The sequence below is a fragment of the Amblyomma mixtum genome, chromosome 4, assembly GCF_055824585.1.
Source record: "Amblyomma mixtum isolate Tamu chromosome 4, ASM5582458v1, whole genome shotgun sequence".
Classification (NCBI taxonomy): domain Eukaryota; kingdom Metazoa; phylum Arthropoda; class Arachnida; order Ixodida; family Ixodidae; genus Amblyomma; species Amblyomma mixtum.
In genome coordinates, this window is record NC_143015.1 from 117,553,129 (window position 1) to 117,625,217 (window position 72,089).

Sequence of the window (72,089 nt, forward strand, 5' to 3'; positions counted from 1 at the left end):
TTTCATATTGTGCGCACACCCTGGCATCGTAGAGGATGTGGAGGTCCTCGGTAAGGTCCGTTGTAGCGACCACAGAATGGTAAGGTCTCGTGTTAGCTTAGATTTAAAGAGGGAACGGAGGAAACTGGTGAAGCGAAAGGCTATTAACGAGTTAGCATTAAGAGGGAAGGTAGAGGAATTCAGAATGTCGCTGCAAAACAGATTTTCCGCTTTAACTGATGAAGACGACCGCAGTGTTGAAACAATGAATGATAATCTTACAGCTATCGTTACAGAGTGCGCCGCAGAAGTAGGTGGTAGGATGGTTCGACAGGATACCAGCAAGCTATCTCAGGAGACCAAAGATCTGATTAAGAAACGCCAAAGCATGAGGACGTCTAACTCCACAGACAGGATAGAACTAGCAGAGCTATCGAAGTTAATAAATAAGCGCAAGGTAGCCGACATAAGAAAGTTTAACATGGAGAAAATTGAGCATGCTCTAAGGAACGGCGGTAGCCTAAAATCAGTGAGGAGAAAACTGGGCATAGGTAAAAACCAGATGTATGCGCTAAAAGACAAACAGGGCAATGTCATCAGCAATATGGATAAGATAGTTGAATTAGCCGATGAGTTCTACACAAATCTATACAGTAGCGAATGTAATCATCAAGTTACTGAGGGAGGCAGTCAAGCACAGCAATGGGACATCCTGCTAGTAACGAAGGAGGAAGTAAAGAAAGCCTTAGGAGCAATGCAAAGAGGGAAAGCAGCTGGTGAGGATCAGGTAACAGCAGATTTGTTGAAGGACGGAGGAGAGATTGTGCTACAAAAACTAGCCACCCTCTATACGCAATGCCTTGTGACCTCGAGAGTACCAGAAGCTTGGAAGAACGCTAACATTACCTTAATTCATAAGAAAGGAGATGTGAAGGACTTGAAGAATTACAGACCAATCAGCTTATTGTCCGTTGCCTACAAGGCATTTACTAAGGTAATCGCTAATAGAGTCAGGACAACCTTGGACTTTAGTCAACCAAATGATCAGGCAGGCTTTCGTAAAGGATACTCGACAATAGACCACATTCACACTATCAATCAGGTGATAGAGAAATGCGCAGAATATAACCAACCCTTATATATAGCCTTCATTGATTACGAGAAAGCATTTGACTCGGTGGAAACCTCAGCTGTCATGCAGGCATTGCGGAATCAGGGTGTAGAAGAGTGTTATGTGAAAATATTGGAAGATATTTATAACGACTGCACAGCTACTATAGTTCTCCATAAAGTCAGCAATAAAATTCCAATACGGAAAGGGGTCAGGCAGGGAGACACGATCTCGCCAATGCTCTTCACTGCCTGCTTACAGGAGGTATTCCGGGGACTGGAATGGGAACAGTTGGGGATAAGAGTTAATGGAGAATACCTGAGTAATTTGCGATTCGCTGATGACATTGCCTTGCTAAGCCACTCAGGACAAGAACTGCAAAGCATGATCAATCAGTTAGACAGGCAGAGCAGAACGGTGGGGCTAAGAATTAACATGCCGAAAACCAAAGTAATGTTCAACAGCCTAGCAAGGGAACAGCAGTTCGCAATTGGTAGCGAGGTGCTGGAAGTAGTAAGAGAATATGTCTACTTAGGGCAGGTAGTGACCGCAGATCCGGATCATGAGAGGGAAATAACTAGAAGAATACGAATGGGGTGGAGCGCATATGGTAGGTTCTCTCAGATCATGAATGGTAGCTTACCAATATCCCTGAAGAGAAAAGTATACAACAGCTGTATCCTACCGGTACTCACCTATGGGGCAGAAACGTGGAGGCTAACAAAGAGGGTTCAGCTTAAGTTAAGAACAACGCAGCGAGCTATGGAAAGGAAAATGATAGGTGTAACGTTAAGAGATCGGAAGAGGGCGGAGTGGGTGAGGGAACAAACGCGGGTTAATGACATCTTAGTTGAAATCAAGAGGAAGAAATGGGCTTGGGCAGGGCATGTAATGCGAAGGCAAGATAACCGCTGGTCCTTAAGGGTAACGGAGTGGATTCCAAGAGAAAGCAAACGTAGCAGGGGACGGCAGAAAGTTAGGTGGGCGGATGAGATTAAGAAGTTTGCAGGGATACAGTGGCGGCAACTGACAAAGGACAGGGTTAATTGGAGAGACATGGGAGAGGCCTTTGCCCTGCAGTGGGTGTAGTCAGGCTGATGATGATGATGATGATGATGATGATCAAACCAGCCATCGCCTTTACCCAAGCCCATGTAAAGGCCTCAAGAAGGCGGATGAGCGGCTCCTTCTCCGCCTTCTCACCAATACATTACTGTGCCCGGCAGCACTAAAGCATTTTGACCCCTCCTGTAACGGCAGCTGCCCGCACTGTAGTGCGGTGTCTTCTGACACCTATCACATGGTGTGGGCCTGCCCCTCCAACCCGGCTATTCCCCCCATCCCCAACCCAACCCGGGAGGACTGGGAGGCGACCCTGCTCGGCTGCCACGACTTACAGGCCCAACAAGCCTTAGTCGGGCGCGCCCGGGCGGCGGCCACCGCCACTGGGGTCCCATACTAGGGACCTCCACCTAGTGTTTGTAAGGATCGGTCCCTTACGGGCTGATCCAAGCATACCTCCTGTCCTTTCTTAATAAATGTTTTCACCACCACCACCGCCTCTAATCAGTGGTCAGTTGCCCTCAGTACAGGGCTCCGCTGGCCACTGCCGCCCGTTGAGCTCGCTGTACCAGACCTTGTTGGTCTTCACAGCGGTCGCTGGAAAGCAGAGTCTCCCACTGCTCCGCACTCGGGTTTTGTATTTTGGGGACCACGTCTATGTTTTGGCAGGCCCATGTGATGTGGTATAGAGTAGGTTTTTCGTCGCACCAGTGACATTTGTTCGTGCATATCGTAGGGTGCATTTTGTTTAGTATATGTAGGTTTCGGAAAGAGCCTGTTTGTAATTGTCTCCAAGTGAGAGCTTCCTCTCTGCTGAGAGATTTGTGCGTTGGGGGATATCGCATTCTTCTGCCTCTATAGTTTTGTAGTATGGCCGAGTATTCCCTGCGTGCTGGCGCGAGTTCCGCGGTCTCGTCGGAAGCTCGGAAAGTCATGTATCGTCGAGCTATCCTGTCGGCCTCTCGGTTACCTGCCACCCCCGTGTGCCCCGGTACCCACACAATTTTGTGTCGGATCTTGTCGTTTTGTTGTTCCTGGTTTTTAATTCTGTCGCTCGCTGCGAGGAGTATACGGAGCGCGTGACTACCTATCCTGCCATTCATGTAATTGCGGCAGGCTGTTTGAGAGTCCGTGAGTATTGTTAGTGACCGCCCGGTTCCATAGCCCCCCGCCACCGCTAGAGCAATGGCGACTTCCTCGCACTCTGCAGCTGTGCAGCCTCGGACAGACGCGCTGGTCATTTCGCGTAAAGACGAATCGACCACCGCCGCTACAGCGATTTTGGTATCTCCTCCTCTCCAAGACGCGTCTGTATACACGGTCGTGGCTTGAGGAGTGTATGTTTTCTCGATGAATTCGGCCCTCGCTTCTCTTCTGCCTCGATGGAGGTTGGGATCCGTGTTTTTTGGTATTGGCGCTACCTTGAGGGTCTTGCGAAGCTCGTCGGGGATCGTTGCCGTCCTCGACATTTCTCGCATCTGCTCGCGGTATCCGAGCCTCTGCAGGAGCGCTCTTCCTGTCGTTGTTTGCAACAGCCTGAGTTTTTGCGACTCAAGCTGCGCCTCTCCTAGCTCCTCAAAGGTGTTATGTAGTCCCAGGGCCATGAGTTTTTCTGTAGACGTGTTGCGTGGTAGTCGGAGCGCTGTCTTATTGTGAAGGAAGCTTTATGGTCGGAGAAATAGATAAATATATGCTCGACTTGCTGCACCAGTCCTTGGTTCTCAAAGAAGAGGTCTATGCAAGTATTTTGCGAGGTTGTCACAGCCGTGGGAGGAGTTCTGATTGAGAGGAACGGGATGCTCTCCCACATGGGTGTTAAGGAACTCCTGTTTTCTTATCTACATTGAAGTCCCCACCCACTCCAACGTTAATGGAGTTGACCAACCCTGCCACCCTGGCAGGTTACCGAGGTTGACCACGAGAGTTCGCTCACCGTTGTCAGCGCTAACGCATACAGCCCATATCTCTCATCACCCCACGTAAGCGTTATTTAGGCGTCCACGGTTCCAGGAGATAGTCATGTTCAGTCCCTTTCCTTAAAATGATCGGAGAGTAAAACGTTGTCAACGCCCATGAACATAACGAACGCCGAAGGCTTATGGCTTGAGCACCGCCTTTCTGGCACAACGTTGTCAATGCCAACGCATACAGCGCACATCTGTCACTAAACGCTACATAGCTTAAAGCACGATTAAGGTGTCCACTGTTCCAAGAGGGCGGTTATGCGCCTTCACTCTAGTTCATAGTCCACCGAGATGTTTGAGATAGTGCGCTATTACCTTTCCTCGAAAACCAATTTACCATTCTGCCCTCTGCTTTCGAAGCTCCCGCTCCATTGGTTTCGCAGCTTAAAGCGCGACTAAGGTGTCCACTGCTGGTTACAACGCACAACGGCGACGGCGGCGGACAACGGCAACGCCGCGAAATGCATAAATGGGCGCCAACGAGGTGCGCTCTAAAAATTGGCGGGGTCTTAGCTTTGGTTAAGCCTGGTAGGTTGCGAAAGCAGGTGCTTTGTATTAACAAGGTTTAGAGAAGTATTAACATGGTTTAAAGAATGCAGACCGCCATGGATATAGTTTTACGAAATGTGACCTCAGAAAATAATCCACTTTAGTCACAGAATTCTCATAAGGTGATTGGAAAGCGTTGATTCTTCACAGTGTGGCACGGTCTGTATGCAGAGCAAATGCCGAAATCCCCCCCCCCCCCCTCCGTAGGAGGCACCGGTGCGTCGCTTCTGGAGAAAAATTTAGGCTGTTTGAACTCTTTAAAATGTTATCAGAATGTTGTGCTAGACAAAGTGAAACGAAATTAAATATTAGAAGCATCGTAAGCTAGCAAAAAGCGATAAGTGCCGGTACTATTTCTAAATATCCTGGCTAGTAATAGCTTCCCTGGCAAGCGAACACTTGTTAATCTACAGCCTACCCAAAAACAGGAAGTGATTTTAGAACATGATTAGAGCCGAACTAGCGTTTTACACTTAGCAGACGAGCAATGGTTCTAATTTATGAGGATGCTTCCAAAAGATCTCACCACTAGAATTTAGAAGTGGCTGCACGACTTGTTCGCGAAGTCGGCTGAGATCAATGTGGTCTCATTGCACCACAGTCCGGCCACAACGGAACCAAGTGTGCTTTCAAGCGCCACTATCTTTGTCCCAGCGCAAGTTTGTGTGACCTAACGTTCTTTGGTAAGCCCATGTCACGTCATACGCTACATTGACGGTGTCCAACAAGAGCATTTTTGTGAAGACAACTCATACATGTACAAATTTTGGCACCAATATGATGACACTGGTATTTTGACACTCCTCCCCAACCGATTAATGGGCTGGTTGCATCAGCCTCGCGTTGCTTCTCTATCTAAATCTTTGTAGATCTAGCACTTGGGATTCCTGCCAATGGCCCGTGGACCACTGGGTTGGTGGTTTTTGAAGCGGTGGTCTCTTTAGGTGTTCGCTGAGACAGGGAGAGATGGTGATCAGGCGAAAGCGGGGCCCTGTGCTATCGACCAATGAGAGGAATAATTATGTGGGAGAGAGGTAGCGAGTTGCGCAAAGCGAGCATGACTTTTGATCGGTGCGCATTGGTTTCCCGTTCTGATAAGGAAAAGCAGCTGTTGAAAATAAAGATATCTTGAGTCGTAGTCTCCAGTAGCGGTGAAAATATCTGAGTAGTAAGCAGAAAAAACTCAGACGCAGAAATTTTCTGATCTATATGACAGCGCAGTGCCAGAAAAAGACGTCTGCAGATAACCAAATCACAACAAATTATGGCGCGTGAGCGACGCAACCAATCTTCAGGAATTGAAATAAACTCAAAGAAATTTAAAATACTCTTTCTCTATTGGGATGTGCAGTCTTCTGAACGAACGTCCTTACAAAAATGGATAGCTAAAATTAATAAAATTGTTTATCAGGTAAGATTTTGTCCTTGTTGCGAAGAATAGCACATTCTGGTCAGCCGACGGCATTTGGTAGCCGCTTGAATGCTTCAGAAGGAAAACCGGTGCAAAGCGCTCCTTAGTTAGAACTACGAATGTAAGCATCTCATGCAAACCAGACCGGAAAGGTGGGGATGTTGTCAAACTAGTAAGTTCATAAAGCACGGTAATCTTTCGAACCGAGATTGCGCATGGAGTGTTGTCTATAAAATCCATTCTTGAGATAGGCCAAGAGTGTTTCGTTGAATCCACAGTTAGCAATGAGCAGCGAACAGTGAGCCGCGTTCATATTTTCCAATCTAGCTGATGCGCCTTTCGGGTTCATTAGGAGCGCAATTTTCATAAATGTCCCCTTGGCTGACGACACGAAAAGGCTACGATACTTACTTTCAGTTCACTAATTACGCGCCTGGTCGTGCCATAATGTTTTCATTATATGTGAAGCAGGTATCGAAAAAACAAAAAAATAGGGCACATAAGCTCCGTCTTACAGATATGACGTGGTAGTTTTAACGAGTTAATTCCCATATCGAAGCATCCACGCTTGCTACGCGAAATAAGAATCTGAGGTGGAACGTGTGCACCGTGGTGCCGACGAAGAAGACCTCCCGTGGATTTGCGTTGGGTTCAGTTTGTGGGAATCTCCATGATTACATAACTGCAACTGGTAGGTTGATTTGCTAACTCCTTTAAAAGTCTTGGAGTTTCTTTTTTTCACCAAAACGTTCTTTGTTATTTCACTTTAAGTATTTTTCTGTTGTTTTTCATGGATACATTTTTCAAAATTCACGCTTAGCTCCGATATTTTGCCGTAATACTATGGAAAATTTTTTATTTATGCCCCTCACACCTTGGTCAATCCCCCCATGTGGATATGTCGCACTATAAAGAGGATGAAGAACAAGAAGAATATTCTTAGAGTTTTTGTTTTCGCTAAAATGTTCTTTGTTATCTCACTTCAAATATTCTCCTGTCGTTTTTCATGAATACATTTTTCAAAATTCACGTTTGGCTCCGATATTTTGTCGCACTCCTATGAAAATTTCCTTATTTATACCACTATACCTTGGCCAATCCCCCTACGTGGGTATGTGCCATTATAAAGAGGTGAAGAAGAAGAAGAAGAAGAAAAGCCTGGGCTTGGACTTGGGGAGAAGAAGAAGAAGACTATCCCGCTGGCGAGAAGCATCACGGCTATACTCCGCCGAGCAGGCTTCAGGACCCCCAAGAGGCAGTCCATCCACGGAAATGGGTGAGTGTGGGGTTTTCTAGAGTACGGACAATTACGAGTATGGTCCGCTCCGCCACCCGTAGCGATAACAGACTGCCTTCCCTTGGCATTACATTTGGGGACCTTGGCCGTTTTTGTCTCTATTTATCCCGGGATACCAATAGCTCACGCTTTTCTCTGTGACCCACCGTGCTCTCACCTGTCGCTGAGCGTTGAAGCGGTCATTTCTACTTGCTTAATCCATAGGGTTATCCTTATCCCAACTGAAACCTTTCCTTTAGTTAGCCTTTCGGTCCCAATGGTGCATTGTTGCAAGATACTAGTGTTGTGTAATTTCTTCTTGAAGGGTTACTGGTAAGCTGCTATACACGACTTGGGAGTTCCTGTCAAATGCATTCCACCTCGTTCATATTCTTCTTAGTTTCAGCGCCTATATCTGGGTATCTGCTGTCGCCGCCTGGCCCTGATATACTATCTTGCGGCTTCCAAGACTCTCAGTGTTGGTCGTAACTGTTTGGTTCATTCTTGGTGTGAACATAATTGTCTATTGCAATATTTTTTGTTGACAGCATTATTTCTAGCGTTTTATGGGCTCGACCATGCTCTTCGATTCATTCTAAGACTTACCACGTAGGTTATTATGCTCATTAACTCGAAAATTACAAGATCATTACCTGTTGACTTTAATCCTATTTATTGTAATCATAATTACCTTCAATATTATTCTGACTATTAAATAGTGTCGATGTTAGTTCTGAAGGCCCTGTTGTGCGTTCCCAGCCGTTAGTACTGCCGGACACATTTCGCAAGAACACAATCGGAATGCAGCAATAATTTTTTCAATGACTTGAAAAATGCAATGAACCTAAAGATATTTTCGCTAAAATTTCAGATAAAAGTGGTAAGTAAAGCTTTTTTGTTTTGTCAGCATTGAAATATTAAATTGAAAAGGTGAAATATTACCACACGTCAGGCGAAAGCATTCGAAGAGATCGCAGAAGTGCCTCCTGATTGAGGATGCGGCCGCATTGTTTTACGTGTGGTGATCGACCTCCAGGGCTACCTGGTATCGATTGCCGATTTGATGTGTGCCAATACACCCTTGGAATGTTTGTCGGCTTGTGTGGCGCGAAATGCTTGGAAGTGGGTCCGCGACGCATTGTTCGGTAAACATAAATGCTTGTGCCATGTCGCTCGTTTCCGATCGCTTGCCTCGCGCCATTAGACTATCGTACACTATCGTATCTTATGCACCACTGGGTAACGGTTTGCAGAAAGCACTAAAAATATCGCTTCCGAAGGATATGATTGCTTTTATCGTTGGTGGCAGTTAATTTTTCGTGAAGCATAGAACAATGTTGATGTCAACACGGGAAAAATGTTCTCTCGCATTCTTCAGATGCATCACTACGTGATGTAGACTCACACGAGGAAGACGGTAAGTGTGGCCGGCTTCAGAGCATTTTCGTGTTATATTTACTCTTCGGCCTCTGTTAGAAACCACAGTGGCATTCCAGAGACTGCTTGGAATGAAACAGTAAAAGAAGCAATTCACGAATTGGAGGACAAAACTTTGGAAAACACCGATAAGGGCCGAGCGCTCGACAGTCCTGCACACCATTCAGACGATAAGGCAACCCTCGTGCACGGCACACCATGCGTAGGGGAGCCACCGGAAGCACTCGCACACGTCACTAAATCCACAGCGCAGTTTCCTGTAGTCGTGTGCGACGTCAGGGCACTTTACGAAGCAAGTGACAACAGCGCGGGATCGCCACCGGTGGGGCGGAACTTACCCCTTCGATGATTCACGTGCAAGTTCATTGGCCTCTCAGGCTATAACAAACCGAAGTCACACATCAAGTCACGTGAAGTCGATGTACACGTGGCTAAATTTAATTACTTTAATTAATATGGCACCATTTACCACAATCTCCATTTCATTCCATAGCTCAACACTTATCCCACACACACTTCTCTGATTGAATTTCTTTAATTTAATTACTCAAATCAGTATCCCGCTAATAACGTCGACTCTAGTCCACTACACATAATATTTAGCTCATCACTAAACCACACGTTCGCTGACACACGCACTGGTTGCTAATTCACTTTCATCCTACTAATTATTTTTTTGTGCTTCACAAATTATCGCGTCTAGAGCGCACTGCAATGATCAGTGCTACACTAAGCTTAAATTAAGCAAACTATTTCCCTAACACCGCTGTTCTACATCAGCAAAATTTGCCTGCCAACTTGGCCTTGTTGTAGCACTGCTCCCGGGCACAGTGGCGGACGCAGAGGTTCGCCTAACAACACATGTCAACGGGATAACGCCGGTTTTGCTGTGGAACGATAGGCTTAAAGCTATTACTTTACTTTAAAACGAAGTCAATACTACGTGTAACGGTCTTTGAGGAAAAGCTTTGGCTGTGATTTGTTCTCAGTTTCTATGTTAGTGCCTTAAATTTTGAGAAAATTCAGCGATAGGCGACAAACCTTAAAGCGTAGTGTTTTTTTTTCTATAGCCGAACGAGTGCTTAATTTAATTTTGAATTACAGCATCAACCATTGTCGAGTAAGTAGGAAAATAATGATAGTTTTGTAAACATTGTTAGATGCATAGTTTGTTTGGTGCTCTCTCGTTTCAACCCATGCCATTGTTTTCTTTTTCTCGGTGGCAATAAATGACGGAACAAATGACGTAGTATTTTGTAGAAACGTCAGCCGATGTAATAAAACTTCAGGAGTCATCACCTAGACAAAATTGTTAGATATTGTTTTGAATACATTTGCGAAATTTACAACTTACCTTTTGAAGGAAATATTAAGCCACAATCTTCGAAACGATTCTTGTCAGCTCTGTGGTCTTCGGCTGTAATTGTGAGAGCATCTTCCACTATTTTTTTTAATCACGATGTAAGTCGCTTCAACCATTCCATTCGCAGGGATGGCTGGTTATTCTGGTGGTGCTGGCTGGTCGGCTGCGTCTTTGTCGTGTTGGGCTTCCTTATCTGCCTGGTGCTTGTCATCGGTCTGCTGTGGCTGGGTGAGATAGCCGTCCTCTGCCTTCATTTCTCGTCTTCGTTTATCACGCCTACAGTGTATTATTCAAAAGGCAACTCAGGCATATCATCTCTTCTCATGCCGTTTTGTAGCTTTATGAGAAAAAAGAGGAAAAGTTGATAATTTGCACTTAGTTCTTTTTTAAAGGGCGAGTAATGTTTAATGCGTTTGAACTTCCCTGTTAACGTGGCTCTGTATACCTTTGTGACTACACAGCAAAGTATTAACAAGCGAATGCAAAATCGGTCGCCATCAACAACATGACCATGTTCTTCGAAACTCTGATGATATTGCGATGGAGCTCCGATTGCCACGTTATCAGCGTTGCCATGTTCCGGCTTTGAAGTGCCCGCGTTTTATGTGAATATTTGTCCTTAGACGACAAAGATATTCTGAAGCCGACTCTTGAAGCTACATACAAGCCCGCAGCTGCACCACCGCCGCCCTTTGTATCGGGTGTTGAGACCGCAGTCGCAGTTACCACTGCCACCTCGGTATTAACCACTACGACTGCGGCGACAACCACACCTCTCGAGACAGTCCCGACCACCACGACAACCACCAGCACTACCGAAATGACAACTACGAGCACCACCACAACGACGACCACAGAGAGCACGTCCACGACCACCACGAAGAGCACGTCCACAACCACTACCACTGCGCCTCCGAAGAGTGAGTTCTTGCAGAGCTTGAGTATCTAAATAATAGCGCACCTCCCCATCCCGATCTTTTCCGCCAAATCTTTGAGCCAATGCTTCTCATTCTTTTATGCCGTTTACAAATTGTTTGGTAGCTGTGTATGAGGCATAGACTGGATGTATTTTCTTGGTGAAACGTGCTGTACCTATTTCATATGAGTGCCGTCAAAACACTGGCGCTCCCTCAGTACAGAGTGCGAGCCTTAATGTGGCCTGTGACAAACAAAAGTGGGGAAGAACACACGTAAATGAGTGCTTTGAATTATTCAGCGCTTTGGAATGAATCCAGGCTAAGGAGGCGGTAATCACCGGCTTGAAACATGGGATGATAGCATTAGCAATGCTCTCAGTGCTATGCTGAGGCTTTCTGTTGCTGATAGCCGGCTGCCACGGAGCGAAAGTGATATTCAAGCGAGTGCCAGTTTTCTTTCGGCTGTGTTGCACTCCATTGCAGGTTGTCCACAATAAGTGAAAGATATGCCTATGGCGCCTCATGAGGCACAGCATTCAGTCGCTTTTGTGGCACAGTGTTAAACATGGGTCAGCCTTGAAATAAAGATTGAACTGCATCTACTGAACTCTGCATAGCATACAACTGTAATAGCCGCCTTTCATTTATTTACCGGGGGTTTGGAGTTTGCGAAGTGGGATTAAACAAAATGAATATTTCACACTTCTGTCGGAATTTCCCGGATTTTTTTGCGATAAATTCTTGCAGTATAAAGCTTTCCTCTGCAGAAATTTACCGGCGTTACATGCTATACAAATCACGATAAAAGGAAGATAGCGCGAACGCTTCTTACACCTTTTCTTTTGTCATTAGTGTCCTGCCAGTTTTGTAGCGGCACTGCCGCCATCTTGGCTTCACTTTGTCTTCAATCCGAGTAAACTATTCGTCTTTCTGCGCTGGCAGCAGGAACAGGAGCGGAATGTAAAACTTCTGCATTGGATTTTCGCCAGAATGCATTTTCTTGTCTAAGTCACTCAGAGTACCTTCGTCGTTGCGTTACGATCCTCCAGTTCTCTTCCTCTAATGTTCGGCCAACACCAGCTCTTGCTATGCATTCGTTCCAAGCGCGGACTTGCTAATATTCCGTGCTCTAAAATAATCATTATTTTTACTCCCATATTACGGCGCCTTTTTGCGTAAACTGCTTCTCATCAGGTTCACCACTCTTTGCTCTTGTGGCTCGTTTGTTTTCCTTCTCTCGCTTAGTTTCTACATCTTGGATTATGTAACCAGTGATGGGGTAATGCATGAAAGTATCAGACACACCTCCCACGATGGCAGATATTTTACTTAAGGTTTTCAAGTGGGGTCGGCTGGCGCTTAGGAAGTGGTACATGTGTAAGCGATATCTGCAATGTGCCGTGCTTAATAAGCTTCTTATAGGCACGTGTAAGTGCAATCTTGATCCCAGAAGGCTGCGTTACACATACCTCTCTTCTACGCCGTGCTCTATAATCATTCGCGACACTTTCGGGCACGCGTTTCAAAAGATTGCTATTGGAATCAGCTAATTAGAAAGTAGGCCAGTATTACCGAGAGATCGTGTTTTATCATTTCTGCTTGGTTCCTCTTCTGTATGTTCGATGTTGTGTACTTAACCGCAGTGCATTAGCGATATGAGCCATTTCATGTATGCTTATAAATATTTGCATGCCGCCTTTGCTATGTCCGCAGGCTCCCCTCCCACACCTCCCTACACCCTGCTCTGCACAGTCTCCAACGTGTTCGGTAGCACAAGTGTGGTCCCAACGGATGGCCTATGTGACCTGCTCTTCTTTGATTCCCTGTCCCGCGATGGCCAGAACAAGCTGGGTCAGAGATACAGCGCCGGGCTGAGGCATTTCATGGGCTTGTCGACCGTGTTTACAGCCACTAGCATCGGCGTATCCTTCGACAAAGAGTGAGTATAAGGTGCACACCTAGTCTCTCGCTATTGGCGTCACCTTTGTGAGGCATATACTCCCGTTTGGCTCTATCCAGATTTTTAAACTCGCACTCGCCTCAATACGTGGTTAACATATACGCGAATCCATTTCAGGGTGAGGCCAAAACCCAATTACAAACTAAGAAAAAGACGAAGGAACGGCTAAAATGAAGCCTCTGCAAAAGATATTCATTTCCAGTGCTTTCAGACACAACGGTAGCTGCAGCCTCTCTTACCGCGCAAAAATTTCTGCGCATCCTTTTTTAGGCTACCTGCGCTAAAGAGTCTCTGAAAAAACCGATACGAGATTATAACGGAGCCTTGTGCGCCGTCACTGAGTGGGCAGCGCAGTTCAAAGGCCTTAGTGTGAAATCAAAACTTCTCCCACTCTTTCAATGGTACGGCTGGTCAAGCATACTAAACGTGGGCAAAAATTCTCGGCAGCTTGCAAAGGGGGCGTAGTCTTGCGCCCAGAGGAAGAGGGAAATTGCTCGAGAGGGCGCCATTTTCAGGTCGCTGATAAGAGCGCCAGACTGGGAACAGCACTGGGAAAACCTCACGGAGATGCGGTTCTCCCGGTGTCCCCGCTGATACGGTTGAAGTTAGGCGCCGGTCACCTTGGGTGCGCGTTGACAGCCAGCCGCTTCAGTTGGTCGGGAAGAACAGTATTCCAACATTTTTTCATTTTCCAATTTACGAAGGAAGGGATCGCCTATACGACATATTGACCAATAAGCGCACCTGAATCTGGTTCGTGTTTCGCTTTCGGACTCACATGCATCGCTTCAAAGTCTTCGCAGCCGTTTTTAATACTCAAATGGGCGTTGTTTTTGGTAACAGTAGCGCCCCACGTTCCACACTGCTTTGCATCTCTATATTGTTCGTTCGCATATGTCCAGCACAGTTTCGGTCATAAAACGTAAATGCATAGGTTCGGGTATCAAGGATGTCCTCAAAAAATGTATTAGAATTCACGCATTATAGGTGTGCCGTGTACTTGGTATATGTCCGTCTCTCTCTGAATTGATTGATAATGAATTGATGTGCTAAGTTTTCAACCGTTTGTTAAAAAATGGGAGTAATTTGTCAGGCGTAACATCAGCTGGGGTGCAATGCAACAAGCACGGTTTTATGACATTGTAGCACCTGTGCTTCATAGCCTGATAAGATGAAAAAGTAAAATGGCTGAGGCTTAGCTGAGGTTCAGCCCAGTCAGATGCGAAGCATATTGTCGCCGAGTTGCATATCGAGCACTCCGCTTGGCTAGACGTTCTTCACGCTCTTCATCAGTCTCTGTAGCACGCCGCAACTTTTGCTTCTCATTCCAACGAGCAGCTCTGTCTCCAGGAGGCATCTCTATCCCGTGTACGCCTAGCAGAGGCAGCGCACCCCCTTGTATACCGCCGCTCCAGCATCACGTGTTCACTACAACGCACCTAGCGGCAGAAGCAGGAAACACATTGGTCGCGACGCTTCGCGCGACGGCGGCAGCTGGGGTCCCGTTTCTCCTATGTCGTTACGTCACGCATCACGTGGTCCTCCTTGGTCGCGACGCCTCGCGCGACGGCGCGAGCTGGGCCCCCGTTTCTCATCTGCTGTGACGTCACGCACCACGTGGTCATCCTTGGTCACGACGCCTCGCGCGACGGCGTGAGTTGGGCCCCCGTTTTTCATCTGCTGTGACGTCACGCATCACGTGGTAAGACATGGAGGTCACGAAAGGTCAATGGTAACGACACCGCCGCGCTCGAGGAGCTGGGTTGGGCTATTTTAGTATGCTTCGCATAAAAGGTCTACAGCCATAAGCGACAAAGACTGAGGCAAGTTGCATAGAGCTTGTGCCACGGCAACGGGCTCGATTCAGGAAAAAAAAACTGAAGGAAATGTTTACTACATTCCGATCAGGGTTAAAACATGGATTTTCCCTAAGTAGAAGACGACGATCAGCGGCAACGTTTCAAGCCGCTTCCATCTCTTGAAATTCGCCCTTGGCATTGTAAGCACCATCTGAGTACTCCCCTTACCACGTTGCTATACAAGTCGTTTAACCTTATTTTCAGTTCTCCCGAAATTGATGCGAAAGCCTACAGCCAATCCTTCGAGCACGCCCTGGTCGACCTCTGGAACCGTGGTGTTTCTCATTTCGGAATAGTCGATATTTACGGGAACACCGAAGAGAGCAGGATCATTGCGTGCCTCAAATTACTTCAGGTAAGGAATGGCGCGCGGATGTGTAAAATCGCGTAATGATAATTTACTGCGAGCCCGAGGAGTACATGCCGGCACGGTTGATTATAGGTTTCCCTGCAAGTCGTATGGAAGACAAGAAGATTTTAAACGTAGCAGGCATGTGAAGCAATGTGAAACGTCATAGCGGCGAGCACCGGAGGCAATAGAGTAAATTTTTTCCACTGCCGCTGCCTGTTCTGCCTGTTGTTCTGTTTTTTTTGTCACATTTCTCACCGATTAACAATCCACAATCCTATTACCGATCACAGTTACCGATGATAATTACAATTACCGATAACTTAATTGATAACCAATCACCAGTCCCAATTAACGATTACCGCTGACCAGTTAATGTCTAGGTTACAATGCAGTACATATTACGCCACTACATACGCATACACATACACACCATTTTTTATAGTACAATGAAGCACCATAACACCTCCTTTTCATTCCTTCAATTTGTGACGCCCAACTGGCATATTTATATATCTTTTCTTAGTTTTTATTCTGTACACACCAGTACTGACTTCAAACACAGGCTGCTAAGTCATAGAGACCGCAACGCTTTCACTAGGTGCCTTTTTGACACGCTCTAACCAACGACCCTTCGTGGCCTATGCGTTGCGTACCCGCCTGGCGCGCAGAGGTCTTCGCTTGGAGCACGACTGCCGGCTGGCTTCTTTCTTTCATTTAAAGCGTCTATGATTTTCGCGAATGAAGCTGGAAAACTGCCGACGCCGGGTTCTCCGCAGAACAAGCTTCTTACGCTATCGCGGAGGAAGCTGTTCTCCACGCTGGTTGCTTTTCGCATGTGTGGGCCGATTCTCGATGAAGGCAGACTGCAAGGCGCCCGTATGATGTCCGATTGCAGTGAACTCCAGTTGAAAAATACGACAGAGCTGGTCCAAAACTACAAAAGAAAGTTCTGTCGTCCTGTCGTTACGACAAAATTTTCTGTACTATTGCGAAGGAGTTTGTTGTTGCGACACTACTGACTCAGTCATTACGAGCTACTCAGTCGTTACGACAGGAGTCTGCTGAGTCGTCACGACAGGGGACTGATAATACTACAGAAAAATGTGTTCCGTTTTTCGATAAGAAAGTGAAAACAAAATCTCTTGCGGCAGAAAGCCATAGCCCTACACTATGGTATCACTCATATTCATTGTGCCGCCTTGAGGTGCTACACCTGCTATACCATCAAATATACCATCGTCAATCGATACTGTGCAATCCTCCGACATGGTATAAGGCATGCGACACAGCTGGCGAAGCGAGTGGAGGCGACCGCAACGACGAGGCAAGCGGTGTGACGTCATACCAAACGATGGCGGCGGCTGCGGGGCGAGGCGCGTGGTGTGACGTCATGCCAGATGGCGCGGCGAGCGCGCGTCGTCTGCCAGCTGCGGCGGTTGCTACGCAACGGCTCAAGGTCGGTCTCTGTGCCTCCTCGGTGCACCGCCAATGTAGCTTTCGCTACAAAATTTCACATGAGAGATAAGGCGATACTGATAGCTGCACATTGCTGCAACAACATTAAACAGTCGCATTTGTGCTCGCCTAAATTTCCGTATTAGGAGATGTGATAATCCAAAATTGATGATTTCAACGCAGATGCTGGCGCCACATAATGAGGGATAAATTTTGCATACCGTTTTTTTTTCTCTCTATTACACAAATCATAACAAACTTTATGAACACCTGCATAAAAACAGCATTTCTCCTACCGCAGAAAATATACTCTATAATGCGGACCAAAGAAACGGCTCAGCGGCCGTGTTACACTGTTATCGGCGTCAGATTCGAAAAGCCAGGTCATCATGAGGCCATCCTACAAACCAAGTAAGTGTTTTTTCTCCAATGTCATTGTTTTACCATGCGGCTGAATTTTACATGGTGTACGAGAGCATGTGCATTTGGAGCGGCCATCAATATTTGTGGTTGCTAGGAATGGTACAATTACAGGTTCACCGTACATTTCATTCACAGTCAGGAATGAAATATGCTGGTGCCTTCAATATTAGCGAAGGCGGGCAAAAAGTTGGGCGTAAGTGTTCGTATTGATTCATAATGGATACTAAAGCACGAAAAGACGATCACGCGAGACCGCCGCGGTCACTCAGCGGTTAAGGCGCTCATTAACAAAGCATAGCTCTCGGGTTCGAACCCGAACACGGCAGACGCGTTTCGATGGAGGCGGAGCGTAAAAGGCTCCCGTGGGCTGTGCGATGTAAGTGCACGTTGAAGATCGCCATGTCCTCCTTCATAGTCATAGTATTTCGTCAACGCAAGAATCAGGACACCGTCGACATCCGCGTTGAAATCTAACCCATCAAGGAAGTTCAACCCCTCAAGATACTGTGTCCGTACATGAATAACAACGGCAACAACCTCGTCACCCTCCAGAAACTGCGGCTCGGGAGTAAGCAAGTCGCCACGATGATAGCCAGAATAACGACGCGGAAATCAAGGATGCGAGAAGAAGATACTCTGCGACTGCTGCAGGCTTTTGTCGTAATCCGCGTCGTCTACGGAGCGCCCTACCCCCTCCTGAAGAAGTGTGACATCAAAAACCTCGTTGTCATAATCAGAACAGCCTACTAGAATTCACTCTGCCCCCCTCTTGCGACATTGACGGACCGGCTCTTACGACTGGGTGGGCACAACACGATAGACGAGCTGATAGAGACACACCTCACGGCGCAGGTTGTACGGCTCTCCACTACTCGGACTGGCCGTCAAGTCCTCAGGGATTTAAACATGAACTGCCTCCGATAGCTAGGCACCAAAACCGACATTCGAGCCTCATGAAGAAGACAATTCAAGGCAGCTCCACTACACAGGAATATGCACCCCGATTTTCACCAGTCAAGACGACAAGCACGAGCGGAAGCCATGAAAAGGTACTACGGCGGGAGGGAGGCAGTGCTCTAAGCCGATGCTGCGTGTCCCGAGCAGGAAATTACGGCTGTCACGGTAGTGCACCGAAATAAAACAATGGACGGACTAGTACTGGCTAGCCAGGACATACTGGCTGCGGAAGAAGTGGCGATTGCTCTAGCTGCAACACACACTAGCTCAGAATACATTCTTACAGATTCACATAGAGGGTATCGCAATTACCTCAGGGGCAGGGTCGCACCGCTAGCATCTAAAATCCTGCAAGATAGCTACACCAGTAGCTACCAACCCACACAAAAAGACCTAATATGGGTGCCAGGTTATCAGGGCATCCCAGGGAACGAGAGCGCACATGCCTCAGCCCGAGCATTTCTCCCCCGTGCACACAGTACGGATGCCGTGGAACCTTCTACGCCACGACTAACATACACCTACACACTTCAGCACTTATGATTATCTCGTCGGGTCTACCCTCCGCCGTGTAAGACACCAGATGAAGAGCAGGAACAAAATATCCGAAAGCTACAGACCAACACTTACAAAAAACAACGAAGACTACATCCAATAGACCCGGAGTCATTTGACTCAGTGCACCATTACCATATCAAATGGGCCTGCCAACAAAATCAGGCGATCACTGTTAATAAACAGCCAACGCAGGAGGGGTGGCAGGCAGCTCTGACCAGCTCCGATGAAGCGACTCAAACGCAACTCATCGAAAGAGCCCGGACAGCAGCCTACGCCAATGGGATTCCGCATTGAGAGCTTCAACCGCCGCTACAACCTCATAAACTATTTAATTAGAATATTTTCACCACCACCCCAGGTGGTCGAAATTATTCCGGAGACCTCCACTACGGCACCAGTTTCTCTCTTTCCTCTTTCACTCCCAGCTTCCCCCTACCCTTACGGCGCGGTTCAGCTGTCCACCGAGATATGCGAGACAGATACTGCGTCATTTCCTTTCATCAATAAGAAATTATTATTGTTATTATTTTTATTGTTAAGAACATTGGAAAATGCCCACACATGACAAGCGCCTATCGTGTGTGGCCTTCTTGTCATGTGCTCTTCTTTTTGCGCTTTAGTATCCATTACGAATAATTAGTGTTGAAGAATAGTGTTAATCTTTTCATAGTTGCTGGCGTTCGGTCTTATTTTTCATTAGGACCCCGTAATTCCGCAACACTCTCGACATTAGATATTGCATTCGTATTTGACTTGACAACCTAAGTCGGCTTTCACGAGTTAGGAATGTTTAAGAATTTATTTCCTGGGTAGGAAGGCAATAGAAGATAAAGTGTTGGTCCTCAAAAGTAAAATTTATTATTCTTCTAGCCGTCTTCTTTGATTATCCTTGCAAGTGAAGATTTCTGACCCAAGACACTCATTTTCCGCTCCTTTACTCTTGCATTGCCAACACCCGCCAATTAGACTTTCCATGATGCAAATCGAGAGGAGGCGATAATACTTTTTCCCGTGATGATGAAGAACAGAATGCTGTTTGAATAGAATGCTAGCAGTGCCCCACCCGGTCCATCAATAAAGCGAAATGCACGCGGTTCAGGACCGCTACCACATTAGAGCTACGCATGCGCCAATTTTCGGCTACAATGAGTGTCCCTGTAATGCTTTGTTGCTGAGTGTTAATAGTTCGTCTGCAAATATTGCACTGTGGTTTCTATCCGTTCGCAGGACGATTTTCAGGCCGTCGCTCTACATCGCGGCGTCACACAAGTCAAACGTCAACGACGCTAACTGCTTGATCCATCCAATTTCCATGCTGAATTCGCCGAGCAAATTCAGCGCTACCATTTCAGTCGTACGTTGCAGAAACCGGATGATATCCTATATATATATACTGAATAGGCTGACGCTTTTGCTCTAATAACGATCTGTGAATGGGTGTTTCACCAATATCTATTGTCACTTTTCAAAGCTGTTTATATGATTTATTGAATCCTGAGTAATTATCCCCGATACTTGCTGTCGAAAAACCGCATACAGGTTTTTCACCCCACTCTGACAGTCTCCCCCCCGCCCATTGAGCACATATCAGATTATCACACTAAATTGTGTGTCTCAAAGAGAACATGGCTGCCCATGTGAACCTGTTCAATGTTTAAAAATGAATGGGCAAAACCTAATCCTTAGAATGGCGTCAAAATGGAAAGTAGAAAATTCTGCTCTGAGAGGCAGGTCACAAGTGGAACCAACAATGTTACGCTCAGGGATTGATCTCACGCAGGATTCTTATCCAGGTGATAGTGACTAAATCTTGGGTTGGTATTGCCATCGCTGGCACATCGCTTTCGCTAGTTTTACTGACGGGAAAGAATAGAGGGCTAGGTTCTTGATTAAGAATATTCTGGTTGGTTGAATGGAAGAATTCTGTTACTTTGTGAAAATATAAACGGCACAGGCCTTTTGTGCGGCGCAATTTGTTACACTTCAGCTATTTTGGAGGTTGAAGGTAGAATTTGGCTCTGCCTAGAAACCTTCGTGAAGCAATATGACGTAGTTGGTAAAGCTCTCTGTGAAGACGTAGAAACTAAAATGAATAAATCAAGAAACAGTGAACATTACAACTCGGAAATTCAACTCCTAACACATGCTCAAAGCAGGGAGGCGAGTATGCTGTTGGGTACGATGGCATAAAATATAGGAATTGAATAGATTTATTATTATATACGCCTCCCACAATTCTAATCACCGCTAAACCCTTCGCCACTAATTATGGCTGCCGGTTTCGAAGTGTTAGTGTGTGCCTGTTCAGCGATTGTACAGAGAGTATTAACAAGGTTTAGAGAATACAGACCGCTATGGATATAGTTTTACAGACTGTGACCTCAAAAAGTAAGCCACTTCTCTCACAGACTTCGCATAAGACCATTGGAAAGAAAGCGTTGATTGTTCACAGTGTCACGCAGGGTGTGTGCAGAGCAAATGCCGAAAATACTCCCCCCCCCCCCCCCCCCCGTTGGAGGTACCGGCGCGCCGCTTCTCGACAAGAATTTAGGCTATTTGAATTATTTAATATGTGATCTGAATGTTTTTCTAGATAAAGTGAGAAGAAATTAAATATTAGAAGCCTCGGAAGCTTGCAAAAAGGGATAAGTGCCGGCCCTATTTCTGAATATCCTGGCTAGTAATAGCTTCCCTGGCAAGCGAACACTTGTTAATCGACAAGCTCTCCAAAAACAGGAAGTGATTTTAGAGCATTAGCCGAACTAGCGTTTTACACTTATACGAGGATACTTCCAAAAGAACTCACCACAAGTATTTAGAAGTGGCTGCACGCCTTGTTCGCGAAGCCGGCTGAGATCAATGTCGTCTCATTGCACCGCTGCCCCGCCTCAACGCAACCAAGTGTGCTTTCAAACGCCACTATAGCTTTGTCCTAGCGCAAGTTTGTGTGACCTAACGCAGTCCCAGCCTTTGGTGTGGCCGCCCGAGATCCCAGAGGAACGATTTTCCGTTCCAACGGGTTCCTCGCGCGGAGAATCCTGACGCGCCCATGTATGCCCAGCAACAGGTTGCCTTCCGACATACTAGCTTCACATGGGATAGCAGTGGAAGACACTGGTTCGTTTATTTCTTATGCGTGGTGGTGTTACTGTCTCTTCACAGGTTTTAGTTTTAAGACGGAATATCTACTACAGTGTAGTAAATCCTTCACGTGAAAATACACATCACGTATTCGAAGCGAAAGACAAACTACCGCTGAACTACGACGACGGCTGTCAAGTATTCTGCTTTCGGGGGTATTTATGTTTACAAATCACGCGTCCGGTAGAGCACCGGACACGTAATTCGGAGGTCGTGGGTTCGGATCCCACCGGCGGCATGTGGTTGTTTTTTCTTTTACTTTTCTGATCAATTAGCTTTAAGCGATAACATATTCAGTAATATTATAAATTGATCAACACTACAAAATAAATAAATTAATTAAAAAAATCCCCTGTGCCCCTTGGCTTCTGTGGCTGTTGGCTTCTCTCATATTTATAAGGAGCCCCTATTTCCCTTCCCTTGTTTGCTATATATATATATATATATATATATATATATATATATATATATATATATATATATAGTAGGAGGAAGGAACGCGCTATGAACCATCAGGATTATGCCTGGATGTGAGGCACCATATAAATGAATCATACACGTGTATTTACATATAAAGGCAGACACAGTAGTCTCTGCGGTTACGAAACTTGCTACCAGAACAGTGGTCAACAAATCGTTCATCAAGGTGTGCACATATACTACACAGACACACATATATACATACATGTATATAAATACAGCTGTAGAGGCATACATGTCTCATTGTACCGCAACTGCTCAGTACATGATGGAAGCGGTGAATTGTTTGATTCAAATCAATGTTCAGGCCTGAGGAACTTGCGAATGATTCTGGCCTCTCTTTTCTTTCTTTGTTCTCCGAAAGCACAGATGAAAGCCATGGCTTATTTGAATATGACAGTTTCAAACAATATCAGCATGTCGATGGCGATTTCTTTCACAAGTGATCTTCGGGTATTCTCACCAAAGTACCAAACCTTTGAGAATGGAAAGTGGTTGACTAAGCACTACGAGCTGTTCGAGCCATGCAGAGATCAAGGGTCGCTCGCCCGCCTCGACGTGAGTCCATACTGGTTAAACTTCTCTATGTCAAACGTTGCGCTGAAAACCCGCCGCGATGGTTTACGGGTTATGGCGCTCCGCTGCTGACCCGAAAGACGCGGGTTAGATCGCAGCCGTGGCGGTCGGATTTCGATGGAGACGAAATTCTAGAGGCCCGTCTACTGTGCTATATCAGTGCAGGTTAATGAATCCCAAGGGGTAGAAATTTCTGGAGCCCTTCACTACGGCGTCTATCATAGCCTGAGTAGGTTTGGGACGTTAAACCCCAGAAAGCAAACCAAATCAGATCTGCTGAAAACTTGCCTATGAGAGATGCAGTAAAACAAATGTTACGCACATAATGACATTAATGAAAACCCTAACGAAATTGGCCAGTTTTGGTACATGCCCGCGTGCATACTTTCACTGACTGAATGAAGAAAGAGCCTTCATATTAATTATGACAAAAAGTGTCGTGCAGTCTTCGCGTTTTTGATGTTTTTGCGGGATGAAATGTGAGCTTAATTTCACAAGCGTCGTTATTTGGTGATGCCTGAATTCATCTTTCGCACCGAGCTCAAGGGTTTCTTGAAAAGGCCTAATCATCATCAACAACATCAGACGGATTACGGCCACTGCAGGTCAAAGGCCTTCCCCATACCTCTTCAGTTAACCTGGTCTTAGTCGTCTGCGGCCACCCTGTCCCCGCAAATTCCTTAATCACAACCGCCCACCTAAATTTGTGCCATTCGCTGCTACATTTGTCTTCTCTTTGAATCCATTCCGTTACCCTTAAGGACCATCAGTTATCTTTCTACGCCTATTTCTTCCTCTTTATTTCCGTTAGGATGTCATTGATCCACGTTTGTTCCCAGATCCACTCTGCCCACTTCCTGCCAAAGTTACACTTACAAATTATCGTTCCTTAGCTGGCTGCATGGTCCTCAATTTATGTTGAGTATTTTTCATTATCCTCCTCGTTTCTGCCCCTCAGGTGAGTACCCCTCGGGCCCTGAGGTGAGTATAGCGGTTTGATACTTCCCTGTTGAGGGCATTGGCAAGCCGTCATTCATGTTATCACAGAACCTGGCAAATGCGCTCCACTCCATTCTTATTCTAGTTATTCGGCTCTCATGATTGGGATCTTCGGCCACTACGTGCTCAAAAAAGGCGTATTTCTTTACCAACTGTAAAGTGCTGTTCCCTTTTGTGAATGTTGAACATTATTCTGGGTTTCTGCAAAAACGTTCTACGCATTGATCATGCTTTGCAGTTCATCTCCCATGTGACGGAGCTAGGCAATGTAGTCAGCGAATCGCAACTGACTATGGTATTCTCCATTAATTCGCATTCCCAACGGAGCCCAGATCAAGCCAAAGGCGTGAATAGCGTAGTCCCCATGCCCTGCATCCTTCCTTATTAGAAGTCTATTGCTAATTTTATGGTGAACTATAGTGGAGCCGTTATAGGTACCAGGTACCTACTAGTATTTTTACATAAGGCTCATCTACACCCTGATTCCGTAATGCCTGCATGACTCCTGTGGTTTCCAGTGAGTCAGCTCTTTCTCGTAATCTGTGAATGTGACATGAATGGGTTGGCTATCTTCTGCGCATTTCTGTTTAACGACATTTTTAGTCTAACGTTGCTTATGGTCCTATAGGCCTCAGGTTCTCTTCACTCTATTAGCGATACCTTGTAGATATTTTCTAGGCAACAGAGAGCGATCGGTCTGTAATTTTTAAAGTCTTTGATGTCTCCTTTCTTATGGATTAAGATTATGGTAGGCTCTTCCAATCTTCTTTTGCGCTCGAGGATTAAGGCATTGTGTGTAGAGGGTGGCTATTATTTGCAGCAAAATATCCACTTAGTCCTTCAACAGATCTGGTGTTACCTGATATTCGCCGGGTGGTTTACCTCTTTATGTTGCTATAAGTCTTCTTTACTTCTATCTTTACTAGCACCATGTCGCAATGCTGTGTCATACTGGCTATTTCATTTGCGTCCCGAATAGATTCATGTACAATTTTTCGGCTCCTTTGACTATCTTATCCACGTTTCTAATGACATTGCCCTCTTTGTCTGAAATCATACGTATGACCTTTGCCTGTGCCTACTTTCTTGTAGTGTAGGCGCTGGCGTCTTGTATAGATGTATCTGCACCCTTATATCGTCGGGACAAGCATGTTAACAATCGAAGCTCTTTAGTTCGCGAGCGCTAAGGTTTACAGCCAGCCGAAAAGCCATATGTCTGTCAGTTAGGTCGTGCGTATCTCGGTATTCTCACCTTGGCAGGTGGTACTTAAATCGTTGAATGGTCTCTAGACGGTGCCTGGGGTGAGGAATGTGGGGTCTCATAAACCCCACCGTTGAGAAAACCTATTATAGCAGGAAAGTGCCGATTCGCTTAACCCGCTTTGCCAGAAATGGTCCGATGAATTCCCGCCATCGGTAAGCGTTAAGCAGAGAGAGACTAATTCCAAATATACGGCCATTAGCGCAATAACTTTATCGCGTCATACTTTTAAGGCGGAGCTCAAGTACGATTTCGCCCATCGTCGTTCCAAGCTTGCTCGACCTTGAAAACCGACTCTCAACCCGAAAACACTCTTCATTAGCATCTGGCGTAACAACGCTAAATCACCCGCCATTTTTATCAGCCGTTGACTGCCCCTAGAAAAATATGTATTAAGGAGAATTAAATTCAAAACTCATTACTTGTAAGATAGTTGAACAAATTCCATCTGGATAATCCTGTGGCCTCTAATGTTTCTTAGAAATCACTTCCTGTCTCTTCCTTATGATGCTGCGCAGAAGGTGAGGATGAGTTGAGTGTAATTAGACATTACTCGGAAATACACCGGCCAAATATGATGGTACGACCGTTAATACCACTGACAATACTTTGCATTTGTTGCGGATGTTTTCATTCCATGAGAACTATTTTCCGGACGCAGATCTGCGCAAGGAACAAAGGCGACACCCTTGAGTACAACCCCGATATGGAGGCGGTGTACAGCATCAGTTTAGGACAAAAACAAACGCTGGTATTCGAGAATGACAAGGTCTTGAAAGCTAAGGTAAGGCTTTCTCCTGCACTAAGTTTCCGACAGTTCACTTTGGCCGCAATGCGGAACTGATGTTCGCTTAGCAGGTGAAGGACCTTCAGTGTGGGAAATTTGCATTGATTGCTGTGGTGTTTCAGCGGCAGTGGAAGACACTTCGAATGGCAGGGACGTCAGAGTAAGGTTCTGCACTGAAGTTTAAGGGCTGCGAGCGACTGAAGCCTAGACCACAATATTTTACCCACCTTGAAGGGTGCGGATGCGTTCGTACTCTCGACACCAGGCGCCATCTGGTTGCGCGTGCTGCCAGGTGCTCTTCTGATCACGTGTACCGCGCGCGTAAAAGTGACGTATAATTTGATGTGCTTTTCATTTCTGTCATTGATGCGTTGTACAAGCAATAGTACAGTACGACAGGATAGCTAAGCGGGCGAGTTGGTGATACATTATGCAAAAAACAGCACCAACCAACAGGGTTGAAAGGAAGAATACACAGGAACAAGCCCTGACTCTCAACTAAAGTTTATTAACAGAAAACACGCCTATAAAAGGAAACAGAAAAAAAAACACCAAAACCATAACGCACGTGCTACTAAGTGATCTCCATTTATGCAACCTCACAGTGTCTTATGCGCTGCTGCGTCCCGTCTCCCTCTAGCATAAATAACTAAGGTTGTTGACGCGCATTTTAGCTCGTTGGCGCGATAACTGACGGTAAAGTACTATGCAGGTTACGAAGTGGGCACTGCAATTTTCAATCACATATCTTCGCTGGTGGGTCGTGTGTTGGTGTCTTCTACGTGCGGTGCCGCATATAGCAAATGTGTCTGTGTTATGTATTTGGATATTCGTTTTATGCGTCGTGTTGCAGGCATGCTGGCTTGATTCGATGCGTAGGGATGTGCGCGAGAGATATAGAGATGGTCCGCCATCTGCTCACTGCAGGCTGTTCGAGAGAAACGCGTGTTTTCGATCGCCAGTGGCTCGCCATCGTCATCCCTGTGCTCAGCTTTGCGTTGCTCGCAATAAACATACGTCGTGTATAGGAACGCTAGCGCAAGAGGGAGGAATTATTACCTATTTCAGTATGTCATATGACAGACGGCGTGGCAAATGTCTGACCACAACGTCGTCATAATGTACATGATCTCACTAAAGTGTTTGCATGGCCCAAACGATAACGCGACACTGCCTGCTAAGCAAAAATCTGTTGCAGCTCACATTATTTAGCAGTACTTTATTTGATTCGCATGATAATTTAAGTTAGGAGGCAGGAACGATGTATCATGTCTCTGGTGACATACACTCAGAGTAACTTGTGATGCGATCTAGGGGCGTAGCCAGGGGTAGGGGGGGGGGAGGCTTATCGGGCATCAGCCCCCCTCCCCAGCCAACCCTCCCCCATCCACCCGAAATTTCTTCGAACTGTCACCGACCGCAGAGTGGCACAAGTACATATCGCGACTTTTGCTATAATACTTTTTTTCTTGCCTGGATCGTCTGTCTTGCCGTGTGTAAAGTTTACTAACGGTGATCTCGCATGTGTTTGACGCATTGAGTGCCTTTTGCTTCGATACGTTGATTTAATGGAGGCATACGGGTATTTTGTGTATACATACAGTGACTTTGTTTCCAGTGCCACTTTTTTGTCAGTTGCCAAGTTGTTTGGTAAGGCATGTTGCCGGGCTAGTTTGTTGAGCACCTTGAAATTTAAAATAAAAGCACCTTGGCGCAAATAGCTAATGTTAGACCGATTTTGGTTAGACCGATTTGGGAGTATGCGTCATGCATATGGGACCCCTAAACCAAAACAAATATAGATAAGTTGGAAAAGGTACAGAGAATGGCCGTCCGTTTTATTTGCAACCGCTACAGACGAACAGATAGCTTAACACAGATGATTAATCTCTAGGATCTTCAGACCCTCCAATCCAGACGCACAGAGTACAGGCTTAAGTTCTTGTACCTCCTGTACAATAATAAGACAGAAATAAACAAGACTCTCTACCTTACCCCTGCACCTCTAGCTAACACACGGTTTAACCACGGGAAAATCTTAAAAGAATATCAGTCTTTCATTGATTCATTTAAATATTCCTATTTTCCTATGACTGTGATCGACTGGAATAAGCTGCCTCAGAATGTTGTCGATTCTCCTGACGAAGTGGAATTCATTGCTGCTTTGAAAAGTTTGAATGTATGACTTTTTTCTTTGACTTCATTTTGTATTTTTGGTATTATTCATGTGTTTCCCACTCCTGCTTGGACTCCAGAAGGAGTCTGCAGTATTCGTAAACAAATAATTAAAATAAATAACTTCACAATTTCCTCGTCTTCTCCTTGTGAAATTATTTGCGCCAACGTGCTTTTATTCCAATTTTCAAGTTGTCAAGTTGTATGTTTGCATTTCTAATACTCCATTTTACATTCGTACTTCTATGCATATCTTGCAGAACATCTCGTTTGTTCATGTGCTCGCTGTTGCGACTAAAATTTCGGAGCAATTACTCGCAATAGATGACTGGTTGTAGCAGCTGCTGTGCAGTACACTGGAACGAAGGACAGCGTCATTGAGATTTTTCCCTGGCCGTTGCATATTGTACAAAAATGTGAAGGCTCTTGAACGACAAAGATTCATTAAAATATGTGTCCTCTACTTGCTCATTTCATGCCCTTTACGTTTTTCATATCAGTGGCATGCACTGCTTTGCTGGTTTAGGACTGATATAGTTGTAGACTTCGAGTAATATTTTCTTTCCTTAGTAAATACGCAAAAACATGGAAGCATTGGTAGCAATTAACTCTGACACGATTTTTAAGGCGAACGAATGTACATTCTTTTATTTAAAAAAATGCATATTTCACTTGTCTCGACAGTGCATAGGTTATAAAATACACAACCGCATTCTCAATGGGAATGGAGTTATTCAGTTATTGTTCTTGCGTTTGAACCGCCGCTCTGCAACTTGAGCCCCGCCCCCAAACAAAATTTCTGGCTACGCCACTGATGCGATCGAATTTCCACCTAACGAAGGACAGTAACTCTCGGGTATCATCCTGGCGCGCCCGCGGAGATGCCACTGCCAAGCAGTATACCCAGAGAAACTCACACTCCGCGGTTCCGCAGTCGGCAGCTGATGGCTGATGGAGAACAGCTCTGGATTGTGGTCTGTAAGAACTTGCAGTGCCGATCAAGCTGCTTGCATACCATTTTCTGCTATGTGCGGCCCTTGAACCAGGGAAACCCAGTATATAAGAAGTTTCTCTGTAGTTGTCGTGGCTTTTCAGCGGAAAACTGTCCCGGAAGGCGCCATGGATCTTCTTGCTGCAAGCTGCAGCTCAAGCCACATGAATATACGGCTTCCAGTGAGGCTGCAGTTGCCTTAGAGCTAACGCTGAGGCGCCGGCACTGGATTAGGAGGATGTAGCCTCTTTGAAGCAGTGCCCTTGTTTGACAGCTTTAGTGCACACTTGAAATGCAACTAGCCCACAGTGGCTTTCCAGTGAGTGAAGAAATTGAAAAACTCCCCCGTATTCACTGCACCACTTCGTGATTATGCATCTTCGCTTCATAGTTGTTCGCTTACTCTCAGTTCTAGCCTATAAACAGCGCATGCATGATGTCTGCTTGCACGGTGTGCAGGGGTTCCTATAGCACCACTGTACGGTGTATTTTTTAAATATCTGTAAGATCATTTCTGTTCCGCGTGAAGAGATTTGAAGCGTTCCCGTTTCAAAATAGGGCGTTTTGCGTAGCTGGGAAGGGACGCGTATGGCATATTAGATTTCGCTAAGGTTGTAAGAAAATACGTCTGGTCCTATTTTAAACGCGGGTTTGGTCCCGGCCGCGGCGGTAGCGTTTCGATGGAGGCGAAATTCTAGAGGCCTGTGTGCTGTGCGATGTCAGTGCACGTTAAGGCAGCCCAGATGGTCTAAATTTCCGGAGCCCTCCACTACGGCGTCTTTCATAGCCTGAGTCGCTTTGCGACGTTAAAACCCAATAAAATAACTGTTTAAACGTTGTTTTAGGCTCGATGCGGTGACTCGCCATGCGTGCTCTCGAAGGGACAACTAAGGAACGGGGGAGGGAGTACTGGTTAGTGTTATAACATCTCAGGCTTCAATGTACTTCGAACTGCACGGGCGATAGCACTGTACACTAGCCGTAGAGTGCAGAACCTGGGTTCCCCAAGTCTGGTGCAAGAATTGATTATCAAGATGAAGCTTCGAGAGCAGATCAGCACACATTAGTATCTTAGAACTTCTTTGGACGAAAGAACAGAAAGGACGTGCTTATATCATACTCACTTCCTTGTGCCCGTCGATACAGCTAAATTTCTCTGGTGCTCGGCTGCTGATACCAAGGTCGTGGGGTGAAATCCAGGCTGTGGGTGTAGCAGTTCGATGGAGGTGAAACGATAAATGGCCGCGTGCTTCAGAATGTACACTCTCAAAAGTACCCCTTGTGGATTAATTCATCTAACAGAGCGTATGTTTCGCTGCGGGACATTAAACCCTTCATACCATATAACATACCATCTTCTTTGCTTTGCATTGCAGATTTGCAAGGCGAAGGCTTCCTACCTGAAAATCCCTTTCGGCATCGCTTTTTTTGACACCGAGCGCGACGTCATGCCCCGTGCCTGCCCCCTACTGGGCTTAAGTGTAGGAAACCTGACTCGCACCTGGACGGTCAGGAAGGTGCGAGATTTCGTGCGCCATAACTTTACTGACGCCAGCGACCTGCAGAAGTGCTTGGCCGTTCAGTGAATAAGAATTGTCGCCACCTGAGCCGCTGTTCGTCACCAAGGTTCTTTATGACGGCGGAGTGTCATATTCTTAAGCGTGCAAATAATAACTTCTACGTGTAAAAAAGCGGAGTTGAATTGAAAACAAACATTAAAAAATCGTTGCTCTGTTTCACATGCATTTGAAATAAATGCTTTTCCAAAAAAGTACTTTCTTCGGTGACCGAATTTATATAGACCTCGTTCTTTGGTAAGCCCATGTCACGTCGTAGGCTACAATGACGGTTGGGAACAAGAGCATTTTTATGAAGACAACTCATACATGTAAAAATTTTGGCCCCAGTATGATCACACTCGTGTTTTGACACTCCTCTCCATCGCACATCCTATCCACATCAACCTCTTCGTAAAACCCCTTCGAAGAGGCATCCATCCGCAACACCACGGGCCGCGGCGCTGAGCCAGGCCAAAGGCTCCCCACAAATATTATGGCTTCGAGGGGTAAGCCATATGGCCCAAAACGGCTGCCGCCGTTTCCTAGCCCGAGAATGGGGCGAACATAGAGAACATGGAGTGAAACTGTGTTAGCAGAATTGGACACAAAAATGCTACCTGGTCAAATGTATAGGGGAATGGATGGATGTCGGGTGGATGTCGATGAGTAATTACTCCTTATTACAAATATGCTACCTCTACACCGACCCCCCTACTCCTCTTCCCACCTACTCCGGCTGGCTCCCCCAAACCCCGATCGTGATGCGGTCATCTCCCTGGCCGAGGTTGGTGCGGCGCTACTCAAGCTCCGAACCACCTCATCCCCGGGGGCTGCCCGCATCACTAACAAAGCACTCCGAAACCTAAATGCCCCCTCCCTCGAAGCCCTTACTAACCTTATCAATACACATTGGCAGGCTGGCACTCTTCCCTCCTCGTGTGCACATGGACGTGTCTCTTTTATCCCAAAATCTGGCAAACCTATTGCCCTGGCACACCTCCGCCCCATCTCTCTCACCTGCTGTCTCGGCAAGCTCTTCGAGCACGTCAACCTGGCCCGGCTGCAGACTTATCTAAATGACCACCACATGTATCCAGACTCCATGTTCGGCTTTCGTCCCCAATTGTCCACCCAGGATGTCATGCTACAGCTTTCCGAGGATGTCCTACAACCCTCCCACCATAAACGCACTCGAGCTATCCTGGCGCTGGACCTTACCAAAGCATTCGACAATGTACATCATCATCATCATCAGCCTGACTACGCCCATTGCAGGGCAAAGGCCTCTCCCATGTCTCTCCAATTAACCCGGTCCTTCGCCAGCCGCGGCCACCGTATTCCCTCAAAGTTTCTTATCTCATCCGCCCACCTAATTTTCGGCATCCCCCTGCTACGCTTCACTTCTCTTGGAATCCACACCGTTACCCTTAAGGACCAGCGGTTACCTTGCCTTCGCATTACATGCCCTGCCCAAGCCCACTTCTTCCTCTGATTTTAACTAGGATATCATTAACGCGCGTTTGTTCACTCACGCACTCCGCCCGCTTCCGATCTCTTAAAGTTACACCAATCATTTTTCTTTCCATAGCTCGTTGCGTTGTCCTTAACTTATGCTGAACCTTCTTTGTTAGCCGCCATGTTTCTGCCCCATAGGTGAGTACTGGTAAGATACAGCTGTTGTATACTTTCTCTTGAGGGATATTTGTAAACTGCCATTCATGATCTGAGAGAACCTGGCGTACGCACTCCACCTCACTCTTATTCTCCTAGTTATTTCCTGATTGATTGCGTGAATATGGTCAATTGTCGAGCATCCTTCACGAAAGACTGCCTGGCCATTTGGTTGAATTGAAGTCTAAGGTTTTCTCACCCTATTAGCGATTGCCTTAGTAAATATTTTGCAGGCAACAGACAATAAGCTGGTCGGTTTGTAATTCTTCAAGTCCTTGACGTTTGCTTTGTTATGAATTAAGATAATGTCAGCGTTTCTCCAAGCTCTAGGTACGCTCGAGGTCACAAGGCATTACATATACAGAGTGGCTAGTTTTTCGAGCACAATCTCTCCTCCATACTTCAACTAATCCGCTGTTATCTGATCCTCACCAGCTGCTTTCCGCTTCTGCATTGCTCCTAAGACTTTCTTTACTTCCTCCTTCGTTACTGGCAGGATGTCCAATTGCTGTGCTCTACTTGCTCTCTCAGTAACATTCTGATTGCAATCGCTACTGTATAGATTTGTGTAAAACTTTTCGGCTACTTTAACTATCTTACCCATATTGCTAATGACATTGCCCTCTTTATCTCTTATCGCCCACCACACAGCCGAAATCTCTTACGGCCCACTTTCTTCTTCTTCTTTCACCCTTGGCAACAAGGGCACCCCCCAAGGTTCTTTCTTGTCCCCGCTTATTTTAACATATCCCTCTTCTCACTGGCATGTGCTCTGCGCACTATTCCAGCTCTATCTCATGCTTTCTACGCCGGCGACATCACCCTCTGGGTGACCACCGGCAATTTTGGCAATATGCAGGCCACTCTCCAGGCGGGCGTGGACGCGGTGATGACCCACACACGGTCTATCGGGTTGAACTGCTCTTTTATTATAGGTCGCCGGTTCGAATTCCTGTCGCAAGCTAGGCTCTAACTAGTAAGTTTATGCTGAACGAAACGATGAATCCTATGGCACCATTCGGAACATCTGCGGTAAACGGTTGGTAAGATACGATTTTTTCTGACGCGTTGTACCGACAACTAGGACGCCGACGGCTTTTCCAGCGAACCACCTATATACGCTGTCGCGTATACTGGCGACGCAACCGTTCGGTGTATAGCGTTTCGAGGGGTGTCATACAATTTCTCGTCACCTATAGCATATGTTTCTTAGGTTTGAGCCTAGCTCGCGACAGCTGCTCGAACCAATTGTCGCAGTGTTTTACTGGGAGCTTTGTGGATTCAGCTTTTGTAAAATCGTTTGCAGGCGCTTCTTCATGTCATTTCTCAGTGCACAACCTGCATCGAGGTCAAACGCTCATGTTGACACAAACACATGCCTTCGGTTCACAGACAGTAAGCAGTCTTAAGTGCCCTGTGATTTTTTCAACGTCCAGGAAAACTGGCAAATGGTCGCAGATACCCGCTGAAATACGCCGCAAAAAGTGCGGATTTTTACCGTTCGCAACAAAGATGTCTAGCACTGAACAACCAGTGGAAGTGATGCACGTGGAACAATTAATAGCATTTTCAAAACCATGTTAATAGGAGTAGTAACAACACCTCTTGCTGCACCAGATTGATTGTGCTCATGTGGATATTGAATCTCCCAATATAGAAGAAAAAAAGCCTTGCGAACTGTAAAAAACAAAGATCTCTCGCTCATTGTTGCCAAAAAATGTGGTCAAATTTTGGTAAGGTTGTCGTTTGAGAACAAGTAGTTTGGCAGGCAGATTTCACGAGGAGCTTTTATATATCACCATTTCAAAAGCAGTGGTCCGATTGCAGCTCAGTCATATTTGTTTTGCACAGAATAGGCAACGCCTCCTCCAATTTTCGTTGTGTAGTTGATATAAAATGAATATACCTTGTTGTTCGCAGAACATCACTATCCCAACGGCATTATGTTTCGGTTAGGGAGGTGGCGTCGAAAGAGTTGTTAAGTTGAGTGTTAAGTGTTAAGTTTGCTGAAAAAGGACTCAACTCATCAGCCTTATTTTCGGCAGACTGCATGTCAAAATGTATTTCCATCAATTGCATATTTGCATCTAGCACAACATATTTCTTCATTTGTGAAGGTGTAAAACGTGGTGCGCTACCCGCACCACTCTCCAGAGAAGAGAATAGAGCAAACAAGGCATGTGTCATGAATAATGACGTCGTATTTTGTCATCTTTCGCATATAGGTTTCCACACCTGATCGGAACTATGCTGGAACCTTCTTTTGGCGAACTGTACTGCCATTTTTTGGCACACATTTCTTGAGAACATTTCTTTTACCTGTCGACTGCGGCACCAAGAGGCGTTTGTTGCCCTTTTAGGCAATTTCAGTAGTTGGCAAGTTTTTCTTTTATGCCGCCTCAAGGAAATGGTTTGGCTGAGGTCGAGAAAAGAATCTGACAACTAGAATAAAATAATTACTGCTTTTTAATGCTTTTACGCTGAGAAAGATGCCCAATATACATTACGTTGAGTGAAACATGGGTTGCTTGCGCAGTTTTGAAGGGCATTTTAGGCGGTCTGTGTTTGACGCTGAGTGCAAGCCCTTTATTTCCACATTGATAAAATTTGGCTTTTTCGACTAGGTACATAAGGAAAGGTTTCTTCGCCTGCATGCTTTTCAAAAACGCATGCATTTTCCTCGATGTAGGCAAATTTAGTCGAACTACAGCGCCAAGGGTAATCACATTTTTTGAAATTCTAAAAACTGATATGCCTATTACTACTAATGACCGGCTGCAAATCTATAATTGCAGTTACGTGCCTCACTCCACTACCGAAAAAGTTAATTATTAAAACTGATTGGTTGGTTGCTTTACGTGGTTTAACGTCCCAAAGCGACTAAGGCTATGAGAGATGCCGTAGTGGAGGGCTCCGGAAATTTCGACCACCTGGGGTTCTTTAACGTGCAGTGACATCGGACAGTACACGGGCCTCTAGAATTTCTCCTCCAAAGAAATTCAACCGCCGCGGCCGGGATCGAACCCGCGTCTTTCGGGTCAGCAGCCGAGCACCAAATTATTAAAACTGAGTTAACCAGCTTACTACTTAAGACGATTAACCGGTTTCCTAGTGAACACTGGAAATATCATGCCGCAAGAGCCATATTTTTAACTCACGAAGCCTATATTTCAAAATGCTTGAAAGTTTTCCCTCAAGCACCTGGTATGTATACGTGAGCAGGCCAGTACATTCCCTGATTAATGTGCTCAGCGAGGATCGAGCAGAGAAGGCAATAAGAGCCACTTCCATAGGGATTATAGAGCGCATGCTCCTGCCGGCTAGAAGAGTCAGTACTGAGGACTGGAAATAATTTATAGAACTTTTGTTCACAACCGCAGGAAGTATGTTCGGGGATGCGGTCCGCATAAGTGTTTCAAGGAGGAAAAGAGAGCCTGAGTCGCTTTGGGAAAATAAGCCCCATAAACCATTAATCGAGACACATTGCTCTCTTCTGTGGTAGCTTCGCGCGGTAGGGTTGCAGCTCGAAGTTACTAGCTCAAAGTTTTCACGTGCTATAGTAAGACAATAGCAGGGGTAAGTCTGGCGGCGAAGGTAGTAATTACAACAGCATTTGGCAGTGATCAGCATAGCGTGTCTTGAGATGTAAATACTTTAAGTTATTACTATTGGCTCGAAATAAATATAGAGTGCAATCAAGAACACGACAGGGAAAGCATCGCAACTTTCGTTATGAGTAATTATTTTCACTTTGAATTGCTATATGGGGACATTATTATAGAGACGTTAATGCAACCATGCGTACTTGAAATTCCCACTGAACCAGTCAACAAGTATGGTATTGTATATAATATATGTATAAATCATGTATGATTGAATGAGGCACACGCTCTGTGCTTCTATCACGTGCATACAAACGGAACAATTGCGCTCAGAATGTCGCTAACAAATGAATGACATCCCTTTCAAGCCACGTAGACCACTTGTTTTGTAGAAAGAAGTGGTACAAAGTTGTACCATTTACTTCGTAAAGATATCTCGAATGTAGTACGTATCTGTACCGCAGTCTCTTGGGCTTCTAAGGGAACTTTCATTAGGATTGTACATTACTGTAAGGATTATTATAAGGCAGTTTATGCATGGAAAAGGCTCAAACGCAAAAAAAATTGTCACTTTTTTTCGCCATGGTGGGTCTCGTAAAACTGTACAGCCGCACTTGTAAAAACACACATAACACGAGGAGCGCTATTAGCTTAATGAAGTACGCATTGAATGCTTTGTTTGACAGTCCAGTTGTATTCACAAGGCGAAAATATAGCACGTAGGCACATTGTTATGAATTTCCCAGCACCTGAAGCAAATGAGTATAATGCGTTTCACTGCCCTACAAAGAGTTAAGACGCCGATACGCACTCGCCTATGCGTCTTGCGGTGGAAGGTTTTGATTTGCGGCTGCACTCAGTCTATCGTGTTCAAAGCAACGATCAGTGCGGTCCCAGACATTGTAGTTGTCTCTCACGCAGACTTTAGTGATCGTGTCGAAGCAGCCATGCTCGGTTTTGCTCTGTTCGCTGTTTTCTCCCCAAAGCATACAATAAGGTCTTCCTGGAAATGTAAAGCAGAAAGTGGAGTTTTCAGTCAAGCTACGACACCCCGTTAACAGAAGCTGTTGGGTTTCCACTTTCTCCATAGAATAAGGCATGGTACAGTCTGTATGATAACTAGCAAAAATATTCTACCCTCGCACGTGCGCTTATCGTTAACCGTGCTGAGTAGCTGATCAAGCATTCAGAGTGTTTAACCTAGCACTGATTGGTGTGTGTATATGTGCATGTGGAGGGGGGAAGGTAAGGGGGGTACCTGGTTTTAACGTGGATTAAATGTACAAAGTTCCGTTCACTGATCTATTAATTATATTACAGAAAGGAAATCGACAGAAAAATTTGGAACTCTTTCCTGTGGACGCGTGGTATCCACTTTATTTTTCATTCCCAAATAAAATATTCTTCATGAACCTGAATCAACAAGCACTTCTAAATGCCTCAAAAATATCAATAGACAACTTCATAAATTCCACGCTTCAAAGAACAATCACTAGATTATCATCAATATTGCACTGGAAAGGTAAATCAAACTCTATAGAGCGGTTGCTCTAATCAATGTAATTCGGCTGCTTTGGTTTCACAATGCCGTCAGTATGTTTCAAACTATCAGAGGCACAATTTGTTGGTCCATAGGGAGGCTGGAGGAGATAGTGACGACATACAGAACAATATCCTGCTCTGTTGACTGTTTATCAAGAAGCAAAACTGCTCCCCAACTTTGGGTATGAGCAATTGTATAGAACTTAAATGATTTTTGTTCAAAGTGCGCTTTGCTTCGCTCTAGTGAAATTCACTCACAAGAACAGATGTCATGAATTTCTCGAGCCGGCAGAGGAAATATTCTTAGCTTGATAGGTTGCTCACGACAAACTATGCTGGTTTCACCTGCAACGCCGTCTTACCAAGTTAACCTTGAACACACTACTCTAGGAAAAGAAACTCTGTTGCATCGTCCAACACAGTTAATTTTTCCCATCAGTAAAAAAGGCGATACCAAACTGTTTTAAGCGTTTACCAAAAATACTAGCAACCTTTAAGCTTATTAGATAGGTTACGAAATTCAGCACAGTGACTACAGTCGGGTACAACTCATGAACAGAGCAGCAAGTGCTCCTCAAATGAAGCCCACCAGCCAATGGCATCGACCCATTCTAGTGACACATTGGTTAATCCCTTTTGAAAAGCTAGCGAGACATCGCTGAGAGTGGCAGATGGAATGGAATTGACAAAGTCTTGATGATTTGATCCGATTTACCGCGGCGTCATTGAAATTGGCACCGGCCGAAAGAAAACACTGAAAATAAACTTTCTTTTGGTGTGCTTGACTGGGTCTAAAGAAATTTATTACTAGAGGCAATGACAGAATGTTAAGTTGCAATCACGCTGTAAATTTATGATAACGAGCAATTTCCAGTGATCGTGCATCTCGGCGATGTAGGTAGACCGGCAGTAGGGCCTGTTTAGGTATAGAATTGAAACTATTCCAATGCATATTTAGTTTTTGCTGAGTTTCAAGCATCTGTAGCAATTCTCTCAGTATTTCATGCTGTGCTGGATTTCAAGTTCTTCAGTTTTCTCTGGGTGATGGAAGCGCTCCGTTTCATGTGGAAACAATTACCTGTCTCCTCTACAGATTGCGATGTCATAAGCTATCCTGCTTCTGCTGTGCACATTGGAAGACCATGCGTCCTTAGTAACTACAGCGTAGAGCGGACGGTTGTTTTTGTTCCTATGGCTAATGGAGGGTAATAAATGAACTTGGTCAAATACTTAGGGGAATCCCCCAAGGTGGAGTAGATTCGTAATAAGGGAGTAATTACTTGTAGCCAAACGGCTGGCTACAAAGGAAAGCTATACAGCTTTCCCTTGTAGCTGTTTCTCTGCAGTCGCGTGGATGTCAATGAGTAATTACTCTTTACAATAAATGAAATTGCTCTTACCATTTCTGTGTACGCCACTTTGAAGAACAATGCATGTTGGTTCGGCATGTAGGACTTGATAACTACTCTTCAAATCGAATGCAAGCTCACCTGGTACAGAAAAGAATACAAGAGTTGTTTACAATGGATCTTTGAGGACAAAACATTGAGTAAACGAACAAGAATAACTGGTAAGGATCAGCGAAACTTCAACCTAGCAAGCTAACCTAACTGAGTGGGTGGCTTAAAAGCCGTTTATGAAACGCCACCTGCTTCGATAGTCATGGAATGTTGTCGATAACAAACCGGTAGAAATAAAGCTGCACCCCAAACTACTTTTCTGTTGGGAACGATATCCACGCTGCGTTAAACCAGAAATTTTTCCTTACGCAACAAAAGTGAATGGAAACTTTTCCGTTCTAAAATTATCAGTGAGATGATACACTGTCTTACACAGAAAAGCTAATATAGCGTTGTGATGCGCTCTAGCGTCAAGTGGCTTTCCACACTACAGCGTTACCTTCTATTCATTCCGTCGTTATGCTGATTTCCCTCAGTACACAAGCTGGTTATCTGAACTACTAAGCGAATTGCAGCAATAGGCACCTTTAGCATACCGTGTACCATGTTACCGCTACCGTTACCGGAGTGCCGGGTGCCCGCCCACCGGGGGTGAGTACGCGCTGATTGGTTCCGATGCTGCGGGCGCGAGCACAGCTGCCGGGTATATGGCGCCATCTGGCGTCGTCCAGGCAATTTGCGGATGCACATTGGCTGCGCGCAGGTTCCCGGTACTCCGGTACGGGTAACGATAATACAGTACACGGTATGCTAAAGGTGTCTAAAATTAAGAGGGGGCACTTAATCTCCGCTTTAAAGGTATGAGATAGCGTTAATAGGTTAATGCCGGTATATGCAAAATGAATCATTTCCTACTTTAGTTTCATAGATCTCTGGGAGTCCCCATGCTACTCCTGGCGCAGTGGTGCAGCGTTTAAGCGATGCGCCACGGCGCTGGTATGGCAGGTGTTCCCAACGGTGGGCCCTGTGTTGCCCAGGTTGCTCTTCCCGAGCAACTTCTCGCGATCAATCATTCAAGTGCCGCCTGCCACGGTGGTCAATGGTGGGCAAGTTCCGATGGCGCCAGAATGTCAGGTGTCCTAGGTGGTCTAGTTAGGTTTCTTTCGCTTTAAATGCGCTTTAAATTTCACCTTAAGGCATCTTTCGCTTAAAATGCTAACGACGGCGCCGACGAAGCCGCCTTTGCTGCAGAATGAGAACCTAAATGGTGTCCATTTAAATTATGCGGTAAAACTGTCGTGTGCTGTGTATTCTTAACATGATTGCGTTCTTTTTTTACGCGAATAAAAAACTCAGACAAACTAGCGCCATTGATTCACTTCGATATTTTTCATTCCAATGATATGTGAATCTGAAAATGAAGAGGAAAGGACGGTCAAACCAAAGCAGCTAGCCATCAGTTCTGCTATGCTCCTGTAGGTGCACTATTTTGTTTTCATTAGGAAATTCGCTGGCAGTAGTGCAATTCTTCACGCGGGCTTCCTGCTTCAGGTATTCATGAAGACTTTCCCAATTAGGTAATTTTTGATGCGCAGGCTTAGGTCGTTTCTGCAGTTACTGTTTTTTGTTCCTTCGGATTTTCAATGGAATTATAACTGCCTTATTTTCTAGTGCATTGAGTAACTACCATCGATCCTCAAGATTCTAACGACTGTGCGAACAAACCCGGGCAACTCAATATGGAAGTTCGCAGGAAACCGTTATGCATTTCCTTGCTTCGATGTTATCAGTGTCAATTTTGTTTGTTCCGGAAACTTTTTTTGGCAATCCGTTTCTGCAGGCTTAAGTTTTGACAGGTGGACACCGGCAATGTTTCAAGTGATGAGTTTTGTCGTTAATCCGTGGAGGATCCTGCTTTGACAACGACCTGTTCAGAACATGCATCACCGCAAAACAGCCGACCATAATAAGCTGCTGGAATTCTGACCTAATACTGCTCTTGACAAAAGCCTTTTGCTGGAAGTGAACAAAGTTTGTCTGCTTTTATTCTTATTTTACTAAACATCTCTTTGTATGGTATAAAATCGACAGGGATTAAAAGCTGCACTGACCTTGCCATTCGGCAATATAGCCAGGAAACAAAGTTCATACCTCTGGACCAATTTCTGTACTACCTATGTTTGCTAGGCTCATCCGGTGTCGTCGTCGGCGTTGGCGGCGCTGGCCGTGAGCGAAAAATCTCAGAAGCATTAATAAATAAAAATCGAGTAGGAAATTGGTCGAGTTGCGGAATCGCACAAGGGCCTCCGGAGTGCGAGACGAGCACGCTACGCCACTCTGCCACGCCAGCTCGATGGTTTGGAATGAACAAAGGCGCGTCTAGTGGATACGATGTTGTCCTAGAAGGATGCCTTAGAGACGTGTACTGTGGTGTATGTTAGTAATTATGAACATGGAAATTACAGAAATCGGAGTTAAGCCAGTAGCAAAGTACGTTTCCGCTACTGTTCCGTTTCACTTGACGCGCACGTAGCCCCATCAGGCGGCACCCACTAAAACCAGTTCCTGATCCTCGTTCTCCTCGCAATGTACGCCACTGCCCTACAGATAGCGCGCGAAGGCAGCGCCTCCCGCTCGTCTCGTTCGGGCGCAGTGGGGCCGTGCGGGGACGCAGGAATCACGCGGTGAGCGGCGAACAACGCAGTGCACATCCAAGGCGCGTTCATCACGAAGCTTGGAGCTTACTGCCCGTCTTTTCGCGGTGGTAGCTATGCTGGCATTCGTGGCATTGGGTTTGTCGAGAACGATGTGTCGACGAATGCTATCGCGTCATACCCTCAGGGCGGAGCTTTTGGGTCCCCTCCAATTTTTTCATTGAGTTTTGCGAGTTATTTTGTGAACCACGAACGCAAATGACTTCAAGCTCTTTATTGTAACGATTGACAAAGGAAAGATTGTAACATGAGAAAAAAAACAGAAAAAAATGCAGCATCCGGCCCCCGCGCAGTAAAAGCCGGCGCTTTTTTCAAGCGAGCAGAAGCCATTGATAGAGCTTCCGCAAGATTACTATTAAAGTAAACGCGTGCTTTTGCACTTGCTTCCAACTTGTTTTCCTAAATATCTGAATGTCTCTACCACAATGGGATCATAGAAACTATGCAATACCGTCTGCGTTATTGAGCTCTATTTCAGTCTACAGGCGTTGCCTTGTTCTTAATTTTACCTGGCTGTGAATTCGAGACCATTTTAGAACTATGCCATGACCATACCAACTGTTATAACGGTCTTATACGTAACCCAGTACCAGAAATGTATCCTGAATCTTTATCGCAAGAGCTGTTTTGGTGTAGCAGAAATCACGAGGCATATGCCCTAAATTTATTAGAAGTGTAGCTGCGGAACAACCCGGAACATTTCTTCACCTGTATTTTTCGGAGTTGTAATTCAGAAACAAGCCGAGCTGTAATTTTTTATAATTTTCTTCACTCTTTGTATACCACACGCAAGAATTTTGACCCAGAAGGTATACTTGCCTCCAGTCTCTGTCACAATGTCAATTGCTATCCCATCTGGCTTTCGGCGAACAATTAACTCAATTTTTTGAGAGCTAGAACGTGGGATCAGGATAAGAACAAACATGAGATGAATCCGTCGTTTCCTTATCCCCCCCCCAAAAAAAAAAAAAAAATTGGCACTATCCAGCATATTGAAGTGATGACTCCCAACCAAAATTTTGAAGTTCACGCAAGAGTTGCACATATGTATACTTAAGACCACTGCATTTTATGCTGAGGGAACAGGCTATACGCTTCAGGTTTTTCAAGTGCAACACATTATTTTCAGCAAGCAATGTGTGAAAATCTCTCCAAAAGCTGTCGTCAGCCTTAATTGAAATGTTCAGGACAGGGCTTGTATGTAAATGACAGAGCAACATATTGTTACGGGGAAATACTATTTACATTTATTTACAACCCGTAGGTGAATAATTCCTAGCCGGGAGCACCAGCGCGAACAGGAAGCACCATCAACCTCTTCTTCGTTCGTCCCTTTCACGCGGGAGTCCACTTCGTCTTCCACTTCCACTGCGTCGTAACATGACCCCCGGCGGCACAAGCGCCGTCCCGGTGCTAGGTCGATGAGAGATGAGCTGCGTGATAGGGCTTGAGGCGCGTAACGTGAACAATATCGGTGGATGGTCGACATGATGAGGACGCAAGTGTATGAGGTGCAACTTCATACGTGACGTCGGTGACCTGACGCACAACGCGATAAGGACCATGGTAGGGGGACAAAAGTTTCTCAGAAAGACCGACGTGGCGGGAAGGGGACCACAGAAGAACGAGCGACCCCGGCTCATAAGTGACATGGCGATGGTGGTGATCATACAGAGACTTCTGTGCTTGCTGGGACGCTTGTAGCCGAGTACGGGCGATTTGGCGAGCGTCTGCAGCTTGAGCAATGGCGTCACGGGCATAGGCGGTGACTGGACGGTCAGCAGATGGGACGAGTGTATCCAAAGGCAGGACGGCGTGTCTCCCGTACAAGAGATAAAAAGGAGAGTAACCAGTTGTGTCATGCCGCGAGGTGTTGTAAGCGAACGTGACGTAGGGCAAGGCGAGATCCCAGTCTTTGTGGTCGGGGGAGACGTACATAGACAACATGTCTGTCAATGTTCGGTTCAAACGCTCGGTTAGCCCGTTGGTCTGCGGGTGGTATGCTGTGGCAATCTTATGCTTGGTAGAACATGAACGCAGGATGTCGTCAACAACTCTGGACAGGAAATAGCGTCCGCGGTCTGTGAGTAACTGACGAGGGGCACCATGTTGCAGAATGAGATTGTGCAAAAGAAAGTCTGCCACATCGGTCGCGCAGCTCGTAGGCAATGCACGGGTGATCGCATACCGAGTCGCATAGTCTGTGGCTACCGCGATCCACCTATTTCCGGAGTCCGAGGTCGGGAATGGCCCAAGGAGGTCGAGCCCTACACGGTGGAACGGTTCCACAGGCACGTCTATAGGATGCAGAAGACCAGGAGGTGGTACCGAAGGCTTCTTCCTGCGCTGACAGAGGTCACAAGTGGTGACGTAATGCCGGACTGTACGGTATAATCCAGGCCAAAAGAAACGGCGCCGTATCCGGTCGTAAGTTCGTGCCACACCAAGGTGGCCAGCGGCAGGCAGGTCATGGAGTTCTGCAATTATAGAAGACCGCAGCTGCTGGGGAATGACTAGAAGGAGGGAGGGCCCGTCAGGACGGAAGTTGCGGCGATAGAGGATGTCATTTTCGGTAACGAAGAGCTGCAGGGACCGCTTCGAGCTTCCAGAACTGAGGCCCTCGATGATGGTTTGCAAATATGGGTCTTTGCGCTGCTCCTCGGCGATGTTGTGTAGACCAGAAATGCCAAAAAGGGAAGGGATATCGTCAGTGTCACTGAGAGCAGGTGGCTCGACAGGGTACCGAGACAGGCAATCAGCGTCTTGGTGGAGACGTCCAGACTTGTACACGACAGTGTACGAATACTCCTGAAGGCGTAGCGCCCAGCGGCCAAGACGCCCGGAAGGGTCTTTCAGCGAGGACAGCCAGCAAAGGGCATGGTGATCCGTGACAACAGAAAAAGCACGCCCGAACAAGTATGGCCGGAATTTAGCTACAGCCCAAACCAGGGCGAGGCACTCACGTTCGGTGATGGAGTAATTTCTCTCAGCAGGTGACAGCAGGCGGCTAGCATACGCAACCACGCGGTGTGGGCCCCGGGAGCGTTGAGCCAGCACGGCTCCGATCCCGTAGCCACAGGCGTCCGTGCGGAGTTCAGTTGAGGCCGCGGGATCGAAATGTGCCAGAATCGGGGATGATGTCAGCAGGCGGACAAGCGTGGAAAACGCACGTTGTTGATCAGTGCCCCAGGTAAAGTCTGTGTCGGTCTTCAGGAGGTCAGTGAGGGGACGAGCGATAAGAGCAAAATCTTGAATAAAACGGCGGAAGTAGGAACACAGCCCAAGAAAACTGCGCACGTCTTTCTGGGAATGTGGACGAGGGAAGTGTTGCACCGCTGCAATTTTAGCTGGATCAGGACGTACACCGGAGGCGTCGACGAGATGTCCAAGAATGGTGAGTTGGCGGTGGCCGAATCGGCATTTGGACGAGTTGAGCTGTAGCCCAGCCGTACGAAATACAGTCAGGATACTCCTGAGACGCTCAAGGTGCGAAGCAAATGTGGGCGAGAAGACAACAACATCGTCAAGGTAGCACATACACGTTGTCCACTGAAATCCGCGAAGTAGTGAGTCCATCATCCGTTCGAAAGTAGCTGGTGCATTACAAAGTCCGAACGGCATGACTTTGAACTGGTATAAACCATCAGGCGTGATAAAAGCTGTTTTTTCGCGGTCCTGCTCGTCAACGGTGATTTGCCAATAACCGGAACGAAGATCAATGGAAGAAAAGTATTGAGATCCGTGGAGGCAGTCGAGAGCGTCATCGATCCTAGGGAGCGGGTATACGTCTCGTCTTGTGATGCGGTTCAGGTGGCGATAGTCGACGCAGAAACGCCAACTGCCGTCTTTCTTTTTAACAAGGACGACTGGAGAGGCCCAAGGACTGGACGACGGTTCGATGATGTCCTTAGTGAGCATCTTTTCGACTTCCTGTTGTATCACTTGGCGTTCGGAACTGGACACCCGATAAGGCCGGCGGTGCAGAGGAGCGGCGTCACCGGTGTTGATACGATGCTTCACAATAGTCGTACGAGCCAAAGGGCGGTCATTGAAATCAAATATGTCCTGAAAAGATGCCAGAAGATGGGTAAGCGCCTCTGCTTGGTCAGAAGAGAGATCGGAAGCGATCATATTGGCGAAGTGGTCAGGTCTCGAAAGAGCTGTGACATGATCGTCCGGAGAGGACGATACACAGTTTGTGACTGCGGAGATCACGTAGTCGTCGGTAGGGGACACCGTGGCGAGGCACATGCCTTGAGGAAGCGTCTGGACGTGCGTGCTGAAGTTGAGAACAGGTAGACATGCGCTGTTTGCCGAGACTGTAACAACTGTATGGGGAAGGGCAACATTCTTCGTGACGGGCAAATCGAGGACAGGAGTGATGATATACTGGCCGGTAGGAAGAGGTGGAACAGATTTAAACAATACGTAAGTAGCGGCTTCAGGTGGCAACCGGATGAACTCGGCAGTACAGAGACGGTGCACAACTGGGGCAGGTGGGTCAGAGAGGAACGGTAGGTCCAACTCAACCACACTTGTAGCACAGTCAATAAGGGCTGCGTGCTCACCAAGGAAATCAAGGCCTAGTATGATGTCATGAGGGCACTGATTCAGAACGGTAAAGAGCACGGTGGTTTGTCGGTCAGAAATCGTCACACGAGCAGCACACAGGCCGAGGACTGGGGACGTTGTACCATCGGCAACTCGAACAACGGCTGTAGGAGCAGGCGTCAGTACTTTGCGAAGGCGGCGTCGTAGGTCAGAACTCATCACAGAAATGTGGGCGCCCGTGTCAACCAGAGCAGAGACGGCAACGCCATCGACTTGTATGGTCAGTAAATTGCGCGGGGCACGCAGAACTAAACGAGGATTTTGGGCCCGGGTCGTCACTGCAGCATCACCTCTAGACGCTGCAGAAACTAGTTTTCCGCCTGTGATCGTCCGTAGGGGCCAGGAGAGGAAGCGCGCGGTCGTTGCGGCGATCGGGACTGGCGGCGCTGTGGGGACGGTGAGCGGCTGAAGCGGGGCGGCGAGACGTCGGTGGTGGGGCTTGATGGGTTCAAGGGTCGCGAGAAAGAGCTTGAGTCTGGAGCGTCGGGGCGATAATGTGGGGCCGAGTAACGGGTCCGCTGGGAGGAATACCATCGACTACGGCAATGACGGGCGATGTGGCCGACACGGGAACAGTTGAAACAGATGGGCCTGTCGTCAGGTGTACGCCACTCGGAGGGGTTGCGCGGTCGAGGAGCGGTGTAAACAGGCCGGACAGGGTAGAGAGGAGGGACTTCAGGGACTTGGGAGGGATGAAGAGCGGCGACAGAGTTTAAACCTAAGTTAGCAATTTCCTGTCGCACGACGGCTTGAATAAGTGGAAGGGACAGGGGCTGGTTGGCTACGGGTGTTGCTAAGGAAGCCGGAGCAATGGCTTCAAGCTCACGGCGTACAATACGGGTCACGTTCTCAGGTGAGGTCGGCTGGTTCCGAGAACAAAGATCTTGGCACGACGAAGACGCAGCCGTGTTGGGCAGGCGTGCGATATGCTGGGTTATCCGTCGGCTTTTGGCGTCCTCGAAGCGGCGGCATTCCTTTATGATGTCTGCAATCTTGTCAAAGTTTTTGTAAACGAGCAGATTGAATGCGTCGTCTGCGATGCCCTTGAGCACATGGCCCACTTTGTCAGCCTCGCTCATCTCTGTATCCACGGTGTAGCAAAGAGCCAACACATCCTGAATATAAGAGACGTAGGACTCCGTGGATGACTGGGCGCGACTTGCGAGATCTCGTTTTGCGGCAAGCTGCCGGCCGAGTGGTTTGCCGAAAAGGTCGATAAGTTTCTGCTTACAGTCATCCCAACTGGTCAATGTCTCTTCGTTGGTATCGTACCACTTGAGCGCCGTGCCCTTAAGGTAAAAAACGATGTTCGCAAGCATGAAAGTTTGGTCCCACCGGTTGTTAGCGCTGCACCGTTCATACTTGCGAAGCCAAGTCTCGACGTCAGCGGCGTCGTCCCCAGAGAAGGGTCCAGGATCACGAGGGTGAGTGAGGACGACGGAGGACACCGATGCTGCCGAATCTGGAGGAGTTGTTTCCGTCATTGTCGGCCGTGGAAGGTAGCGGCGGCGTGAAAGGTAGGTCGGGGGTGGACGGTAGCGTCCGCTGCGTAGTTCCGTCTTGTCGCACCTCCACCAAAGATGTTAAGGGGAAATACTATTTACATTTATTTACAACCCGTAGGTGAATAATTCCTAGCCGGGAGCACCAGCGCGAACAGGAAGCACCATCAACCTGTTCTTCTTCGTTCGTCCCTTTCACGCGGGAGTCCACTTCGTCTTCCACTTCCACTGCGTCGTAACAATATGTTGTTTTGGAGCAGGTGTCTATTTTTGAGTATGCCATTCCGTGGTTTACCTTCCCTGTTTTACTGACGCGCGTGATACAAATAATAAGGCCACGTATAAAACCTTATGCTGCAATAGCGATGGTCACCGGACTAATGGCTGTGCCTTAATCATAAAAGAGTTACCTGCATAGTACAAGCCTGTGGTTCAAGCAATGCTGTTCTCCGATTGTCGCCGAATTTATTTCTGACAACCTGAATAACTCTGAGAATGTGATCACTCAAAACCTTCACAAAAACATTGCTCATTAAAAGCAGCTCTTTTTTTTCCCAATTTATTTATTATTCATTTATTTATTGCATTCTGCAGGCCGTGAGGCCCAAGCAGGAGTGGATACAGAAGATAACACAAATTGAGCAATAATAGCAAAGTGCTTATTAGTAAGAGAACTTGGAGGCTTTGACTGCGGATCCATTTATCTATGCATGCATGTGGCAGCTTGGAATTGTCCCTGTGTGCGTATTAGTTCGTAGGGGGTGGCATTTAGTGGATTACACATAGCAGAGAAATTAATTATTATGAGCCATTATTGGTGATTTATGCTTTCCCCAGCCTTGGTTGTGAAACCCGACAAAAAAGAACCGCCAAAAGCGTCTATCGAGTGATGTTCTCTGCAGCAGTTTTTTTTTTGTGAAATTAACATTTTGCCCGCGGCTCCTGTAAAGGAAGTGAATACTTGACCGCGATGTTTAATATGCTTCTCTGCAGCACGCAGAACATGTACCGAAGAGTATTCTAAAGGTTTAATATATCCACTTTAGATCAGGCAGAGCAGGCCACTGATTGTTTCTATAGTGGTCCATAATCGCCAGTGTTTCCCGCTATCACAAAAAGCGGCCCGACCAGCAATCCGCTACAGCTCGCGCGGCCTAGACTGCCGATAAAGCACAGATACTTTGGCAGTCCAGGCCATGGCAGTGATCTATATCGGAGAGAACGTGCTGACCAACCTAGCAGAGATCGTGATGCTAATATTGCTCCCCTGCTCAACACTTCCCCGATATTTTTGGATGCAGTGTGCAATGAAAGCCGGAATGGCAAAAAGTTTGATATTTCGTTCGCAGGGCTTTACCACTATCGGTGTTACGTGGCTCCTTTTGAAGGCCTCCTAACGCAATAAGCACTGGGCTCTATAGTCAAGAACGCAACGCTGCTGTCATCGTCGCTTCCGCGGATGCGGTTGCTGAGACGCGTGTTTTCTTTCTATCACCGCTCTAGCATCTGTCACCTCCTCTCTACGCTGCAATGCTAAGATAGTGTACCAGTCATGCTATTTCTTGTTTTTGTTCATGCGGTGACAGAAGCGGGAGCAAGCGTACTGGGGTGCGATGCGAATTGATCATCATCATCATCAGCCTGACTATGCCCACTGCAGGGCAAAGGCCTCTCCCATGTCTCTCCAATTAACCCTGTCCTTCTCCAGTTGCGGCCACTGTATCCCTGAAAATTTCTTAATCTCATCCGCCCACCTAATTTTCTACCGCCCCCTGCTACGTTTGCCTTCTCTTGGAATCCACTCCGTTACCCTTAAGGGCCAGCGGTTATCTTGCCTTCGCATTACTTGCCCTGCCCAAGCCCACTTCTTCCTCTTGATTTCAACTAGGATATCATTAAGCTCATATTAAAAAGCATAATTTGCACATCTTGAAATCTACTTCAAATTTAGCAAAATATATTTCATGTCATAAAAAGTTTATCGGTGTACTGGTTATTCTGATATGAAAGATGCCACCGGCAGTCGAGGCGGTGGGATACGTGCTTGATGTGAGATTATTGAGACTGCAGATGGCAATCGACTTCGCCGCAAACCAGTTGTAGGACCGAAGCTCATCATGCTTGAGAACGTTTTTGAATCTTGTAGACCCTCGGCATCATGGTCACTTTAAAATTGTCGACACACTTTTTTAAGGTTCTTGTAATTACTTAACATGGCGTAACAGAACTTTAAAAAACAGCATAGCTGCAATTTTGACCAAAAACGCAGAAAGCGGAGATAATTAGTTGATCGAACGCAGAGTGGCTGATGCTTCCTCCAGGATTTTGCCTAGAGCGTAGCAGCGACATAGTCCAGGAATGCAAGGTTTTGGCCTATCGCTCGTATTTCACAAGCTTTATGAAAAACTATTTGAAGCACAAAAAGATTACTACGTAAACTTATGACCAAACGTATTGTTATTTTGAGCAACAAAATCCACGCAGCACCGAAGTTTTTGTCCTTGCTATGTTCGCAAATCCAGCAACATGATTAAAATTGGAAACCCATGCTGAAAATTACCATATTTCTGAATTTTTTAAATCAACTGAATGCAATATCTGATACGGGGTTAAAGAAGGGAAAGAAGGTATTATATTTTACATACGCTTTTGTCATGAGGTCTGCCCCGGTGCTGAAAAAAATGAAGTTTTGTCATAAATTACAAGCAGAAGATAAATCTGTATTAGTGAAACTTTGTATACGTAAGTTTCACTAGGTGCGTACTTTAAGAACCTCGCTAACAGACATGGTGTGCGCATTCATTTTCTACATGTACGTGTCCAGGCCATTGTGGTGAGGCTTGTAACTTTCATACTTGACATGCGATGGTCTGTTAAACAGTAACATTCATTTGCCGGTCAAGCATGGCTGCCACTTTGTACAGTATTATAACTTCTCTCCTCAAGGTGGTGCTGTGCTGCGCGGATAATTAGCATCACAGAAAGTATGGCTTCCCTACAGCACAATAAGGATGGTCACCCAATCAGAAGCTCGCACCGTAAAGGAGTAATTATGTAATTGAGGCTAAAAAATCGCTGGTATTCCACGAACCATGATGGTTGAGGAGCGGTGAAAGAACTTCAAAAGTGGAGCTTCAACATTCTCCGCGCAATGGTGCATTGGGGCTACAGCTGACGTCCTCAGCTTGGGTAGCCATGATCAAAGACCGCCGGCCTTTAAAAGTCCACTACATGCAGAGATTTAGGATAAGTCATGATGCGGCACATGATGCGGCACATAATGCTCTTGGATAGTCTATGTGCACATGTGCATTGGAGCGAAGTAAAAAACAGACGCGGTGCGCCCCCTATATGAAGGACGTAGCGCCGTCAGTCAGCCCGTGCCGTAGTTCTAGCTTCGAAGAAGCGCTGTCGCGAGACTCTCGGGTCAACGCCTATGGAGCCCCAGCAACGGACCAGCGAGAGAAAATGCTTTGATTAGTTCGTTGTATACACGATTGTGTTAATTACCATTTCTAATTTTTATTTTAGGTGGTGCATTGTATTAGCAGATTTAAAAGCCATCCTCCAAACACTCTGCCATTAATTGAAGAAAACGACTTATCAGAAATCTGGATACGATCGCTACTATTGGCCGCACTGCCCTAATAACGTGGCCAAGAGTCTCTGAGTGACAATAAAAAAAAAACACCACAGCGGTGGCCAAGAGATACTGCCATGCCCCTCTTACGAGGGACGTGCGAGGACAGAACGGCAGTACTCTATCTGCCTACTGGTTTCGAGTGAGTACGAGCTTCCCATGGCCTGGCGTTCGGTTTCTGTGCGGTGAAGTGATAGCAAAATGAGCATTGTAACCAACCTTGAGTAGCCGAATAAAACATTGTTCATCATGCTTTTTAGCCAAGCTTATCTCGTGCCATTAATATCCTTCATCATCAAATATTACTAAACTACAGGCACTGAGTCAACGTGCTTACAGCGCCGATTGCTTTATTCGTTGTCTTCCAAGAAAATCTCTTGTGAGTCGTTCCTGAGAGTTTAGTGGCCATATTGTTTATTTGTTAGGATGCCCACTGCCTAAAAGAACATAGTTTGGGTATTCATGTGCAAGCTTGTTGGGGAGAAATTCTTAGTCACATAAATTAGCTCCTCATAGCAGACACCAAGGAAGTGCGAAAAAATACTTTTTTTGAGGGGGTACAACCATTTGGTTTTTATACAAGGAGGCGGCATTTTCGACACAATGAGCAAGGTGGTAGATTTTTTTGACACGTAATTAAAATTATACTCACGAAACTGGAAGATGGTAGTAGCAATGCACCCACCGGATGGCACTATCGACTACAAAAACTTCAAAGGTTATCTTCATGCACACACACAGGGAATCAACCCATGTCGTTCTAGAAATCATCAGTAGGTAGAGTTCGTTGATGCTGGTGATGAACTGGATTAAATGAACACGATACTTATAAAACGCATGCAAACAAATTCCTTATCGTATGGCAAACGACGACCAGCTAGTCTTTAAACAGGTGCAGTCGATAAAGAGTGGTACGATTATTAACATCCATAAAACCCTGCTTCTTTTGGCTCCACCATTCTTTCAAGGACGATATTCAATTGTTCTAAGCTTTTCCATAGGTTCTTCTGGAGTTGTGTGAATAAAAAAAAATCTCGAATTAGAACTGAATGCGGATATGTCATAAAACATTCAATCTTGATTTAATTGATGACTCATACCTTTATTTAATGACAGTAGCATTCTCATATCCACGTTACGGATCATTAAAAGTTGTTCATGAATGGTTTGCCAAGCTTTGCTCCTTAAGGAAGAGTTCTATTTATGGTGACCACATTTTAAAAGAGATCCATATCTGCGACAACAAAACGTTTGTTTGGTGGCCATATAAGAGGGCGAAGATTAAGTGCCTAAAAAAACTAGTCTTGGTTTCAGTGCCACATTGTATTTTCGAACCATATGTCGTAGTTTGCGAACAGTGAAGAGAAAAAAGTAACCTTAACATGCTGAAAAGATAGAAAAGAACATCCAATTGTCTTCGATTGCAAAGCTGCAGGTGTGCTATAGCAGCGAGTCATTTTTTTTACTCTCTGGTGTAGTGCGAAAACAAACTTTTTAATGCAACTTGAGGAGTAATTGCTACCTCCCAGCAGGATCGGCTGCAGATGCAGCAAAATTCATGCAATATTCTTTGTAAGGGCTAAACTTCACCAAATTGAAAAAAAAATTGTGATGAATAATGAAAAACTAAAAATGTCAATCGAGATCAAGAATATACACGTAAACAAAATATTTAACATGAATAAGGCTTGGCTACAGTGCGTAATTTCAATTTTTGTGGCCTACAGCCAGAACTCATGTAGGACGCATTGTTTGCATTGACACATATAAAAAGAACCCACAAACTTCGGAGACACGAACACTGTGTTTTGCCAAGAGTGGTCCGAGAGTTAGAGCAAGAGGCAAGTAGCTTCTGTTCCTTCTATAAAGCACCCATCACTGCTGCCATCTTTTTTAGAATCGATTTGATGCGGTGTGCCTCGTCTACAATAGGAAAGTTAGGGAAAGATTAGGCACAAGGATCACTGTGCGGAAAGGAGCTCCAGACATTCTTAAGTACCACGCATGATTTCTCAGTAGAACGCAGATGTCGCCGATTTAACAGTTAATGACAAACATAGAACGCCTGGATGAATATCAATTCTCGCTTTCTCTGTATTTTTCTAAATTAGCTTCAGTACTTCAATCTGCCAAATAACGTTCTCTGAAAGGTCAAATTTGAAAAGAACAAGGAGGCATTTCCATATGTGTAGTTGCATTTACGCCCAAATATATTGATGCGTCTCATGATGAAACGTCAAGCGGCCACCCGGAAGTCAGCGCTAATTTGTGCCGATTATAAAAAGACACTATTCGCCCAAGTTACCATCATCGTTGCGCAAGAACTTGCCGGGACTGCCGACACTGGACGTCTCCGTAATAAAGAAAGGCAGGGTTGCTTCACTCTATTGGCCCACCGATACACCTTCCTACCTGCCGTCTTCCGTCTTATGCCTTTCTTTTATGTTTAAAATTTATGTCATCTTTATCTGTTGTATAACATATTCTCTGCTGCTAACTTTACAAAGTGTTTTAGCTTTTTCTGTGTGTTCCAGCTCGTCTGGCAGGCTCCTGCACTGATACTCATGTATTTATGATGGGAAGTCCCCCAGGCCGTCTTACTGCGGGACGTCTTACAGCGCTAACTTTTTGCCCCTCTGACTGATTGCACATCGTTTTATTATACCTTCAAAACTTCCAAACCAAAGTGGGCGTGACTTCCTTGCTCATTTCCGGACGTAATCGTCCGGCAAACATTAAATACTCGTCGCTACCATACCCAACAATTCTGGACAAAAGCAATTTCAAGGAAGGAACCTTTATGAACACCGTCTTTTCATATAATGTATATTTTTACTATAGCAATCAATAAGTCCACAGATCACCCGGCGGCAGTCTTTTTTTTCTATTACCGTTTTTGCTCTCGTCCAAATCGCTCCATATTGCTTTTCTATAGCAGTCTTGACTGTTCGATGCGATCGATGGAAATACTTCCAGAGAAAGATTTTGCGACATGTCAGAAGATTAGACCATTACCTTTAGTATTTCCATAACAGTGCCTCATAATTTTCCAATAGACGATATGCAAAACTGCTTGGCGGTCTGGCAACACCGCGCCCACAGCTTCGGTTTCCATCTTGGTTCGGGCGACGTCGTCGAGCTCGTGCATCGTTTCCTATGCTTACTTTTTTGATACCGGTATAGCTGTCGGGAATCTTGCCAATGGAATTCAAAAAGCGAGGTTCTGCTGCGTTGCTTGCACTGGTCATCTTTTACCAAATGTAGGTGCTTTCCGGACGCGCCATCTTACTCCTGCCGCGTCCTCAGCTTCGCTCGTAGTCTGACACTGATGATAGCAAGAATCGGCACCCGAAAGTGGGTTGGAAAGTCGAACCCCGTGCCGTTGTCGTTTTAATGCACGCATTTAGACACCGGTTCAAGCATCGCGCATTATCATGGCTATTTTATTCCCAGGTGGACGCGAATTCGTTTGGTTTATTGTGGTTTAACGTCCTAAAGCGACTCAGGCTGAGAGACGTCGTAGTGAAGGGCTCCGGAAATCTCGACCACCTAGGGTTCTTCAACGTGTACTAACATCGCACAGTACACGGGTCTCCAGAATTTCGCCTCCATCAAAATTCGGCCGCCGCGGACGGGTTCGCACCCGCGTCTTTCGGGTCAGCAGCCGAGCGCCATAACCACTAAGCCACCGCGCCGAGGCCGGACTCGAATTCATCTGGCTTGGTAGCGAGCGATTATTTTGCGCTGAGTGCACAGATGTTTGACAAACATCTGTGACAGTGTGAACTTTCGTTCGCGCCGATGCCAGGACTTTCGTGTATTGTAGTATAATCACACAGCACCCTCGACCAGCTTCGTAATACCATTCCTTTACTGCAATGTACAAAGCATATCTGCGGTTTTCAACGTCACTGTTTCAGAGCCCGGCGCCGGTTGATTTTCGCCACAATTATTTGAAACCGAGTCTTGCTTAAGACGCTGTTCAACGCGAGTATTGCAATGTTGCAATCGATATTAACAAGAGGAGAGTAGGTACATATAATTCAAATTTTTTATGCAAAGACGCAGTTTTTGTTTTGTTGTGTTTTTTTTCCAGATTTTGTACTTGCGGTAGTGAATCAAACCATATCCTTATTTTGCAACAAGATGTTTCGAGAAAAGCCAGGAAAAAAAGTTGCGTAGAGAAGAAATCACGACATCTGAACCTGTTTAAATAGCACCGATGGTATCGCGGATCTTTATTCCCCGCTTTCATGTAACGCGGCTTAATTATATGGTTTGCTTTGTGGGTTTAACGTCCGAAATCGACTCTCGCTATGAGCGACGCATTAATGAAGGGCTCCAGAAATTTCGACCACCTAAGATTCTTTAGCGTGCACTGACATCGCACAGTACACGGGCCTCAAGAATTTCGCCTCCATCGAAATTCGACCACCGCGGCCGGGACTGAACCTGTGTCTTTCGGGTCAGCAACTGAGCGCCATAAGCACTGAGCCGTCGCGACGGCTCGATTGGAGAAAAATGATACAGCTGTTGGTGCATGTACGGACTCGATACGCTGGTCAAGCGATGTGTGAAGGGGTGAAATTCGCATGTTCGGTTGCTTCCGACGCTTTATTCGCTTGCGCCCAAACCTGGACAAATGGCTATGCTTCGAATCATGCTTTTGGAGCTTGACACAATGGTAATAAAATCAAACGCCCGGATGCACTATCGCACGTACTAACTAGTTTGGAAAGGCGTCCTGCACAATGAAGAAGCTACGTAATCCATTTTTTTACAGACTTTCATTGCCGCAAATATCGAATGCAGGAATCCTCAAGAAATCAAGCATTCACACCTCAGTTTTATTCGTAGTGTGTATAGCTTGACAAGGACAAATAAACGCGCACAAGATATATGCGGGCGTGATCGCACAAGATTATAAGAAAATAATGCGTGGGATCTCACAACAACCGCATGATCCAGAGAGTTCGCTAGCTCTTCTAATACTAATTGAACACGGGGAAAAGTTAACTGAACACGTGGCAAACTAAGCAGTAATCGGTGTGTGGATTTCGAGTGCAGTTAGTTCGTCACGCCACAGTGCTATCAAGGTTTGTAGATGGAGCGCACTGAGTGCCCATGGCCACGATTGGCCTGTACATTAATGAACGCGCTTCTTCGCGACTGGAATACACGCTTGAGAAACACAGGCATAGGCCGGCTAAAAAATTTGCCTTCTCTATTACGTTCAAGTATGCGTCTGTATATACTCTCCTCCGACCGACTATGCGCTATCGGAGAGTTAATAAATGCGCGAAATCGGCTTGTGATTTTGGTCAGAGACAGCAAAGGCAGTGGTCCCTATCTTAATTTAAATGCAAATCACCTACAAAGCTTTCTGAAAAACCAGCGCAGAAAGCGAAACCTGTGCACTGATCGGCGTGCTGACACATGGAACCTCTATCGCAGGGCATTTGGTGAAAGTTGGGACGGAGTAAAAAAATCGCAAAGCGAAAAGCTGGAACGCACCTGGTTCTGCCACAAATCGTAGTTTCTTTGCATAGTGGACAGAATAGCGCAAGTTTGCATCGACATTTCACTTTTAAAACAAAACGCAACCGTTTTAGCCCAACTCTGGGCCGCAGTTTCGTTTTCTGTACCGAACCAACATGGAGAACTTAGTTCTCGGAGCGCCGAGAGATGGCACTGCGCAGTTCGCTTCTCGTCTATTTTCAAAATTTTTATCCAAGAATGTTAGGCATCAGACAACTTAACTGACTTACACAACGTCGCTTGCCAGAGGAGCTCTGGTTTCACCCACTAAATTGTCGAGTACTGCCAGCAATACAAAGCAAAGAATTGGTTTGGTTTCGTTTATTGGGGTTTAACGTCCCAAAGCAACTCAGGCTATGAGGGACGCCGTAGTGAAGGGCTCTGGAAATTTCGACCACCTGGGAGTCTTTAACGTGCACTGACATCGCACAGTACACGGGCCTCTAGAATTTCGCCTTCATCAAAATTCGGCCGCCGCGGCCGGGATCGAACCCGCGTCATTCGGGTCAGCAGCCGAGCGCCGTAAACACTGAGCCACCGCGGCGGGGTACAAAGCAAGGAATTACAAAACTTTTCTCATCTTTTTCACAGTGTCCTAGAAAGGATAACGTATCGAGCGTTTCACCTCCGATATTCTACAATTTCTAAAAATAGGCTTTTTGAGTTAGAAAAGTGCTTTTCGGGATAGGATTGTCTGAGATGTAGCTCATCAGAATATAGCTACGACTTGGTAACTATTAGACTGGTTAACTAGTATTCGGCAGTTAACGTTTCATCTAGTGCTATGGGTCGCGTTATTTATTAATACGGGTGTAGCGAAGCGTACGTAATAAGCATATGAGTTTTTAACATTTCTTAGATGCAGTTACCGTATTCGCGGTAGCCCAACACATCTTGGCTACTTCGACGAGTTAGGTGCACTGGGGGGGGGGGGGGGGGGGGGTTGCACTACCTGCAAGCTTTTGTTAAGCGCGTTTATCTTGACTCGATGTCGCCATATTTCTAGGGCGACAGAGTTGAGTGTAAGTAAGTTTTGGAAAATTTATGAACAAATATGAATATTTGAACAAGTCACCCGCCACCCATAAAGTAGTATAATAGTTAAAGTAAAGCGGTATAAATAACCTTGGTTAATCAGCCTACTAATTAGCACGTCTTAACTGTATTCTCATGTTCTCACGTTCTACACAACTGACGGTGCTGTGCCGAAAAAAGCGCTCGTCTAACTACAAAACACTATTTTTAAAAATTACACAACATCGTAGGCAAAAGTCTTAAAGTAACACTGATCTCTATACGAAACTGATAACTTTCCTGCTCCTCAAAATAAGCACTGAATGCGCGCTAGTTTTCAACCTTTTCGTTCATGGTCGCCTTGAAATCTAATCTCATCTACGAACATCAGTACACTAAGGCCTTTTATTTTTGCTCATTTGAAATTTTTAAAATAACATGCACCAAACAGCAGTGTCTCTCATATGTGCATGCCCACTGTAATACTTAGAAATGTCCGATAACAGACGGAAGCAGTGATTTTCAACATATCTTAAAAGGTAGAATCAATCATAGGCGTTTGGTTTGTATCAAAACTGGCACCTCGCTGACGTAAGCGCTGATGTCATCGACCTAAATCCAGAGCTTCTGGTAGGCGCTGTCATAATGCGCACGATTAGTTTCTCTTTTCAGATTGCACAGTGCATCAGCATTGAACTATGACGCCTCGACCCTTCTTTATAACGGCTCTTTATGGATGCGATAGTCTAAGCAGGGCGTGTATGGAGCCGTACGTTATTTGGTGATGCGAAAATATGCGTGAAATTGCTTTATTTGTTTTGAATATGTATTCCGCAACCCGCAGCGTTCATACTGCGCAAAACGTGAGGTTATGCTCCTAGTACAGCTCGTTATTAGAAGGAACTACAAGCGAAGCAGATTAATGTGCATATACTTTCATGTTTTCTTTTTCCCGGCATGCGAAGGAACACCTCACTATACATACCTTCAAAGCGTTGTCGTATGTCTCGTTATATTTCTTATCACGCTCACGAGCTTTCCGCTCAACCTCTTTAGGGGACTTATCTGCAAATATAGGAGACGCAGTTATTTTCTGTTAATTATACATCTTCTATTGATTACTGTAAGACGTAGGCAATTTTCTCTAGCTTATACACCTTCTTTCGTTTTCTGTAAGACGCCTACGCACCTTATTCAAGAAAATTTACAAGGCTGCCGTCAAAGATCTAAAATTCAGCTGCAGCTGCTCGCTCAATTTTTCTTCTTATGGTCGTTCCTTACGAATCTGATGGTGAACCAATATTGCAGCCTTTGTTATGACCTGTACCAGACTAGAAGCCTGTGCTAAAAGCCACCGATAAAACGTGTAAAATAAACACAGTCACCACCGATACGTCTTTACCAGGTTCTGCTAGTCAGCCTTATAAATTTTGTCGTCTGTTCATTGCGTTTAAATCCTCCTGTACAAAATATAAGCCCTCAGTTATATTTTTTCAGGATGGATGATTGCATCCAGTAATATATTACAACGCGCTTCTAGCATATTTTTCCAATCAAACACCTTGATCAGTAATCGTCGTTACTGCCAACACTTCTAACATAGGTTTAAGAAAAAATTTTACTTATCACCAAATATTTTCGGCAATAATTTTGCTGAACGAAATAACGTCAGAGATACGAAAAAGAGACGTATAGCACCACACGAAAAATTAGTGATTATGGCCGCACTCAGATTTGGACGTGCTGCAAGGTAATTTATCAAGACTAACGCATCTTTAACTACCAGAGCTAGAGGCTCAACCATGAAGGAAGCCTCTCCGCTATTGCGCCCCTCTCACTCACCGGGTTCCATGAAATATACAGGGTTCGGAAAATAGCCAGAGATCCAGCGGTAAAGTCTGGCTAATGGCAAGTTTCAGTGGGAAATAGTGATATATTTGCTGAACGTGATAAGACGCCAGCCATCATTGTGCGTTTTACGAAGCAAGCTACAAGAAAAAACTGGTTGAAGAATAAGAAGAACCTAAAAGATAACGACCCGCCCATTTTCAAGCTAGAAAATTTAACACGCCCCAATAGAGAACTGCTTCAGGCAAGTAAAGAGTGTGCCAGAGAAAAAGGCTACAAGTTTACTTGGTATGTCAATCGAAAGGTTTTCGTTAGGCGAAGGGAGGGAATGAGTGCCATTCATGCGAAGGGAAAGAGCGATTTGGATCGGCTGTAGCGCTCAGCATGGTATCTTTGGAGTTTCTTCTTGAAACATAATCGACATGAAAGCACGAGCTGATGGGCGAGTTGGTTGTACATGATATGATTGAAACAGCGCAAGGCCGAAGGCCAAAAAAGAGAGCAGAGGAAAGGAGTTGTCCTTTTGTGTTGTCCTTTTCCTCCTTTCCTCTGCTCTCTTTTTTGGCCTTCGGCCTTGCGCTGTTTCAATCATATAATCGACATGCAACAGATGTAATATCTGCTGAGCGACTTGAACCACACTGCTTCGTGTGTTGCGCCGACAACGCTTAACGCTATTCACCTGAACGCACGCTCTGTAAAAAACAAGGTAATGGGTTGAGAGGAGTTCTTAGGCGAATTTTCTTTTGCTTTTTCTTTGATCATGCTCAGTGAGACTTGGAACACAAATGATTCCGACGTTTTCAGGATGACCAACTACAAAACTTGTTACTTGAACCGCTCCGGCCTCCGTGGAGGTGGAGTGGCTTTACTGGTGTCAGGTGATATTGAATGCGACAAGTTGGACTCGTACAGTCTTATTACTGAAGATTTTGAAGTGCTATCAGCCTGTACCGGGAGGTTCGTGTTTTCGGTTTGCTATCGTCCACCGAAGGGAAATATGGTTAGGTTTTTGGAATTTTTGCGACTGTTTTCTTTCGTTTATAACAGATAATAAATACACTCTAATAGCTGGAGGTGATTTTAATATTGATATGTTGAAGGATAACTCCTCTACTAGAGACTTTAACGCAGTCTTGGCTTCGAACGGATTTATTAACCTTATTAACGATCCAACAAGGGTCACACAAGAAAGTGAGTCACTTGTCGATCTGCTGATTGCGAACACCTCACCACCGATAGTTGAGTCAGGCGTAATATCATGTGCAATCAGTGACCACCTTCCAGTGTTTACATGCATAAATAATACTAAACTGGTAAAGTAGCGACAGGAAAAAGCGAAGTACCAAAGTATAACCAATGCTACCCTCAATTCATTTCACAGCTCACTGGAACAAGTTGAGTGGGATAGTATTGACGTTACCAGTGACGCAAATGAGGCTTACGAGATGACTTCCTCTGAGTATTTAAACTGCTCTACCATTCCTGTTTTCCGTTAAAAGTGCGTGCAACAAAGCGGAAAACTCGCAAACCCTGGATATCTTCTGAGTTATGCCAAGAAATTAAAATGAAAGACAAACTGTACAAATTCTTTTTATACACACGTTCAACAGATCACCTAAACATTTTTAAGAAATACAGAAATAGATTAGCAAAAAAGCTACGTCTCGCTCGTGCGGAATACTTCGCGACATTTCTTGAAATTAAAAATGGTCGCCACGATCTGTTTTGGTCAAGATTGAATTTCTTACTGAGGCGTGAGCAACCACAGGCTGCCCCGCGGACTTTAAAGCTTGATGAAAAAGATGTATCCGGATTACCTTTGTTTACCCAATGTGAATATTGTGTCAATATTGTATAATGTCGTTTCGTTTGCTCTTGTACCTGCTAGTTATTGTTTACTTGTTATCACTCTTTGCAACTGCCTTTTGTCTTAAAAGCCTTGCTGTCAAGCTGCTGCCAAGCGAAAGGGGGCTGCGGCTTAGTCAAGCTGTCTCTAACAGCTTTTTCTGCGCCTCCGCTGTCTGTATCTTTGCAAGGCAGAAATAAAGAATTTGAATTTGAATTTGAACCGAAGGCCGCTGTTTCATTCCAAGCTTGGCGAAAAAGAAGGTAACGAAACTGGTGCAGTATGTTTATTTCGTCTACTTGTGCAACTGTCGCTTCATCGCCTCAACGGAGGACACGCTGGAACTGCGACAGCCGCGCACATTTCCAGCTATAGGAATTTACCACGTTGATAAAGGCCTCACCCACTTTTAACGTTTGATCCGATGTTATAATTGGGCTTATGGCGGGGAGGGTAGTATTTTTTCTTCGTTTTTATTGCAAGTGTGCTGGTGTAGTGGAGGAACACCGCTAAGACAAGCTGATGATTTGGGAATTTGTTCAAAAAAAAATCTAGGGAGTGTTTCGGCAAATGAACTCACATATTGGCTGCACAGGTCAGCACCCTGTAATGCAAGACACAGCGTGAGCGGTTATTTAAATTTTACAATATGTTGAGGTAGAGAATATAAGACTCACTGCATATTTGCATAGTTTCTGAACGATCCCATTGAAGAATTCTGAAGGATGAAGGATTCAAGGATGAAGGATTCTGAAGGTTGTGGACGGCCTGTCTCGATGTTACGAGGTTGAGGACGGCCTGTCTCGATGTTACGAAGTCTCTAATGTAGTTGTATGTCTTTGGATCGCAGCTGACGTCGGCTAAGCCAATCAGAATACTGGACTGGAAGAAGTTGTCAAATGAGCCTTTGAAATGAAGTCGTGGGAGGGAACAGCGCGAAACAAAACGACGGACAAAGGAAGAGGACACAAAGACGAGCGCTGACTCGAAACTGAATTTTTTATTGAAAAACGAAAAACATATATACATCAAACTCACGTGAACAAACAGAGCAACTACCATTGGTCTAGTGGAATCAAGACCATCAAACGCACAATACGCCACGTGGTGAACTCTGAACAAAAGCACCCCTGAATCCCGAAATGAAGCAAGTCATGAATTATCTAAAAACGATACTTCTTTGTTAACTAATGCTAAAGAAGGCTGGCTGATACATTGTGATTCCTTCTTTCGTATGAAATAAGCTTCCATAATCTCCCTTGTCAATTTATCCCGGTGTCAAAATTCAGTTTCGAGTCAGCGCTCGTCTTTGTGTCCTCTTCCTTTGTCCGTCGTTTTGTTTCGCGCTGTTCTCTCCCACGATGTATCAGTACAAACTCGCCCAGTTATCCATCCTTCTTTTGAAATGAAGTGCTGAAATGGCCCTGGTTTGCGTTCTGGAAGGTTTCTCGAGTAGTTCTTTATATATGTACAGCAGGACGTCTTGCGTTAAGAGGTTCGATTGGAATCCGAACTGTGTTGGCGGCAGCAGATTGTTGCTTTCCAAGTATTTGGTAAGTCTGGCGGGGATGACACTCTCGAAGAGTTTGCCCAAGGCTATCTTTAGTGAAACTGGACGAAGGTTTTCGAACAGCAAGGGTTTGCTCGGCTTAGGCATGAATCCTATGAAAGCCAGTTTTCAGGATGGTGGCAGTTGTCCCGTATCCTAATATTTCTCGTTGAAATATTTGAATAATGATGGAATCTGGTCGTCGGGGAGATTGTCTAGGAGCAGGACGGTCTCCTTGCCTGGCCCGAGTGTGGTGTTTGTTATCATGGCAGCGAGTTCCACCCTGACTTCTTCCACCGTGGCCATGGCATCAAGGGCCTCGTTGGGCAGACCAGACTACTCGAGATGGAGTATCGGTCCTGCAACTGCTTTAGTACTTCCTCGTTGGTGCCCGGGGTGAAGTGAACGATTTTGTTCATCCGATCATGCGTTTCGGATTTGCTCTTGCTAAGGTCGATGAGGGATCTTAATAAATGGCACATTTTAGACACTCCGAGAGTGCCTTGGAGGCTGTCGCATAGCGAAGTAAAGTTCTGTCGGGCAAGGCGACATGCGTACTTCTCAGTTTGGGTGCTGATGTGCTGAATGAGTAGGGTTGTTCGTTTTCGGGTAAAACCCGATTTTACCCGATTTTTGCACCCCGAACGTGTTCCTAAAGTATCGGGTAAAACCCGATTTTTCCCGATTTCTGAAACAATTGTGCCCACGGAATTGCTGTGCCTCCAGTTGGCGCGCAGGCGAAAGGCGGCCAGGGCGGCCGACAGACGGACTAGACAGCGCCAAAATCTCCACAAAATGGGACTGCACTTTCAAACGGAACGTCTCAGACAAAGAAGAAAACCAGTTGACATTGTGGAAACTGGGAGCCGTACTCGATCCGTTCCAGAAGCGGCTGCTGAGTCAGTCGTTTGGTGACTACCGACCTATCTTTATTTGCGTGATGGACGATGTAGGCTTGCTTCGCGAGGAGTTTATAACCACTACTTGCTGGAAGCAAGCCCCACCAATGAAGGTGTTGAAGTGATGGACTATTGGAACGACGCAACTGTGCGTTACCCAAGGCTAGAAAATGCAGCGTTGTCATTGTTGTGCCTAGCTAATGGCAGCTGTGACGTTGAGCGAACGTTCTCTGAGCTAAGATACCTGCAGAGATCAGACAGGTCTCGGATGGAAACCTAGATGTTGTGCATGCAGATGATTATGTATGTTAATAAGGACTTGTAGAACGTCGATGGCCGGCACTCGTGAACAAAATATTCCTTTTCTCAAAACTGACCGTTACCTGTCACTGCGAGTAATAATTATTTCCCAAAGAAGCACCAAATTTTGCCACACATTCTTGAAAGCAGCCCAAAATATAGCCCTAATTTTTACCCACTGGTTAGAGTAAATCGAATAAATTATTAGTTTGCAAATTTAACCCGATAAAATCCGAACTTCGGAGTTTTTCCACGATCAACCCGATTTTTCCCCTATTATCAAGCCGAAAAATAACGCCCGATTCTTACCCCCCGAATTTGAAAAAACATAAAACCCGAAAACGAATAACCCTATGAATGAGGAGTCGTAACTTGCAATTATGTCGGTTCTTTGGCCGAAAAAATTACCCAAGAGAGACTCACGCTCATCACAGACACTGCGTTCCCAACCAGATTGGGCAATGACGTGCCCGGGACACCTGCCCAGACCTTACGCTTGTAAAAAACGCATCTAAGTCGAATAGGATTAATACGGACCAGCACCTGAGGCTACCACTGTATCCTCACCTTCAGCCTGACTACAGGAGGAGACAAATGGAGGGAGTCTCGCCCCCCTTCGAGCAGTTCCATCGCGGACATAGACGAGTAGACTCGAGACATCAGAAACAGCCTAACTAGATTCACAAGAGAAGTCCAAACGACCGAAGATTGTCCTGCGGTCGACACATTTCTCCTAAATCTGTGGGAGGCGCGGCGCTCTGTCATCAAGATATAGTCGATAACAATATCCCACTCCTTGCACTGTAACCCTCATCGTTCCAGGCCAACTTCCCTACGGGTGGTTTCTTTGGCAACCAACATCTGCTTACGCCACAGCTTCCTCATTCTACAGTAATCCTACCCCTTGCAGAGCGCTTACTCTTTGGCTGTTTCCAATGGCAACTATCCAATGATTCCCTTTTTTTGCGTTCTCGCCGTACCGTCCTCCTTTTACGGTAGCCATCCTCCAGTTACGGATTCCTCCACTCGCGTCGTATGCCCTCCTCTGTCCGCACTAATCACCGTCGGAGTGGTTCCCATCCATACGCACCCACCGGTTACGCTAACGTTTTCGAAATAATACTATTGCCACTGCTACGATGAGTACACGAAACACAAAAAATGGGCCCTTCACAACTGTCGCAGTAAAAAAACACACGTTACCGATGTTGGCCGGATCTCGGTAATGGTCCTCCGGTTATAAATTGCTCCTGACACGGCATACCCCTCTTCTTCAACGGTAACCACCCTCCGAGTTGTTACTGCAACTACTGCATTGCTTTATGCTGACTTAGCTCTACCTTGAACTTAGTGGCGGAGACCTTGGAGTAATCCGCAAATTGCTGTGGCAGTTAGCATGCAGGGAACTTGAGTTATTTTACCAGGAGAGTCTTCCAGAAGCCGCGTATTGTGGCATTCGGGGGGAGGGAGGGTTAACGTCCCGAACCTATTAAAGGACTATAGAGGGCTGAAAAAATGAAGGACGATCTAAATTGCTAAGCAGGAAATACTGTGCGAAAGCATGGTTTTAGAGCGAAAAGCTTTACTCCTGCCTTGCTGGGCCTGAAGGTCATCTGGCTCTTAGATTTGGCCTCTGACGGGAGGCTCGCCGCATGTCCAAAATCGCGCGTGTGAGGTGGCTCGATCTTCATCTTCACCTTCGTCTTCCCTCTCTGCTGGCTTGGCAGTCACGTCCGCCGCTCTGCTGGCTGCAGCGCGGCCGCTTCTCCTTGCCAGTTGTGGCATGTGATGTGTCACGTGATTAGCTCTTGGGCTTGGCAGTCACGGCCGCCGCTGCACCGACCACCGCTCTAGACGCTCGCTCTTGCATTTGTGGCAAGCGATGCATCACGTGATTTGCTCCTGCTGAAACAATTTGGTCTTGATGAAACAAACGGAGACTTCCACTACGGCACCTCTTTCTTCCTTTTTGCTTTCGCTCTCTCCTTCATTCTTTCCCTTACGGCGCGGTTCGTGTGTCCACCGAGATATGTGAGACAGTTACTGCGTCATTTGGTTCCCTCAAAAACAAATTTCATTTTTTCCTGACTGAGGCGAACCAGTTATGCGCCTGTCGTTTACTCAATATCAACGGAGTCTAAACAATGCGCTGGTTTTAAGAAAAAGACAAACGCATAACTGTTCTCGACGCATAACTGTTCGTGAATATCGATGTGATTCCATTTTCCGTCTCTTTTTTCTATGCCACCAAGTTTCACATACGAGATACGATATTGAAATTCTATGAACCTCCAGATTAATGCTTTCGCACTAACAGCTTCCGAGGACGACCAGACTTCTAGGGGGGCGCTATTGCCAGCGTTTGGAAGATCTGCTCAGCACTCCAGTATCATGGCTGCCCTGTTTAGCTGACGTGTACATCAGCTTAGCGCGCTTGTTACACAGGCATGAGGGGGCACGTTGAAACGAACTGGAATGACGACACTTATGCAGATATTCTGGAACGAGCAAAAGAAAGATATGATCATTGTTTCGCGAAGACCGTTGTTTTCAATGGCATGTCTGCTGCGCTCACTTGCTCGTCGTTTCTCGGTTCTGAATACTTCTACCCATGCGTCATTTTTTTACTTTCGTGGATCTACTTAGATGTATCGGCAGATGACACTTCAGTGTATTTTTGGTTATCTGAACTAAGTTTTGAGTTAGGTGTGTGACGGCGCACCTCAAGATAGCGCCGGTGGCGAGCTGCCAAACGAGGGGAGTTATGGTTTTAGTAGGCAAATGAGGACTTGTTACGTCATACTCGTATATACGTGGCAAGCCATAACCCACCGAAGTCGCCGTACGCATCGTCGAGCGCCGTGAACCATGAGAGAAAAATCCATGAAAAATCGCCAGAGAAGCAAGCTAGCAGGCAGGTGGACCACCTAAGGTTACGTGACATTGTGGCGTCATCACAACCTGCCCACCGGATTGTGAGAAGACGGCCAACCATGGCAGGTGACCGTTAAATTAATGACTTGTTTCTCGAGAACAGCAATCTGGGTTGCACAAAGCCCTTCGCTGGCAGCACCTGCCATCGCAGGGCAGCGGCTTATCGCTTGACCACTGCATCACTGCGCCAGAAGTGGCACGAGGGCGCCTGGGATCTATGAATGTGAAGTATACTTTGACGGATTGGGCATATATGGGAATTAGTCCATTGTGCTATCGCGCCATGCCAATAAAGTGGAGCTTAACTCTGTGTTTGAAATTTTTTTATACTTATTTGTGGTGTTCATCTCGATGCAAATTAAGCTTTTAATCAGTTTTTAATTAAAATAGCTTATTGGAAAGAGGAAAATAGAATTACCGCCATTGCGAAACGAATCACTGATCTCAGTATGTAGCGCTCGGGGCTGTGCTGTTTTAGTTACTGCCACGATGTTCTGATCTACTGCATAGGAGTTGCATGTAGCCTTACATCCTTTACTACAAGTGTTACACGCAAATTCTACATCAACTTCCGAGGACGAGGCTACTGTATAGTGGACACTCTGGCGATCAGGTTACACTCACCGTTGTCTATATCGTTTGGTAGTTTTGCTGCGTTATCCCTGAGTTGCTTATTGACGCATCAAACACAGACGCGTCGTTGATGCATTGACACATCGAACAAAAAAAGTGGTACCGGTTTATCGTAGTTAAAAAGAGAAAGCATGTGAAACCATGTGTTTGTTCCTCAATTGGAGGCGACACGTGAGCTCCGCCTTAACGTTATGAAGCGATAGCTATAGTAGGCTTATGCCCATATATGAAGAATTCTTAACATCTTGACTTAACACTCATAGATCGCGGCGACTCCTCACACCATTTGCAGTGCCGCGGTGCAGCGGTTAAGCGATGGGAGACTGCAGTGGCAGGTGGATGTTTCTATCCCCGGCATCGGTAGGGATTCTGCGACACACGTTAATATTTGTGAGCAACCTCTCGCGAACAATCATTAATTGAACTGCCTCCTGCCTTCCATTCGCTACAGCTGGCGCAACGCTCTTCCGAAGGTACCTGAGCTTCCTCCCATGCGCTGCATGCAGCTTGCGCGACGCTCCTTCAATGCAACTCGATCTTACCACAGTAACTCGCGTAAGCTCGGGTTAGTTCGGAGCGCGTGGCAAGGAAAGACAAGATTCTTGCTCGGGATTGGTACGTTTGCAGCAGTGTTTACGCACTAAGAAACAGAAAGGTCTTAATACTTTCTTAAGTTTTGCTCCAGGCTTAGCTCGCAGAAGCAAACAATGCCACCATGCTCCAGACAAATGGTTACGTACTGTATTTTAAAGCGCGTTTTCTGATGTGTTCAGCAAGAAGTCTAAATCTGTTGCAGATAATTAACACCTACACTTACCACACACTTCTTTCTGCACACATATGCCCTCACTATTTCTTTGCGTATTAGTGGTACAGATACAATGTATCGTGTACTGTGTGCAGGACCTCCTCTGCACATGAGGACACAGTTTTTCTCGAATGACTCCATTAGAGCCGCATCGATGCAATCGCTCATTTTTCTTGCAAGCTGAAAAAGAAGAGGAATAAGTATTTTAATATTTTGCAATGTTTTTTCGGCGCAGCAGAAATGATGTGCGCTGAAGTATACTGCAGTGAATGTGGCGGAATAATTTCAAGCACCACGTGTTCTTTGTTGCACGTAAAGACAGATCTGTGAGCGTGCCTTTTCACATTTGGACCATAGCCCCAGTTCTTAATTACTAGTACGACGAGAAACACCTCAAAGCGATATAACTTTGTTCTTCGAGAAAGAGCAACGTCTAAAAATAGTGTAATAATTTGGCACAAATACGGCACAATTCGGGCTGTTCTTTTGCTGCCTCACATTTTTTCTTGAACATCGGTAATGAGCCGCCCTTGATGTCGCTGGACATACATAAACACAGCTCAAATTCGCTGTTGTGAATAAAGTCATTAATATCGGCAACAGATTGCAATCTCAGACGCATGGTGTTGCAGCCCGCATTATCAAATCTGCTGAAAAGGTACTGGTGGAAATCAATCAAAATATTTCGAAAACTGTCAGCAAGCTCATGTCAGTTACTCTTTAATTCAAGATAATTACATGCCTGCTTCAATAAAGTTTACTAATGAACTTTATATTGGAATCCGTTTGATGGTCACTGCAAAGGGCGAAGATGCAACATAGGTTCTAAACACAAGAAACTGTGTTCCTGAGGCCCTGAAGTACGAGAAAATGCAATGTAACTACAATGTCAGCATTTCATTGCTCTGTCCACACGTTTGCTTTGATGGTGGCGCCCGCATAAAGCTGGTGGAGACAGCCATGATAAGGCGCTGCACACCAAACGAATTTTTCTGCATAGTTTGACGTCAGTAGTGACGGCATTCTATGCAAGCCGATCAGCGTGTCGGTGTGCGGAGTATCTCAACGAGTAGAAAAGATGAAGACTACGCAAGTACTTTTTCAGAAGACAAAGTGGCGCAAATGTTTTGAACGGGATTAACGCGAAGAGCACAACTACATCGCCACGATAGCTTGCCTTTCGGCAGTGACTCTGCATATTGGTACTGATATCTGATTGACGAAGAATAACCACGAGACCACCAGGTGGTCCTAGGAACTGGAGAACATAAGTGAACGCGTCTAAACCCCCAAGAAAATACTGCCTTATGTGCCGAAGAGGGAGCAGCAAAGCGACTAAATGAGAAGGCGCATCGCTTTGAGCAAACTGACTACGACTTAAGTACCCTGCAGCACTAACTGCCAAGGCGCCAGTGAGGTGACGGAATGTTTAAGCAAATTGCAATCAAAACGGAGACTGCAAAGAAGTAATTAAGGAAACAAACAGTTCTGGACTACCCGTTGAGTTACAGCCAATGGTCAATGGATCGGTTGTGGTTAAAGGACAACCTTCCGTCGTGCTCCCGTACTACCCGATGCTGTCTTTGGAGTTTCAGGACCGTGACCCCCCTTTGTTCAGTCTATTCCAACTCTAGATAATTCACGCAGCAGCACTCCTCACCATCCTGCGAGCTTCCGCTCCACACTAAATAAAAAACAGTATGAGGCAGGCAGGATGTAGAATGAAACCACAAAGTGCGCAGGCAGCGCGTTGCAATGGTTATAGCAAACATTTTCAACTTAATGTTCTAGTGTACAAAAACGTGCATTTCTAATTGCATGTCGGGGTAAAAAATGACGGTTACATCTTTTGCGATGTAATTTCGGTTTTCGCCAGTCTGTTTGCTACAGTTTTGGGAGCTGTTCTTGGAATCAACAGCTATTGAGCCGCGCGCGATTTACATATCAATGAAATGAGATTTCATGTTGTGGCGTGTAGCAGTGCAAGAAATTTTCCCTTCTCAGTGATAATTTAAAAATTACAGGAAGCTTTCATTCACCATATGTGACCGAAGTAAAGGAAGGACCCTGCGATAAAACTCCAGTAAAAATGCCAGGCGTCTTTCAGACCGGACGTAGGAATCACCGTAACCGCATATCGAGTACGAAACAAGACATATTGTGGTGCTGTTATTTAATTAACTCGGTGCGTTACATGGCGCAGTTTGTATTTTTTGTTGTGCAAGTGCAGAGGGCGTATTTCTGCGAGAGGACATCTAGATGCTAGATCCGCTGAGAAATGATGGAAAATAGCCGTTATACTTTGTTCTCAGTGACGAGATAACAATAAAAACAAATGAATACGTTCATTACGCTGGAATTCACCTTCGTTCTTCTGAGGATAATTATACCTATAGCGAGACGCAGCCGGTATGGCAAGTATGCGAAGCCTGCCATTGGAGTACTCGGCTTCCTACTTTGCGCGGCCACATTTTTCGCCAAGTCGAAATACCACTACTTCGCAGTTCTTTTTCTATATCATTATATCTCGTAGATGCGTTTATAAATTTTTATATACTGAATACCTTACATAACGGGCACATCCTTTGCAGTTGTTCCGCATCAACAATATAAGCAGCATAACGTTATTGGAAAGCATACCGCATTCTTGATGCCCCACATTTGTCAGAAAAAAAAATTACGCAATGCTCTTCAAACCTTCTTTGCTGTTAATACTGATTTAAGCGCAATGTTCGTTGTATTAGGCAGAAGCATCCGAATCAGAGGTACCCTGCTGCAACGTCTAAACTCTGGAAGCAGAGTTTGGCGGGTTGATTTTATGTCCACGAGGCAAAAACAGCGCTGTATTGCATAGCACTGTGTGCTTGTACGAACTCTTATGCTTTCCTCGGTGTCTGCGTCCATTCACTCATTCAAAAACCAACTTGTGTTCTCACGGGCGTTTCACGTGTAGTCGTAGCGTAGTAAGTAAGCAGGACAAGTTGCTTTCTCGAATCTTTTTAAGGGCTGTACGTCACGAAATTCGAGGGGGTCGGTGTTGTGAAGCAAATGAGTGAATTCAGTAAGATTATATTTTTACACAAACGTCTGTTGTCCAACTAGGCTGCTATAGTCGGATTAGAGAACTGAACGGGCCTCAATCTGAGGCCCGGGCCCGGCCAAGGCCCGCTAAATTATCGCTCTAGCAAGCCCGGCCCAGCCCGTGAATCTCGGAGTGAAGCCCAGCCCGGGCCCGGCCCGGCCCGTTTCACAGTAACGCTTGAGGTATACTCCTCACTCTGAGCACGTAGACCGCTACTAGACCAATAAGAAACTGGCTTGCAGAAAGTTGGTTCTTTTTAACCAAGAAGGAAGTGATTAAGAGTAGTCCTCGCCAGGCTAGTCTTTTGGACAGTGATCTCGTGTAGGTAGGCAAGGATAAACTCTGAAGTTC

General features: G+C 45.8%; 2 protein-coding genes across 2 annotated transcripts; both read left to right on the forward strand.

Annotated features, from left to right (window-relative positions):
• The first annotated feature begins 7,348 nt into the window (after window positions 1-7,348).
• Window positions 7,349-17,110, forward strand: LOC149348055 (uncharacterized). The gene is made up of 5 exons (XM_089541674.1): window positions 7,349-7,352; window positions 10,776-11,072; window positions 12,783-13,008; window positions 15,093-15,243; window positions 16,997-17,110. The coding sequence occupies exons 1-5, from the start codon at window positions 7,349-7,351 to the stop codon at window positions 17,108-17,110; spliced, it is 792 nt and encodes a 263-aa protein (XP_089397800.1).
• A 524-nt stretch (window positions 17,111-17,634) lies between these two features.
• LOC149348056 (uncharacterized) lies at window positions 17,635-30,671 on the forward strand. The gene is made up of 4 exons (XM_089541675.1): window positions 17,635-17,686; window positions 23,789-23,811; window positions 25,752-25,874; window positions 30,420-30,671. Exons 1-4 carry the CDS (start codon window positions 17,635-17,637, stop codon window positions 30,627-30,629), a joined length of 408 nt encoding a protein of 135 aa, XP_089397801.1. The 3' UTR covers window positions 30,630-30,671.
• The last annotated feature ends 41,418 nt before the right edge of the window (window positions 30,672-72,089 follow it).

Bases quoted from the DNA above. Each gene is read 5' to 3' on its own strand.
- LOC149348055 (XM_089541674.1), top strand. The intron at 11,073-12,782 runs GTGAGTTCTTGC...CTATGTCCGCAG, and splicing joins TACCACTGCGCCTCCGAAGA to GCTCCCCTCCCACACCTCCC. The intron at 13,009-15,092 runs GTGAGTATAAGG...CCTTATTTTCAG, and splicing joins GGCGTATCCTTCGACAAAGA to TTCTCCCGAAATTGATGCGA.
- LOC149348056 (XM_089541675.1), top strand. From the start codon at position 17,635: ATGAATAACAACGGCAACAACCTCGTCACCCTCCAGAAACTGCGGCTC. The intron at 23,812-25,751 runs GTGAGTATAGCG...TTCCGGACGCAG, and splicing joins AGTACCCCTCGGGCCCTGAG to ATCTGCGCAAGGAACAAAGG. The intron at 25,875-30,419 runs GTAAGGCTTTCT...TTTGCATTGCAG, and splicing joins ACAAGGTCTTGAAAGCTAAG to ATTTGCAAGGCGAAGGCTTC.